General features: G+C 37.9%; 1 protein-coding gene and 1 non-coding gene across 2 annotated transcripts; both read left to right on the forward strand.

The window, feature by feature from the left end:
* The first annotated feature begins 27,428 nt into the window (after positions 1 to 27,428).
* LOC112821718 (sulfotransferase 1C4-like) lies at positions 27,429 to 37,808 on the forward strand. The gene is made up of 7 exons (XM_025869099.2): positions 27,429 to 27,811; positions 30,490 to 30,615; positions 31,417 to 31,514; positions 32,034 to 32,160; positions 32,375 to 32,469; positions 35,284 to 35,464; positions 36,364 to 37,808. The coding sequence occupies exons 1-7, from the start codon at positions 27,658 to 27,660 to the stop codon at positions 36,477 to 36,479; spliced, it is 897 nt and encodes a 298-aa protein (XP_025724884.1). The 5' UTR covers positions 27,429 to 27,657; the 3' UTR covers positions 36,480 to 37,808.
* Positions 37,809 to 58,136: 20,328 nt separating this feature from the next.
* LOC112821747 (U6 spliceosomal RNA) lies at positions 58,137 to 58,243 on the forward strand. The gene has a single exon (XR_003207528.1). It is a non-coding gene; the product is annotated as a U6 spliceosomal RNA (small nuclear RNA).
* The last annotated feature ends 6,859 nt before the right edge of the window (positions 58,244 to 65,102 follow it).

Below are 65,102 nucleotides of genomic sequence, written 5' to 3' on the forward strand. Positions count from 1 at the left end.
ATACTGGAACACAAATCACAACGCAACTGGTACAAGAAGATTGAGATCATACCATGCATATCAGACCACAATGCTATGAAACTTGAAGTCAATCACAAGAAAAAATTTGAAAGACCACAAGTACATGGAAGTTAAATAACATCCTACTAACAAATGAATGGGTTAACCAGGAAAATAAAGAGGAAATAAAAAATACAAAGAAGCAAATGAAAATGAAAATATGACAATCCAAAACCTTTGGGATGCAGCAAAGGCAGTCCTAAGAGGGAAGTATATAGCAATACAGGCTTTCCTCAAGGAGCAAGAAAAGTCTCAAATACAAAAGCCAACCCTATACTTAAAGGAGCTGGAAAAAGAACAGCAAATAAAGCCTAAAACCAGCAGATGAAGGGAAATTATAAAGATGAGCACAGAAATAAATGATATAGAAGTTAAAAAAAAACAGTAGAACAGATCAATGAAACTAGAGCTGGTTCTTTGAAAGAATTAATAAAAATTTATAAACCTCTAGCCAGACTTATCAACAAGAAAAGAGAAATAAATAAAATCACGAATGAAAGAAGAGAGATCACAACTAAATTTCCCAGTGGGCATTCCCCCCTTCCCTGAACTGGCCTGACTGGGTCCCACTAACACCACAGAGAACAAACACAGCCCACAACAGGCAGAGAGTAAGTAGAGATGACTTCACTGAAAGGAAAAGTGACTCAGACCCAGCAACAGGGCATAAGCAACACACATAGGCAACTCTCCTGAACTGCCAGGTTCTAATGAACAGGGGACACTGCACTGTAGGGCATTCCAGGACTTCCTCTTCATAAAGTCAAAGCTTTCAAGAGAAGAAGACACAGCTGACTTTCTTAACACAGAGAAATAGACACATAGAGGCAGACAAAATGAGGAGACAGGGAAATTTATACTAAATAAAAACCAGGACAAGGCCACAGCCAGAGATCTATTCAAGAGATGTGTATAAGAAACAAGCCTCAGAAAACTTAAAGCAATGATCATAAGGATACTCACTGAACTTGAGAAAAGAGTGGAAGAGATGAGTGAGACTCTTAACACAGAGATAAGGAATAACACAGCACAGATAAAGGACTCAAAAAATGAAATGAGAAACATGCTTGATGGAATGAACAGCAGGATGGAAAAAGCACAGAAACAAATTAATGACCTAGAAAACAGTAATGGAAAGTAATCAAGCTGAACAAAAGAGAGAGAAAAGAATTATGCAAAACAATAGACTTAGAAAACTCAGTGACTCCATCAAATGTCATAAATTTGTATTATAGGAGTCCCAGAAGAAGAAGAGAGAGAAAAGGGGGCAGAAAATTTATTTGAAAAAATAACAGCTGAAAACTTCCCTAATCTGGGGAAGGAAACAGACATCCAGATCCAGGAGGCACAGAGAACTCCCAACAAAATCAACAAAAGCAGACCCACACCAAGACACATGGTAATTAAATTTGCAAAATATAGTGATAAAAAAATTCTAAAATCCAAGACAAAATAAGCCAGTAACTTATAAGGGAAAACCCATAAGACTAGCAGGAGATTTTCAACAGAAACTTTGCAAGCTAGAAGAGAGTGGCATAATAGATTCAAAGTGCTGAATGGAGAAAATCTGCAGCCAAGAATACTCTATCCAGCAAGACTATCAATCAGAATAGAAGGAGAGATAAAGAGTTTCCCAGATAAACAAAAACTAAAGGAGTTCGTGACCCCTAAACCAGCTCTGCAAGAAATAGTAAAGGAGATTCTCTGAGTGGAAAGGAGAGACGAAAAGTGACAGTATAGAGATATGAAACACAAAAGCAGTAAAGATGACTATTTCCGTAAAAAGTCAAGGAACTCACCAAAAAAAATGATATAAAATATAATAACATATGCCTAAAATGGAAGGAGAAGAGGAGAAAAGAATGGGTTCAAACTTAAATGACCATCAATTTAATATAGACTGCTATATGCAGGAGACAATATATAGCAATGGTAACCACATATAAAAACCACTAATAAATATGCAAAGAATAAAGAGAAAGAAATCCAAATATATCACTGAAAAACTCAGCAAAACATGAAAGAGAGAAAGATGAGAAAGGATCAGGGAAAGTCTTCAGAAACAACAAAAAAGCAATAAAATGGCAATAAATACATATCTATCAATAATTACTCTGAATATAAATGGGCTAAGTGCTCCAATCAAAAGACATAGGGTGACAGAATGGATAAAAAAACAAGACCCATCTATATAGTGCTTACAAGAGATTCATTTTAGACCTGCAGATTTAAATTGAGAGGATGGAGAAACATCTATCATGCAAATGGGTGTCAAAAGAAAGCTGGAGTAGCTATACTTATAGCAGAAAAACATAGACTATAAAATAAAGACTGTAACAAGAGACAAAGGAGGACACTATGTAATAATAAAGGGGACAATCCAACAAGAAGTCTTAATACTTCTAAATATTTATGCACCCCACATAGAAGCACCCAGATATATAAAACAGTTAATAACAAACTAAAAGGAACTAATCAATAATAGAAGGGGACATTCACCTTACAGCACTGGACTGATCATCTAAACAGAAAATCAACAAGGAAATAATGGCTTTGAATGACACACTGGAACAGGTGGATTTAACAGATAGATTCAAAACAGCAGAATACACATTCTTTTCAAGTGCACATGGAATATTCTCCAGAACAGATCACATATTAGCCCAGAAAACAAACCTCAACAAATTCAAGATCAAAATTATACCATGCATATTTTCTGACCACAACACTATGAAACTAGGAGTAAACACAAGAAAAAATCTGGAAAGATCACAAACACATGGAGGTTAAATAACACGCTACTAAACAGTGAATGGATCAACCAGGAAATCAAAGAAGAGATGAGAAAGTACATGGAAGCCAATGAAAATGAAAACACAAGGTTCAAAATCTCTGAGATACAATAAAAGTCGTTCTAAGAGGGAAGTTTATACCAATATAGGCCCCTCAAGAAGCAAGAAAAATCTCAAATAAACAACCTAACCCTACACCTAAAGGAGATAGAAAAAGAACAAAAAATGAAGCCCAAATCCAGCAGAAGGAAGGAAATAATAACGATTACAGCAGAAATAAATGATATAGAAACTAAAAAAATCAATAGAACAAGTCAATGAAAACAGGAGTTAGTTCTTTGAAAAAAATCAAGAAAATTAATAAACCTCTAACCAAACTTACCAAGAAAAAAAAAGAGAAAGGACTCAAATAAAAGCACAATGAGAGAGAAGAAATAACAACCAACACCACAGAAATACAAATAATCATAAGAGAATATTATGAAAAACAATATACCAACAAAATGAAAAACCTGAAAGAAATGGATAAATACCTAGAAATATACAAACTACCAAAACTGAAACAGGAAGAAATAGAAAACTTAAACAGACCAATAACCAGCAAATACACTGAATTAGAAATCAAACCCCCCCCCCCACAAAAAAAATCCAGGGCCAGATGGCTTCACAGGTGAATTCTACCAAGCATTTAGAGAAGAGTTAATACCTATTCTTCTCAAAGTGTTCCAAAAAATAGAAAAGGAAAAAAACACCCAAATTCATTCAGGCCAGCATTACCCTGATACCAGAACCACTAAAAAGGAGAACTGTAGGCCAATATCCCTGATGAACATAGGTTCAAAAATTCTCAATAAAATACTAGCAAACCAAATTCAGCAATACACTAAAAAATCATTCACCACCATCAAGTGGGATTTATTCCTCAGTTGCAAATGTGGTTCAGTGTTTGCAAATCAATCACTGTGATATATCACATTAGTAAAAGAAAAGAACCATATGATCCTTTCAATAGATGCAGAAAGATCATTTGACAAAGGACAACATGCATTCATGATAAAAACCTTCAACAATGTAGGGATAGAGGGAACACACCTCAACATAATAAAGGCCATATACTAAAGACCCACAGCTAATATCATCCTTAATGGGAAAAAAAAAACTGAGAGCTTTTCCTCTATGTCAGGAACAAGACAGGGATGTCACTCTCACCACTTTTATTAACATAGTACTGAAAGTCTTAGCCATAGCAATTGGACTACAGAAATAAATAAAAGGCATCCAAATCAGCAAGGAAGAAGTCAGACTTTCACTATTTGCAGATGACATGATACTCTATGTAGAAAACACAAAAGACTCCAACAAAAAACTACTAGAACTGATACACAAATTCAGTGAAGTCTCAGGATACAAAATCAATATACAGAAATCTGTTGCATTCTATACACTGATAATGAAGCACCAGAAAGAGAAATTAAGGAATCAATTCCGTTTACCACTGCACCAAAAACTATGAGATACCTAGGAATACACCTAACCAAAGAGGTGAAAGACCTGCACTCTGCAAACTATAAAACACTGATGAAAGAAGTTGAAGATGACACAAAGAAATGGAAAGACATTCTATTCTCATGGATTGGAAGAAAAAATATGGTTAAAATGTCTATATTACCTAAAGCATTCTACACATTTAATGCAGTCCCCATCAAAATACCACCAGCATTTTTCACAGAGCTAGAACAAACAAGCCTAAAATTTGTATGGAACTACAAAAGACCCCAAATAGCCAAAGCAATCTTGAAATAGAAAAACAAAGCTGGAGGCATTACATTTCTAGACTTCAGGCTATATTACAAAGCTGTAGTCATCAAGACAGAATGGTACTGGCACCAAAAAAGACACGTAGATCAATAGAACAGAATAGAAAACCCAGAAATGAACCCACAATTATATGGCCAGTTAATATTTGACAAGGCATGAAATAATATCCAATGGAAAACAAAACTTACGGTCATTCATATATTAGGGCAACTTGCTGCTCTTGCTCTTTCGGCGTCTGAAGACTAGTTATCCAACCATTTGGTATCTCCAGATGTTGTGTGTTGCTTAAATGGCTAATTATCCCATGTTTAATAGGAAAAAGCCTACGTGCTCCCCATCCTAAAACATACTACATCTGTAACTGAAACATCTCAAGTTAACCCTGGCAGCAATACCTCTGGTCCTTACAAGTAGATCAAAATATTATACAATAAAAGGCAAATATTTGGCATTAGCAAAAGGCCAAGGATGACTGCAAGAAATTACAAAATTGCCTGCATACACACATCCTAATAAGGATATACTAGGAAAGATGTTTAAACCATTATGCAGATAAACGTATATTCATCAATTTAATATCCCATGCTCTGAAAGAATTAAACATGTGATAAGAAGAAATTTTCATCTACCATACTGGTAGAATATGACCAGACATACTAAAAATATGCAAATAAGAGATTATATGTGCTCTCTACACACTGACCCAAAAGGTGCATTTGTAGAAAAGCAGTGATACTTTACCCTTGCAAGATACTCATTTTATCAGTTGGCAGAACCAAGAATGGTAAAATGCTAAAGACATATAAAGAACCACAGACACTCATGGGACATACAACAGGTATTTACAGATATCATACAAAGTATTATATCACTTAGCTATATTGCAGTGGACTTCTGCATTGGATAAGGTGGGGAACCATGATGATGATGATTTTTATTATGACAATGATGAAAATGATAGGAACAATGCCCACATTAAACACCCAGCATACCAACTGATATATTTAATAAGACACTTATTGATTCCACAAAAAAATACCTGAAATAAACTACTATCTCCACTTCAAACAATATGCAAACAAGATGTTCTTGAGTAGAACACAACATACAGAAATTACAAGTGTGAAGAACAGGCAGATTGCTCCTCTAGGGATGAGAGAGGAATCTCTAAACAAATACATGTATTGGGATGGACATGGAATAATGTAGATATAAGCACCATTAAATGGGGGGCAAGAGCATGGTCATATCAGTTTAAAAACATTTATTACAGGGATTTGGAAAAGATGGCGGAGGAGTAGGGGACCCTATTCCAACTGGTCCCCGGAATTGAGCTGGATATCTACCAGACCACTCTGAGCACCCACGAAATCAGCCTGAGATGTAAGAAGATCTGGATCTCTACAAACAGAATATTGCAGGCAGTTGGTTTTGAGGTACAAAGCAGGGAGCCATGATTCCATGGGCAGATATCAGAGGATAAACAGCAGCGGGAGGGAGCCTGGCTGTGGGGATCCTACACCACTGGTGAGCAAGAGCCTCCCACGCTGGGGAAGGGCAAAGACTCGCAGACCAGTAGTGACAGGGAAAGGACTTTAGATGGAACCTGGAGCGGCAGGGTCGCACGTGCGAACTGGGAGCGGTGAGCGGTTTTAGAAGCACAAAGGACAAAGACGTGCCCCGACCTGGAGGTGAGGACTGGGAGTGCTGTGGAGTGGTGCATAACCCAGGACTCTGCAGTTTATAGTAGCACAGACAGAAACAGAAATAGTGTGGCCTGGAGAGCTCACTGAAGAACAGACTGCTATCTCTCTGCTCTGAGGCAGAGGGTTGGAAATGGTCTCTGACTCTTGGAAGAGACAAAGAAAGCCACCAGGGAAAGATGCCAGAGAACAAAAGCCCCCCAAAACTGGTTCCCACTGAGACCATTCCCTGCCACAGAGGGGCAGGGCAACTCTGCCCAAACAGGGTTGCCTGAGTAACACCACAGCAGGCCCCTCCCCCAGAAGACAGGCTGGGGGAACAAGAGGCCAGGAACCCTAATGTCCCTAGAAAACAGATGCATCTTGCTTTGGGTTGTGGTCAATAATCTTTACATTCCTTCAACCACCCATCAAGAGAATGACTAGGAGGAGGACTCCCAAAATAGGAAAGACTCGGAGATTATGACTTATGCTGCAGATTTACAAATGGATGCAGATATAATCAAGATGTCAGAGACAGAATTCAGGCTAGCAATTGTGAAGAAAATGGCTAGAATGGAGAAATAATTAATGGCAACATAGAGTCTCTAAAGGCAGAAATGAAAGCTGAATTGGCAGAACATAAAAACGCTATGAATGAGATCCAATCTAAACTAAATAATCTAACAGCCAGGGTAAGTGAGGCAGAAGAACAAATTAGTGACCTGGAAGACAATTTAATACATAAAAAGGGAAAAGAGGAGGCCAGGGAAAACAACTCAGAATCCATGAAAATAGAATCAGAGAAATAAGTGACACCATGAAGTGTTCCAATGTCAGAATTATTGGAATCTCAGAGGGGGTGGAGAGAGAAAGAGGACTAGAAGATATATTTCAGTGAATCGTAGCTGAGAACTTCCCTAATCTGGGGAATGAAACAAACATTCGTGTCCTAGAGGCAGAGAGGACCCCTCCCAAGAATAAGGAAAACAGGCCAACGCCCTGGCATGTAATAGTAAAACTCACAAATCTTAGAACCAAGGAAACCATCTTAGGGAGAGTTAGGGTGAAGAAATTCCTTACGTACAGAGGGAGGAACATCAGAATAACGTCAGACCTATCCACAGAGACCTGGCAAGCCAGAAAGGCCTGGCAAGACATATTCAGGGCACTAAGCGAGAAGAACATGCAGCCAAGAATACTTTATCTGGCAAGGCTGTCATTTAGAACGGATGGAGAGATGCAGAGCTTCGAAGACCGGCAGAAACTGAAAGAATATCTGACTACTAAGCTGGCCCTGCAAGAAATATTAAAGGTGGTTCTATAAAAGGAGAAAGACCCCAAGAGTGATATACAACAGAAATTTACACGGACAATCTATAAAAACAACATCTTCACAGGCAACATGATGACAATTAATTCATATCTTTCAATAATCACTCTCAACGTGAATGGCCTAAATGCTCCCATAAAACGGCACAGGGTTGCAGATTGGATAAAAAGACAGGACCCATCCATATGCTGTCTACTCATCCATATGAGTCTAAGAGACTCATTTTGAACCTAAAGATACATCCAGACTGAAAGTGAACGGATGGAGATCCATCTTCCATGCCAGCGGACCTCAAAAGAAAGCTGGGGTAGCAATTCTTCTATCAGACAAATTAGATTTTAAACTAAAGTCTGTAGTTAGAGACACAGAAGGACACTATATCATTCTTAAAGAGTCTATCCAACAAGAAGATCTAAAAATTGTGAATATCTATGCCCCCAATATGGAAGCAGCCATCTATATAAGCCAACTGTTAAGCAAAATAAAGAATCATATTGACAACAATACATTAATTGTAGGAGACCTCAATACTCCACTCTCAGCAATAGACAGATCATCTAAGCAGAAAACCAACAAGGAAACAAGAGCTTTGAATGATACACTGGACCAGATGGACCTCATAGAAATATACAGAACATTTCACCCTAAAACAACAGAATACTCATTCTTCTTGAGTGCACATGGAACTTTCTCCAGAATAGACCACATACTGGGTAACAAATCAGGTCTAAACCGATACCAAAAGATTGAGATTATTCCCGGCATATTCTCAGACCACAATGCTTTAAAACTGGAACTCAATCATAAGAAAAAATTTGGCAGAAATTCAAACACTTGGAAACTAAAGACCACTCTGCTCAAGAATGTTTGGGTCAACCAGGAAATCAAAGAAGAACTTAAACAATTCATGGAAACTGATGAGAACGAAAACACATCAGTCCAAAACCTATGGGACACTGCAAAGGCGGTCCTAAGGGGGAAATGCATAGCCATCCAAGCCTCATTCAAAAAAATAGAAAAATCCCAAATTCACCAATTAACTCTACACCTTAAAGAACTAGAGAAAAATCAACAAACAATGCCTAGGCCATGCATTAGAAGGGAAATAATTAAGATTAGAGCAGAGATCAATGAATTAGAAACCAGAAACACAGTACATCAGATCAACGAAACTAGAAGCTGGTTCTTTGAAAGAATTAATAAGATTGATAAACCACTGGCCAGACTTATCCAAAAGAAAAGAGAAAGGACCCAAATTAATAAAATTATGAATGAAAGGGGAGAGATCACGACTAACACCAAGGAAATAGAAACAATTCTTAGAAATTATTATCAACAAATATATGCCAATAAATTGAGCAATCTGGATGAAATGGATGCCTTCCTGGAAACCTATAAACTCCCAAGACTGAAACAGGAAGAAATTGACAAGCTGAATAGGCCAATAATCAGGAACGAGATTGAAGCAGTGATCAAAAACCTCCCAAAAAACAAGAGTCCAGTGCCTGATGGATTCCCTGGGGAATTCTACCAAACATTCAAAGAAGAAATAATACCTATTCTCCTGAAGCTGTTTCAAAAAATAGAATTAGAAGGAAAACTTCCAGACTCCTTCTATGAGGCCAGCATTACCTTAATCACCAAACCAGGCAAAGATCCCATCAAAAAGGGGAATTTCAGACCGATATCCCTGATGAATTTGGGTTCCAAAATCCTCAACAAATCCTAGCTAATAGGATCCAAAAATACATTAAAATGATCATCCACCATGACCAAGTGGGATTTATTCCTGGGATGCAAGGGTGGTTCAACATTTACAAATCAACCAATGTGATAGAACACATTAATAAGAGGAGAGAGAAGAACTATATGGTCCTCTGAATTGATGCAGAAAAAGCATTTGACAAAATATGGCATCCTTCCCTGATTAAAACTTCAGAGTACAGGGATAGAGGGAACATTCCTCAAGTTCATAAAATCCATCTATGAAAAACCCACAGCAAATATCATCCTCAATAAGAGCCTTTCCCTTAAGATCAGGAATATGACAAGAATGACCACCCTCACCACTATTGTTCAACATAGTACTAGAAGTCCTAGCCTCAGCAATCGGACAACAAAAAGAAATAAAAGGTATTCAAATTGGCAAAGAAGAAGTCAAACTCTCTCTTTTCACAGATGACATGACATTTTATGTGGAAAACCCAAAAGACTCCACCCCCAAATTACTAGAACTCCTACAGCAATTCAGTAATGCAGCAGGATACAAAATCAATGCACAGAAATCAGTTGCTTTCTTATACACTAACAATGCAACTGTAAAAAGAGAAATTAGAGAAATGATTCCATTTACAATAGTACCAAAAAGCATAAGATACCTCGGAATAAACCTAATCCAAGAGGTAAAGGATCTATACTCTAGGAATTACAGAACACTCATGAAAGAAACTGAAGAAGACACAAAAAGATGGAAAAACATTCCATGCTCATGGATCGGAAGAATAAACATTGTTAAAATGTCTATGCTACCCAGAGCAATCTATACCTTCAACGCCATCCCAATCAAAATTCCAATGACATTTTTCAAAATGCTGGAACAAACAATCCTAAAATTTGTATGGAATCAGAAAAGAGCACAAATCGCCAAGGAAATGTTGAAAAAGAAAAACAAAGCTGGGGGCATCACGTTGCCCGATTTCAAGCTATATTACAAAGCAGTGATCACCAAGACAGCATGGTACTGGCACAAAAACAGACATATAAACCAATGGAACAGAATAGAGAGCCCAGGTATGGACCCTCAACTCTATGGTTAAATAATCTTCGACAAAGCAGGAAAAAATATGCAATGGAAAAAAGACAGTCTCTTCAATAAATGGTGATGGGAAAATTGGACAGCCACATGCAGAAGAATGAAACTCGACCATTCTCTAACACCATACACAAAGATAAACTCAAAATGGATGAAAGACCTCCATGTGAGACAGGAATCCATCAAAATCCTAGAGGAGAACATAGGCAGTAACCTCTTTGACATCGGCCACAGCAACTTCTTTCAAGATACGTCTCCAGAGCTAGTGAAACAAAAGCAAAAATGAACTTTTGGGATTTCATCAAGATAAAAACCTTCTGCACAGCAAAGGAAACAGTCAACAAAACAAAGAGGCAACCCACAGAATGGGAGAAGATATTTGCAAATGACACTACAGATAAAGGGCTGGTATCCAAGATCTATAAAGAACTTCTCAGACTCAACACCCAAAAACCAAATAATCAAGTCAAAAAGTGGGCAGAAGACATGAAAAGACACTTCTCTGAAGAAGACATACAAATAGCTAACAGACACATGAAAAAGTGTTCATGATCATTATCCACCAGGGAAATTCAAACCAAAACCACATTGAGATACCACCTTACACCAGTTAGAATGGCAAAAATTGACAGGGAAAGAAACAACAAATGTTGGAGAGGTTGTGGAGAAAGGGGAACATTCTTACACTCTTGGTGGGAATGCAAGTTGGTACAGCCACTTTGGAAAACAGTGTGGAGGTTCCTCAAAAATTTAAAAATAGAGCTACCCTATGACCCAGCAATTGCACTACTGGGTATTTACCCCAAAGACACAGATGTAGTGAAAAGAAGGACCATATGCACCCCAATGTTCATAGCAGCAATGTCCACAATAGCCAAACTGTGGAAAGAGCTGAGATACCCTTCAACAGACGAATGGATAAAGAAGATGTGGTCCATATATACAATGGAATATTACTCAGCCATCAGAAAGGATGAATACCTACCATTTGCATCGACATGGATGGGACTGGAGGAGATTACGCTAAGTGAAATAAGTCAAGGAGAGAAAGCCAATTATCATATGGTTTCACTTATTTGTGGAACATAAGAAACAGCATGGAGTACCTTAGGAGAAGGAAGGGAAAATGAAGGGGGGGAAATCGGAGGGAGAGATGAACCATGAGAGACTATGGACTCTGAGAAACAAACAGGGTTTTAGAGGGGAGAGGGGTGGGGGATGGGTTCGCCCAGTGATGGGTATTAAGGAGGGCACATACTGCATGGCGCACTGCGTGTTATACGAAAACAATGAAGCGTGGATCACATCAAAAACTAATGATGTATTGTATGGTGACTAACATAACATAATAAAATAAAATAAAATAAAATAACATTTATTACATTAATGATATATCCATAAAATGCCAATGCCAATTGGAGGAAAGCTGTGCTCTATTTATGGAACAGAACACATGAAGAATCAATAGATGACTGGTGAAAACCAAGAGTGGGAAGTAAAATATTAAATTCAAAAATTTGGGAAAACATAGAAAAAAACATTTTAAAATTATAGAGATGATTTTACCATATGAAATACTAAATATGCAGTTTCAGCCATGGGTAATGATAATACTTTAGGGATAGACATTGTTACAACGCATCCACATGAAAACAATTGGGCAATTATATCTTTAAATATAAATAAGTCAAAAATCGATCATTTATTATACTCCCAACTTACGCTTTTTAATTCATACTTAGCTTTAAAAAAATTAACAGTAGATCTATGGGCACTATGTACAGATTTTTAAAGAATAGGGATACCTTATAAGGTAAATAGAGAACATATAGGAAATTTAGCATATAACACGTATCATTATCCTTGGTAGTATACATTAGGCTTCTATCATCAGATTTCAACCCCAGAAATAGAGGAACCTGTGCTAATAAAAACTTTCATGGTCATATTGTAATCTACAATAGTAACCTATAACTTGAAATTTAATACAGAACTTTCAGGCCAGATCTAGATTCCCAAATTGTGCCATTTGATCCATCCTCATTTATGCCCAACTTAGAACTTCTGCCAAAAACAGATTCACTAAAAAGAAGGAAACCTTTACAGATCCTTCTTGGACCAGTAAGAGCTTTAATTAGAGAAGCAATGGCAAGTGTTTTATCTCAATTCCAAACTGACCAAATCATGTTAAGTTTTTTAAATTTTGAAACCAAACATTCTCAACTTAACACATATGCAATGGCAACTTTGTCATCATTGGGCACTAGATGGATAAAATCAGCAATATATTATAAAACATAAATAATGTCATACAGAAGTAAATGGAGCCATGGAAATTCTCCATAAATTGGTTGGAGAAGACCCTAAAAATAACAAAATACTAGAAAACAACATAAAGGATGTTTCTCTAAGTATAGAATGTCAGTTCTCACAATTAAGATTAGTTTATACATAGGAGGAGCGAGATGGTGGAGAAGTAGGAGACCGGGATTTTGTCAGGTCTCAGGAATTCACCTGGATAGGGATCAAACCATTCTGAACACCTACAAGCTCAACAGTAGATCGGAGAAAAGAATAGCAACAACTCTCTGAACAGAAAAGTGACCACTTTCTGGAAGGTAGGACTTGCAGAGAAGTGAATCCGAGGCGATATTCGGGAAGATAGACGGCGGGGGAGGGGGCCTATGTCCGCTGCTTCTGGCAAGTGATAGAGCCACGGAGCACAAAATTGGAACTTTTACAAGTCTGCTCCGTTGAGGGACGTCACTCCAGTGACTAAGTGCAGGGTGGAACCTTCACTGGAACAGTGTGGTCTCAGGACCCTCAGGGTCACAGAAAGACTGGGGGTGCCTGAGTGTGGCAGAGCTTCCAGGTATCGGAGCGGGGAAGCCGGCTGCAGAGAGGGAGCCGAGAAGCAGGCTCTCAGCTCCGGGTTGCCATAAACTATGATAAGCTGCACAGTCGGGCCACTTCTCCTCCAGCAGGGACCCAACAAGAAGCAGATCCGTGGAGACTCCCCTTCCTCCCCTGGGAGGAGAAGCATGGGAGCGCACCACAGGGATCTGCTGGGTTTGGAGACCACACGGGGTCGTGCGCCAGAGATAGAAATGCTCAGTCACAGGCCGGGTGAGCATGGAGTGCGCCGGAGACCAGGGAGATGGGAGTGATTGACTGCTTTTCTCTGGGGCCTCACTAAGAAGTGGGGCACCAAGTTCTCAGCTCCTCTGGGGCAGAGATTGAGAGGCCACCATTTTCACTCTCGTCCTCCAAAGCTGTACAGAGGGCTTGCAGGGAACAAAAGCTCCTGAGAGCAAACCCAGCAGATTACTTAGCCCAGACCCAGCAAGGGTGGGGCAATTCCACCTCCAGGCAAAGACATTTGGGAACCACAGCAACAAGCCCCTCCCCCAGAAGATCAACAGGAACAGCCAGCTAAGACCACGTTTACTGATCAATGAGAACAGCAGAACTCCAGAGCTAGGGGAATACTGCACATAGAATTCATGGCTTTTTTACCATGATTCTTTAGTGTTTCAAAGTTAATATTTTTTAACTGTCCTTTTTTATTTTTTGAATTTTTCTTTTTCCCTTTTTCAACAAATATCTTATCATTCCCTTTTTTTTTAAAAATCTTTTTTATTTTTCATTTTTAGAGTCATATCCTATCCCTTCATAGTAGTTAACCTTATTTTTGGTATATATATATATATATTGCTAACAGATCAAAATATACCCTAAATCTCTAGTGTATGGCTTTGTTCTAGTCTCCTGTCTGATCACATTCTCTCCCTTTTTTTTTAATCCTCTTCTTTTTTTTAACCAACTTCTTATCTTATCAATTCCTTTTATAAAATATTTTATACTTTTCATCTTTACAGTCATATTCCATCCCTTCATTGTATTAGCCCTTATTTTTATACATATATGTTTTTCTTTCTTTAAAATTTTGGGAGGCACTTTCTTCTAACAGACCAAAATATGCCCAAAATCTAGTGTGTGGCACTGATTTATGCACCAGCCTGATCATATTTGATCATATTCTGTTTTTTCTGTTTTGTTTTGTTTTTGTTTATTTGTTTTTATCTTTTTCTTTTTCTTTTTTCTTTCTTTCCCTTTCTTTTCACCCAACTTTCAGGTCTTTTCTGATTTGTTTAGCGTATATTTTCTGGGTATGTTGTTACTCTGTTAGCATTTTGTTTTCTCATTCATCTATTCTCCTCTAGACAAAATGACAAGAAGGAAAAATTTATCTTAACAAAAAGAACAAGAGGCAGTACACACTGCCAAGGACCAAATCAATAGGGACATTAGTAAGATGTCGGAACCAGAGTTCAGAATGATGATTTTAAAGATACTAGCTGGGCTTGAAAAAAACACAAAAGTTATTAGAGAAACCCTTTCCAGAGACATAAAAGAACTAAAATCTAACCAAGTCGAAATCAAAAGGCTATTAATGAGGTGCAATAAAAAATGGAGGCTCTAACTGCTAGGATAAATGAGGCAGAAGAGAGAATTACTGATATAGAAGACCAAATGATGGAAAATAAAGAAGCTGAGAAAAAGAGAGATAAACAATTACTGGATCATGAGGGCAGAATGCGAGAGATAAGTGATACCAAAAGATGACACAATATTAGAATAATTGGGATCCCTGAAGAAGAAGAAGAAAGAGAGAGGGGCAGAAGGTATATTGGAGCATAATATAGCAGAGAACTTCCCTCATTTGGGGAAGGAAACAGGCATCAAAATCCAGGAGGCACAGAGAACCCCCATCAAAATCAATAAAAAGAGGTCAACACGCTGACATCTAATAGTAAAACTTAGGAGTCTCAGAGACAAAGAGAAAATCCTGAAAGCAGCTCGGAAGAAGAGATATGTAACATAAAATGGTAGAAACATTAGATTGGCAACAGACCGATCCACAGAGACCTGGCATGCCAGAAAGGACTGGCATGATATATTCAGAGCATTAACGAGAAAAATATGCAGCCAAGAATATTATATGCAGCTAGGCTGTCATTGAAAATAGGAGAGATAAAAAGCTTCCAGGACAAACAAAAACTAAAGGAATTTGCAAACAAGAAGCCAGCCATACAAGAAATATAGAAAGGGGTCCTCTAAGCAAAGAGAGAGCCTAAAAGTAACATAGACCAGAAAGGAACCCAGACAATATACAGGAACAGTCACCTTACAAGCAATACAGTGGCACTAAATTCATATCTTTCAATAGTTACCCCGAATGTAAATGGGCTAAATGCCCCAATCAAAAGACACAGGGTATCAGATTGGATAAAAAAACAAGACCCATCAATATGCTGTCTGCAAGAGACTCATTTTAGCCCCAAAGACACCCCCAGATTGAAAGTGAGGGGGTGGAAAACCATTTACCATGCTAATGGACACCAAAAGAAAGCAGGGGTGACAATCCTTATATCAGACAAATTAGATTTTAAACCAAAGACTAATAAGAGGGGAAGAAGGACACTATACCATATTTAAAAGGTCTATCCAACAAGAAGATCTAACAAGTGTAAATATCTATGCCCCTAACGTGGGAGCAGCCAATTATATAATGCAATTAATAACAAAAGCAAGGAAACACATCTACAACAATACAAAAATAGTGGGGGATTTTAACTCCCCCCTCACTGAAATGGACAGATCATCTAAGCAAAAGATCAACAAGGAACTAAAGACTTTAAATGACACACTGGACCAAAAGGACCTCACAGATATATTCAGAAAATTCCATCCCAAAGCAACAGAATACACATTCTTCTCTAGTGCCCATGGAACATTCTCCAGAATAGATCACATCCTAGATCACAAATCAGGTCTCAATCGGTACCAAAAGATTGGGATCATTCCCTGCATATTTTGAGACCACATGCTTTGAAGCTAAAACTCAATCATGAGGAAAGTCGGAAAGAACTCAAGTACATGGTGGCTAAAGAGCATTCCTACTAAGAAATGAATGGGTCAACCAGGAATTTAAGAAGAATTTAAATAATTCATGGAAACAAATGAAAATGAAAGCACAACTGCTCAGAATCTTTGGGATGCAGCAAAGGCAGTCCTAAGAGAAAAGTATATAGCAATACAAGCCTTTCTCAAGAAACAAGAAAGGTCTCAAATACACAACCTAACCTACACCTAAAGGAGCTGGAGAAAGAACAGCAAATAAAGCCTAAACCCAGCAGGAGAAGAGAAATAATAAAGATCAGAGCAGAAATCAATGAAACAGAAACCAAAAGAACAGTAGAACAGATCAACAAAACTTGGAGCCGATTCTTTTAAGGAATTAACAAGATTGATAAACCCTTGGCCAGACTTATCAAAAAGAAAAGAGAAAGGACGCAAATAAATAAAATCATGAATAAAAGAGGAGAGATCACAAAGAACACCAACGAAATACAAACAATTATAAGAACATATTATGAGCAACTCTATGTCAGCAAATTAGATAACCTGGAAGAAATGGATGCATTCCTAGAGATGTATCAACTACCAAAACTGAACCAGGAAGAAATAGAAAACCTGAACAGACCTATAACTACTAAGGAAATTGAAGCAGTCATCAAAAACCTCCCAACAAACAAAAGCCCAGGGCCAGATGGCTTCCCAGGGGAATTTTACCAATCGTTTCAAGAAGAATTAATATCTATTCTTCTGAAACTGTTCCAAAAAATAGAAATGGAAGGAAAACTTCCCAACTTGTTTTATGAGGCCACCATTACCTTGATCCTCAAACACCAAAGACCCCATTAAAAAGGAGAATTACAGACCAATATCCTTGATGAACATGGATGCAAAAATTCTCACCAAAATACTAGCCAAAAGGATCCAAGAGTACATTAAAAGTATTATTCTCCACCACGACCAAGTGGGATTTATCCATGGGCTGCAAGGTTGGTTCAACATTCGCAAATCAATCAATGTGATACAATACATTAATAAAAGAAAGAACAAGAACCATATGATCCTCTCAATAGATGCAGAAAAAGCATTTGACAAAGTACAGCATGCTTTCTTGATCAAAACTCTTCAGAGTATAGGGATAGAGGGTACATACCTCAATATCATAAAAGCCATCTATGAAAAGCCTACAGCGATGCATCAAAAACTAATGATGTAATATATGGTGATTAACATAACAATAAAAAATTAAAAAAAAAAAAAAGCCTACAGCGAATATCATTCTCAATGGGGAAATACTGAGAGCTTTCCCCCTAAGGTCAGGAACACGGCAGGGATGTCCACTCTCACCACTGCTATTCAACATAGTATTAGAAGTCCTTGCCACAGCAATCAGACAACAAAAAGAAATCAAAGGCATCCAAACTGGCAAAGAGGAAGTCAAACTCTCACTCTTTGCAGATGATATGACAAGGTATGTGGAAAACCCAAAAGACTCCACCCCAAAACTTCTAGAACTCATACAGGAATTCAGTCAAGTGGCAGGATATAAAATCAATGCACAGAAATGAGTGGCATTCCTATCCACCAACAACAAGACAGAAGAGAGAAATTAAGGAGTCGATCCCATTTACAATTACACCCAAAACCATAAGATCTCTAGGAATAAATCTAACCAAAGAGGCAAAGAATCTGTACTTAGAAATCTATAAAATACTCATGAATGAAATTGCAGAAGACACAAAGAAATGGAAAAACATTCCATGCTCATGGATTGGAAGAACAAACATTGTGAAGATGTTAATGCTACCTAGAGCAATCTACACATTCAATGCAATCTCCATCAAAATACCATCCACTTTTTTCAAAGAAATGGAACAAATAATCCTAAAATTTGTATGGAACCAGAAAAGACCCCAAATAGCCAGAGGAATGTTGAAAAAGAAAAGCAAAGCTGGCGGCATCACAATTCCAGACTTCTAGCTCTATTACAAAGCTGTCATCATCAAGACAGTACGGTACTGGCACAAAAATAGACACATAGATCAATGGAACAGAATCGAGAGTCCAGAAATGGACCCTCAACTCTATGGTCAACTCATCTTTGACAAAGCAGAAAAGAATGTCCAATGGGAAAAAAAAAAACAGTCTCTTCAACAATTGGTGTTGGGAAAACTGGACAGCCTCATGCAGAAGAATGAAACTGGACCATTTCTTTACACCACACACAAAGATAGACTCAAAATGGTTGAAAGACCTAAATGTGAGACAGGAGTCCATCAAAATCCTAGAGGAGAACACAGGCAGCAACCTCTTCGACCTCAGCCGCAGCAACTTCTTCCTAGAAACTCGCCAAAGGCAAGGGAAGCAAGGGCAAAAATGAACTATTGGGACTTCATCAAGATAGAAAGCTTTTGCACAGCAAAAGAAACAATCCAGAAAACCAAAAGAGAACCGACAGAATGGGAGAAGATATTTGCAAATGACATATCAAATAAAGGGCTAGTATCCAAAATCTATAAAGAACTTCTCAAACTCAACACCCACAGAACAAATGATCCAATCAAGAAATGGGCAGAATATATGAACAGACATTTTTCCAAAGAAGACATCCAAATGGACAACAGACACATGAAAAACTGCTCAACATCGCTCGGCATCAGGGAAATCCAAATCAAAACCTCAATGAGATATCACCTCACACCAATCAGAATGGCTAAAATTAACAAGTCAGGAAACAACACATGTTGGTGGGGATGCGGAGAAAGGGGAACCCTCCTACACTGTTGGTGGGAATGCAAACTGGTACAACCACTCTAGAAAACAGTATGGAGGTTCCTCAAACAGTTGAAAATAGAGCTACCATACAACCCAGCAATTGCACTACTGGGTATTTACCCCAAATATACAAATGTAGGGATCCGAAGGGGTACGTGCACCCCGATGTTTATAGCAGCAATGTCCACAATAGCCAAACTGGAAAGAGCCAAGATGTCCATGGACAGATGAATGGATAAAGAATTTTGGTATATATATACAATGGAATATTATGCAGCCATCAAAAGGAATGAAATCTTGCCATTTGCAAAGATGTGGATGAAACTGGAAGGTATTACGCTGAGCGAAATAAGTCAATCAGAGAAAGACATGTATTGTATGATCTCACTGATATGAGGAATTTTTAATCTCAGGAAACAAACTCAGGGTTGCTGGAGTGGTGGAGGGTGGGACGGATGCGGTGGCTGGCTGATAGACATTGGGGTGGGTATGTGCTATGGTGAGTGCTGTGAATTATGTAAGACTGTTGAATCACAGACCTGTACCTCTGAAACAAATAATACATTATATGTTAAAAAAGAAAAAGAAGAAGAAGAAGAAGATAGAAGGAAGGGAAAAATGAAGGGGGGGAAATCGGAGGGGAAGATGAATCATGAGAGACTATGGACTCTGAGAAACAAACTGAGGGTTCTAGAGGGGAGGGGTGTGGGGGGATGGGTTAGCCTGGTGATGGGTATTAAAGAGGGCACATACTGAATGGAGCACTGGGTGTTATACACAAACAATGAATCATGGAACACTACATCAAAAACTAATGATGTAATGTATGGTGATTAACATAACATAATAAAATTTAAAAAAAAATAAGAGCCATGTATGGAACAGTGATGATAGTGTGCCATGAACCATTCAATACTTTCTACCCTCTGTGTGGATACTTCCACCTCTACCACTTTCCATCATTCCCAGGATATTGGAAAAAGTCTTATTGAAGAAAATGCATGGATGGTAGGCATGGGCATTGGATGGATAGTAGGCATGGACAATGAGATGCTCATCAGGCAATCTGAATTTGACATCCATTAGTCTCATCATAACCTGTGGAAAGTGGTGAGGTAGAGAAACAGTTTTCCTTGCCTGTGTCTCCCATTGAGGACATCTGCCATTTAGAATTTCCCTTAGTTTGCAATGTTCTCTTGCCCCTCAAGACCCATGCTAGCATATCCTTATGTGGATATGTCGGAACACAGAGATGATGCAAAGCAGTACACAAATGTGAGATATTATTACCAGGTCTCTGCCATATTACCTCTTATTTAGCCCATTTATTGCTCTCCCAATTTCCTATATATTCTCTCAAGTAATGAGACATGACTGAGGAGATAATGAGATATACCTGGGAATTGAACAGTCCCCCCAAAACACCCCATTAATTTTTACCTCACCTCGTTGCTGTGAGACCAGCAACAGGAGACATCCGGACAGGTAAACATCCCAACACAGTCAATTCAGTACTGTGAATCAGCCATTTCAGAGATAAGAAGTACTGAAAGAAGAGAGGGAACAGGAAGAAAAGGGGCGAAAGGAGAGAAGAGGAATGAATAAAATCCTTGCTTTGGTTTTTGAGTAAGTATTGAAATATTTCAAATTAATTATGTTCATGCCTATTGATAGAATTGTGTCATAATAAACAAAGCACTTGTAAATGACGCAAAAATAAAAAATATAACAAATTTTCACTGATTCTACTATTTAGTTCTGATAAAAACTAGGCACACCATATTTTCAGCATGAGATTAATATTTTCATGAGTAATATTAGCAAATTTTTTGGCGTTCCTTTCCTTGCAAGAGCACAGAAAGCTTGCCTAGACCAGGGCACGAGTGTAAAGACGATCCATATGTTTTGCATTCACATTCAGTATTTTATATTCATTCAATAAAGCTCCCTGTGGTTTGAGATCTGAACCAATTACCACCAACCAGAGAGTTGTTGCTAATAGTCTACAGTTTCAAATTTTGGGAACCCAAGATAAGAGTGAATTTCACAGAGGTCTTTAGTTTTGGCACACTCCTCCTGCTTCACATGTCCTGGTTGTATCAATGGCAAAATATTCACAATACCTCACCAGGGATTAAAATGCTACTATTGGTGACTCCAACCTGTAATAATCATATAGCATGTGTGACTTCAATCAACTATCCCAACCTTTAAAGACTTTTTGTGGCCACATTTTGCAAAGGCTTTCATTTTATTGCTAGACAATGCCCCAACCAATATACAGGTTACACAGGCCCTTCCTCAAATAAGTCATTCACTCTAAGCAAACACTCCAGAGAATTGGAAGTTAACATGTAAATACTGATTTTCTTTTTTTTTAAGATTTTATTTATTTATTTGACAGAGAGAGACACATCAAGAAAGGGAACACAAGCAGGGGGAGTGGGAGAGGGAGAAGCCAACTTCCCATTGAGCAGGGAGCCTGATGCGGGGCTCGATCCCAGGACCCTGGGATCATGACCTGAGCTGAAGGCAGACGTTTAATGACCAAGCCACCCAGGTGCCCCTGATTTTCATTTTAGACCTTTCTAACATGTGAAGTTGACTTCACTGTTATAACTGTAAGTTGCCATGCTAGAACCTTGGAGGCTGACATCATGGACCAGAGAGAGGGCTGAATGACCTTCCTTGTCTTCCTAGAGGCAGTGACAGCCAGACCCAACACTAACCTGTGTGTTAGTAGACATGCTTTTAGAAGGGCACAGAGGCTTGAAAATCACTTCCTCCCATATTCGTCATCTCCAGACTGTAGAGCTCTGTGGAATGGAAAGTGCCTGGACTCTGCAGTCGGACACAAATGGAATGGAGTCCTCACTTTACCATTTACTACCCTCTGAAGTTGAGGCCCTTATTTTACTTCGAGCTGCCACCTAAATTTGAGACATAACTTCCTACCTCAAAGTATTAGAGCAAAGGTTAAATATGACATTTGCTGCCACCCTGAAAACTTTTCAATAGCTTCCCCTTCATCTACAGAGTATCTAACTTAAGCTCCTTTCCAACATCTAAGGTCTTGCAAGACTGACCCTTGCCCTTCTCCTCTTCCACCACTCCTTGCACTCCCCCTACCCTCCAGCAATGCTGCCCACTTCCCCCTGAAAACACCTTACCTCTTTGTGCCTTTGCACATACAAGCTCCTCTACCTAGACCACCTTGCTCTCTCAGTCACGTGGCCAACCTCAGTTCATCCTCTAGGCCTCAGTTTAAATGTCTTCTCTATTCCAGAAGGCATCTCCCAAGTCCAGTGTGACTTCAGTGCTCCTTCTCCAAAGCTCTAGCCACACTGTGTCCATACCCCATTAAAGTAAGTATCATACTATATTCTAATTGCTTTATTGCATATCTATCTCTGCATCAGACTGCAAATTCTCTGAAAGCAGAGACTATGTTTTTCCACTGAGGTAGTTCACAAGATCTTACACATGGAAGGCCCTTAGTAAATGGGAATTCCTCCTCCCCTCTTCATCTGTGGGGATATCTTTATCAATGGCCAAAGTCTCCTGCTCCCAGTCTCCATCCTTTGTTCCCAATGTTAATGCTGATGACTCCCTCCTCTGACCTTCTAACTTCTGAAAGCAGCTAAATCCTGGTCCAGCAGGGAAGTCAGGAAAGAGAGACCAGTAAAATTACAAATTCTATATATCCCCCACTGGCTATCTTTTGTTAACCTTCTGTCTCCTTGTAGAAATGGACATTAAAGCTTGAAAAGAGAAAGAGCCTGTGTGCTTGTTTTCAAATGAGCAAGGAGGGGTGGGCAGGGAGAGTACACCCTACTCACTCTCCACTTGCTGGGAACAGAGGCAGGCCCTGGCTGCTCCACAGAACCTCAGGACCTAGGAACACTGACAAAGCAAAAGCAGTCCCCGGTTCAGAGAAGGAGGTCTCCTTGTGGTTCTCGCAAACTGTTTCAGAGACAAGGGTGCCCCTTCCCCTTTAGGGACCCTACCAGTCAATCAGAATTCCTAACATGTTAGCTACAGCTGCTTCCCTGCTGTTCTTGCCTTTCTTTACTGGTGCTGGGAGCTCAAGGACTCCTTTTTGGGGACCAAAATACTTTTCTTTCTTTTTTCATTTGAGTAAACTGGATATTGGAGAATACACCGCATTGCGATATGCTGTAGCACAATGAAGTAAGCTTCTCATGAAACACATGTGCCCACATGTGCCCACTATCTCTCCCTGCCCCTAAATCCCTCAACACTAATAAGGATAGATCAGGGCCAAGCATACATAAAAGTCTCACCTAAGACACTGGAAGATCTGTGCTTTACCCATAATTTGCTTCCATTCTATTTTATTCTATTTAGATTGCCAATTTCTGTTTATTCACTGCTTTTCATACTGAAATTTTTATGTGTCATTTCCTTACCCATAGTCACCCATGAAGTAGTGCCATCTCCACAAAACAAGCTGAGTAAATCTCCAGGCCTAGAAGAGGAACCTGCAAAGATGCTAATAACTGGGAGGTGCAAACAGTACACATTTGCCCACAAACCAGCGGAAAAGAGTCTGGAGGTCACTCAGCTTATGTGGGATTCTGAAGGGCTTTCTAGTTCAGTCATCTTTCTAATCCCACTCATTAAACTTCCAGTTTTTCTGTTTTGAAGTTAAATTTAGCTAACATCTTCTTAACTACCTAGAGTTACCAAATAAAATACAGAACACCCAGTTATGTTTGTATTTCAGATAAACAACAAATAATTATTTTAAGTTTAAATATGTCCCAAATATTGCATGGGATTTACTTATACTGAAAACTCATTCATTAATTTTCTGAAATTCAAATGCAACTGGGTGTTTTGTGTTTTGACACAGCTTATTTTTCTGAAAATGTAAAGGATTCTTGGAATTATCTTAAGGAATTATCTGAGATTAAAGGAATTATCTGAGATTAAAGATTTCCTACATCCTTACTTCACTTAGAGTTTATAACCAACCCCAATCTCTGGAGTTGATTAAAGTAGCAAGTATTAATATAATGTATTTCAGTTTCATTTTTTTCCCTACTTATTTCTGGAACAGAGTATTACAAAGAGCCACAAAGCAATCTAAATAGAGGGGTGCCTGGGTGGCTCAGTTGGTTAAGTGTCCAACTCTTAATCTCAGCTCAGACCTTGACCTCGGGATCGTGAGTTCAAGCCCCACACTAAGCTCCATGTTGGGTGTGGAGCCTACTTTAAAAAGAAAAAAAGAGCACTCTAAGTAGAATAAGGTAGAATGGAAACAAGTTATGGGTAAACCACAGATGTTTCAGCAATCTAAATAGAATAAAGTAGAATGGAAGCAAATTATGGGTAAACCACAGATGTTTCTCAATCCCAGCCCAGTCTGGATGTTCAGGTTTTATTGATTACGGTTTTATTGTTCCTTCCTCCTGGTTTAGTTTGAAAGCTTGCATAATAAATGAGGCATTTTTAATGAACCTAAGCTAAATATTGATTCAAGGAGTGAACGCATTCCAATTAAATTTTATTCAATACAAACTCAGCTCACTTTCCAATAGTTGCCTTTTAAAACAGCTTACTGAACCAAAATATATTTTAGACAAATTCCTTTTGTAAAAACACTAAAAAAGAACCTATTTAAAGAGAATAACCAGTACTCTGACTTTTTCTAAGAAAAACAGATTAGAAATCCCAGTCATTATTTTTTCAGTGGATCACATTTATGGCCTGAACAGGTTACTAAAGTTTGCAATTGGGACATCCAACAAGTGCACTGAGAGTTGGAATCTCCTTTCAAACCCAGAAAAAGACAGTAACAAAGTCAGAAGAAGAAGAGGTAAAAGTAGTAGTTGTTTACTGTAGTAGTAGTTTAGGGAAGAATTAGAGGAGGAAAGGGTATAACTTCATCTTTGGTGCCCAGTGTGTGACAAGTCTGTAGGCTCACAGCTACTAGGAGTTGGTGCTCATCTAATCCCCACAATAATAATGGCTCACAGAACTCACTTCTTCCATTTTCTACTTAGGTTTACTCATTCTTTATCTCAAGAAATAGTGGCATGTTAGGCACTAGGCATAGAACTGGCATGGAGTGAGAAGACAAGACAGAGCCCAGGCCCTGTTTTACACGTCTAAGAGTATAGAATAGGAGGCAGAAAATGTTAACAAGTAAACAAACAAGACTAAATTCTGATGGCTGTTTTAAAGGAAAGGAGGTGCCACAAGCAAGGAAATAGGAAGGACCTAGTTCAGATGACACTGCAATTCAAAGAAAGCCTCTCCAGAAAGGGTACATTTAAGAAAGAAATAAAAAAGACTTGGAGGAAGCAAAAAATAAAACAAACAAGAACCAAACCGGCAACAGCCAAGACAGTACCCACAGAAGAAAGGCAGCATCAACACAAGAGGGAGCTGGGGGCCTGCCAGGATGGGAACAAGGCCTTTCTGGCTGCAGTCCTATAGGAGGTGAAGGCCCTCATGGGATGCTGTAAAGGTTTGGGTGGAAAGGGCTTTAAGCAAAAGTGAAATTCCTGATTGCTCGAAACAGAATGGATTCTAAAAAAGCCTAGGGCAAGAAAGATGTTCCAACAATAATTCTCTGACACTGACTGGGTGTTCTGCAATTCAATTCAGTTTTGACACTAATACCTAGAGTTAGTGCAGACCCCAAGTTAAGGGCAAAGTTATTCACAAAACTGCCCCCACTTCAGATTCCACTTCAGATGTCTCCACAACCATCTGCACTTCTGACAAACCAGCTATAAATTTGGAGCTTCCCATGACCCCTTAGGTTCAACAAATTACTATAATGAATACTTACAGAACTCACTGAAAGCACTATACCTACAATTAGAGTTTTATCCTAAAAGATACAGATCAGAAACAGCCAAATAGAAGAGGTGCCCAGGGCAACTTCTTGATAGAGAAGGAACACAGAGCTGCCATGCCTTCTCCCCATGGAATCTGAGTATACCACCTTCTAAGCACATAAATGTGTTCACCAACCAGGAAGCTCCACTGAGCTTCAGTGAGCAGCTTTATTGAGGTCTTACCATGTCATTGGTGGCATGATTGGACTCGGTCTCTAACCCCTCTCTTTTCGCTGGAGGTTGGAGATGGGACTGAAAGTTCTAACCCTCTAGTCACCTGCCTGATCTTTCTGGTGTGGCCAGTCTGTCCTCTGAAATTATCTAGGGGGCCCATCAGGAGCCACCTCATTAGCATAAACTCAGGAATAGTCTAAAGGGACTCATTATAAATAATCAAAGATACTCCAATCACTCAGGAACTTCCAAGAGTTTTTGAACTCTGTGCAAAGAACAAGAGACAAAGACCTGATATATTCCTTATATCACAGTAAGAGACAGGAAAACTAGGTGGGTGACCTGTAATATTTAGCAGTTAAAAACTAAAAGGAGGAGCACGTGGGTGGCTCAGTCAGTTAAGCATCCAACTTTTGATTTCGGCCCAGGTCATGGTCTCAAGGTCCTGAGATCATGCCCTGCATAGGGCTCTGCACTCAGCAGAGAGTCTGCTTGAGATTTTCTCCACCTGCCCCTCCCCCAACTCATGTACACATGCTCACTCTCTTTTTCTCTCTCTCTGTCTAAAATAAATCTTAAAAAAAAAAAAACTAAAAGGAATCTGGCCTTGTTTTAGAGGTGGCCAGCAGAGAAGAGGTAATGGTTGAAACAGGAAAAGAAAATTCAAAAGGGAACCAGAAATAGTTCCAAGGAAAAAACAAGTTGTCTGTGTCTCTTTTGCTTTAAGTGAGACATGCCTGTTTTGATACTGACACTGTACAGCCTACAAAAGGAAGAGAACCTTCTCTAATAGAGTGTATTTTATTTTACTCTTAAAAATAACAACACTGACCCTTCCAGATATTTGTGCTAGGAGATTCAAATCTAGGACCTTCTTGACAAGAGCCCACAGAAATTTCCTTCAGCCTTTCAGGGAAGTTATTCTATATTGCTATCTAATTCCATGAGCAAATTCTCTGTAACTTTTTAATTAGTTTAAAATTCACAGAAGAAACAATTAGTGAATGTCTGTGAATTATTTTATGAACACAAAGATGAAAAACATAAACAATATGGCACTAACTCTTGTTAAACTGACACAGAAGAGCAGGACTGAACATGAACATGACACAGCAGCCAGGGTTTGGGAGGGCCTGTGGTATTACGTCACAGCCTGGATGGGAGGAGGGCTGGAGCTCATTAAGAAAACGCCTGTGTACAAAGGCCTAAACCGTAGTTCCGAGCTTCCTGGAACTTGGGCTGGCAGACCTGTAGCTACTTTCCGCCTTGACTGCCAGCCATCCCCAGACTGTCCAGGAAGAACTTGCAGTCTGTTTTGCATTGTCTGTACGATAAATAGAATTCAGCTTTGTGCTGATTGAGCAGTAACATTTTATCTGGAGCAGTACTCTGATTTCTGACACTAAGGGCCTTAAACAAAATGGAGGATTTTAAATTTGATGGAACAGAGCGCCTACCTGTCGACTATGTGAAGGGGATTCTGCAACCCACACCTACCTGTGACATGTGGGACCGGATCTGGAACTTCCAAGCCAGGTCTGACGATCTGCTTATTGCCACCTATCCTAAAGCAGGTAAGTGGAAGGGGAAGTGGGGAGGTGAAGAAGAGAATTAGGAAGGTGAGTGGGGAAAATATTAATAATGAAATAAAGACTGATCTGGGTTGGAAAATTGTTTACTGGACAGAGTGATATGGCTAAGTCAAATCACTTGTGGAAACTGAAACTACAGAAACTACAGAAAAAAATACTAAAATAATGCACAAAATTTTAAGAATTTAATTCTTCCTATAATGTACATATTTTTTTACTTCCCCAGGAGAGAGTGACTCAAACAGTCAAGAACTAACGGACTAGATTTGATTTGTTTGCTCCCAATGCAGGCCCTTATTGCAGATCCTGTAAAAAACTGCTTTGTGTGTATAAGCTAAAAAGAGGATCCTAAGGCTGACTTAGGGAATAATTAGGGGAGCTTTGGTCCTGCATTGCTGATTTCACCTCAGCAGTCTCCAGAAGCCCTTGTTCAGGGTCTGAGAACTACTCTTTTGATTTCTATCTTCCCTTGTGGTATGTTGTACAAGAACCTACTTCCTTGTTTCAATAATCAGTTTAACAAAAGTTGCTGTAGAAGTAAGACTTCTTGAGCCCAGCCACTGTATCATAAAAATTTCAGGATGAGCAGGGAGAAATAGTTCTCTGCAGATATTTATGCATATCTACATATATACTAAAAATACACTATTCAATTCACACCCAGATTGCATATACATTTGGTCTTTGCAAAATCAAGCTCCCTGTCAATAACTCCTCTTACACACACACACACACACACACACACACACACACACACAGATGTTCACATCGAAACACACACGTACACACACACCAAAAACTTTAAATCTAAGCATTTCTGAGATTGTATGTTCAAACCCCTCTTGAGTCTTTATCTCTAATGATCCTGATAAAAGACTGCCCGCAGATGGGAGTCTTAGACTCTCATTTACCCATCAGTTTCATATGGGTCCTAATTTTCTAATCTCACTCACCAAGAGCCTGTTCAGGATTAAACTTTCCTAATGTGAATGTAAAAGTAATCACTGGTGAGAATCACATCTCACAGTCTTAATTTTGTCCACAACTCTACTTTATCATCGTTTCAGTACATGTTTACATCATTTAAGTATAATGTTTAAAAATTAATCTTTTCTCCACCTGCCAAATGTGAGCAGTAGATTTGGTTCATTTAAGGTTTTCAAGGGTTAGGGTTAATAGGGCTTGAATGATCCAAATAACACACTCAAAAAAAAAAAATGCTTGCCAGCGAATGTAACATTTAATCATCACTAAAACCTTACCCATTAATAAAAGTTATATTTATTAGAGGGAAGAAGAAATAAGCATAGACAAAAAATGTGGTTTATACCTAAATTTTTAAAAGAATAACATATACTCTGGGAATGAGCCAAGAGAAAAATATATTATAAAATCACTGATTTCTAGAGGATGAATTGAGAAGTCATTCCATTCATCCCCAAACTTCTAGCAACACGTGAACCTGCCCCAATGTTAGCTGGCATTAAATGGCTATAAATTCAGAGTGAACACATAAAATCAGTACAAAGAGCTCTCTTTTTTATTAGATAGATAAAGAAATATTGGTCCTTTATCCTGTAATGAAAGAGTTGGTGCCAGAAATTATTAAAGACCTAACCCATCTAGGATATAAAATGTAATATTTTCATTGTTTCCTGACTTATGCCCTTACTATAGAACTAAAAGCACTGAATTGACAGTATGAGAAAAGGCATCTGTAATGAGAGATGGTGTCAGAAAATATAGAAAGATCAGCCCATATCCAGGATTCAGAGAACCATCCTAAAATTGTCAAACATCTTCCCAACATGGATTTGTCAAAATATCTGACACAACAGTTCCTCATCAAATATGAAGATTCATTTGGTAGGAACTATATTAGTCTGAATCAGGCAGCACACAGAAACTGAGGCTGGGAGACAGAAGCCGTTCTTCCAGTGGCTTCTTGAGTTCAAGGCACTAGGCAGGAAAATGTGGTATGGCCTATGCAAAATTTCTATCTGTTGGAGCTACCATCTGTGTTACCACCTCAGGAAGAATGACCTCTACCTCTCTTCCACCTTTCAATGCATTTCATCAGCAGAATCTAAATAGTATTCAAAATCTTAGTGGTAAAGAAGTCTAGGGAATATACTTTTTAGCCTTTCAGTCCCTGAGGTAAGGGAAAAATTGAGAAACAGTTGAAAATGGATACTAAGTACTAATGATCAATATCAAGCCCAGGTAATAATTATTCATTTGTTCATTCAGCCAACATATATTAAATACTTCCTATGTGGCAGCCGCACACTATGTACTTGGGAAACAGTAATCACAGAGTGATTTCTCTTCAGGAGATTATAATCAGGTGAGAAAGACCTTTCATTCTGTCTTTCTTAGAACAATGCAGCTACATGAATAGGATAACAATCCAAATTAATGGTTGTGACAGGCAAAAAAATGAACTGCATATTTATCAATATAATATCCACTCCAAATTGCAGCCTTTGTATAAAAAATTCACATTATGATAACACAAGACATAAATAAAAAATGATGTTTTCTGAATTCCACTATAAACCTAGCTTTAAAGTTCAGAGATATTCTAACAAGTATAGTCATATTTTAAGAAATGTAATATACTAAATGTCTATGCATCATCATCTTACATGTGGAATAAGGAACAACATGGACTCAGGAAATAGTGGACTTAATACAAAATGAAGGTGATATTGACAAATGTCAACGAGCACCTACTCATATACGAATTCCTTTCATCGAATGGATAATCCCATCCATAGGATCTGGTAAGTATTGAAAAGCCACACTTGACTAAGGTCTGAAATATACACTTAGGATTTTTACTATCACGTAGCCCTCTCAAAATTCTAGGCATTTGGGGCGCCTGAGTGGCTCAGATGGTTAAATGTCTGCCTTTGGCTCAGGTCATGATCCCAGGGTCCTGGGATCGAGCCCCACATCGGGCTCCTGACTCAGCGGGGAGCTTGCTTTTCCCTCTCCATTTGCCTCTCCCCCTGCTCATGCTCTCTCTCTATCTCTGTGTCTCAGATGAATAAATAATATCTTTAAAAAAATTCTAGGCATTAAAGCTGAAAAAACTAATAGAAAAGACACAAGAATTAATATAAGCACTTTGAAAAACTAGAAAAAATTAAATTCTGGGCATTCAAGCAATTACTAATGAATTATGTGACTGCATTTTTTTAACTATGTCTGGCCATTGTTGTACTCCAGACATTTTCTAATGGACTTACTGCTTATACAAAAGTAAGTTAAGTTTTTATTCTACGTTAGAAATTAATTTTATTCCACAAGGATGAGTCCAAGTAAAATAATTCATGGTGGAAGAGTTTGAATTTTTTACGTTCTTATTTATTTAGTTTCTTGCTTGTTATGGTTAAAAACTGTTCCAGCTTAAAAAAAAATCATTTATAGGCTAGAAATATTCTCTCAGGTCAAATTTACAGTTATAGTGCTCTCACAAATGACTTGAATTGTTCAATTGTTCCTAAAATAGTAATAATAGAAGCAGCAAGATTTTGAAGCAAATAGAAATAGTGGGAAGTGATCAAAAATCAATTTTACAGGTTTGGACCGAGCTAATGAAATGCCCTCACCACGGACCCTGAAAACACATCTTCCCATCCACTTGCTGCCACCATCCTTCATAGAAAAAAACTGTAAGGTAAAAAGCAAAAGGAATTCACAGTTTACTCCTTAGAACAATCTTAGAGTGGTCTTCAATTTCCTCTTAAAACACTTTACTTTTTGGAGCACCTGGGTGGCTCAGTTGGTTAAGCATCTGACTCTTGGTTTCAGCTCAGGTCATGATCTCAGGGTCTTAAGATCAAGCCCCACATCAGGCTCTATGCTCAGAGTGTGGTCTGCTTGAGATTCTCTCCCTCTCCCTCTGTCCCTCACCTCTCTCTCTCTCTCTCTCTTTCTCAGAAACAAATAAATAAAATATCTTTAAAAAAAAACACTTCCCTTGTTAAAAAACAGAGAGTCCATCTCTTCACAGTAATCAATATGCAAATTGATTTGAATCCTTTTCAAGTCCCACAAAAACCAAGATCACAAGAATACAACAACAGAAAATCTCATCTGTATGGAATGTATCCACTTGAATATAATATGTAGGGGTAATAACTACATATAAGTCTAATCCTATTTTTGCTTCTTTCCCTCCTCCTGCCATTCCTAGATAATCTATGTAGCAAGAAATCCAAAGGACAATATGGTATCTTATTACCATTTCCAAAGAATGAATAAAGCTCTTCCTGCTCCAGGAACCTGGGAAGAGTATTTTGAGAATTTTCTGGCTGGGAAAGGTAAGAGAATTCAGCTTTGCTTCCTTCCTTTCTCAAAATCCTCAAACACTTTAAAAGGAAAAAATCATTTCCTTAGAACAGCCAGGGTTCTGCTTGCGTTACTGTGAAGAAATCATCAGTGTGATACTCTCCCTCTCTTTAGAAACTCTCCTTTCAGTGGAATATTTGTTGGGCTTCTGTTATTCATTACCCTGTTTTTCATGCCTCCTTGCAGTGTGCTGGGGTTCTTGGCATGACCATGTGAAAGGATGGTGGAAAGCCAAAGACCAACACCGCATTCTCTACCTCTTCTATGAGGATGTGAAGAAGGTGAGGGGCAATGCTATCTAATGTGTTCCCATTGGACCATAAGACATTTAGGTAATAATATATGGACCCCACTGGGGACTCACAGATTGAAACAGGGAATAGAAAATGCTACATTTCATTAGCTACTGCTGTCCATGCATCAAAACACATATGGCATATCATGAGTTAACATATCACAGTTTCATCTCTAATTTCCTGGTGCTCCCGAGTAGATCCCATATGGTACACCTTTTCCAGATAGGCAAAATATGAGTAATACCTTTTTTCCTCTTTCATGTCTACTTTAAAATTCTGTTTAGAAAGGAAAACATTTTCTAGTACATTTTGGGTTTTTTCATTAGTACTTGAGAAATGTTACAATTTCAAGAAATGGTTTAAGAAATTAGGGTGTAATGGAAAATACTAATGATTTAGATGAATTCAAGTTCTGGCTTTACCACCTACTGCCAATTATTCTTGGTGAGGACACTTAACATCTTAGAGACTTACTTAGTTTCCCTAAACGCAAAAACTAGGTAGTAATAGATACTCTTCCAAAATCTAATATGAGGACTAAATAAGATGATGTTCATGGGAGTTACTATATAATATATATTATCATCATACTATATAGTATATATGATAATATACTATCATTATATTATAAATGATAATATGCTAAATACTATCTGTGATTTAACTAAATACAGGGATCCACGAAAATTACAGTCTTTGTTCTTCAATTTATCATTGAAAGCCTTGGTACTCAAAAGGTGCTTCACAGATTAGCTGCATGGAGCTCTCAGAGACCACATCAGGCCTGCTAAATCAGAATGTGCACTTTATAAGATGCCTAGGGTATTTATGGGCACATTAGTTTAGATGCACAACTCCTAAGTTCGGTCACTGCTGGGCCTCATCTAGTTGTTTCCACAGAATATCGAAAGAGTGAAACAGCATAATTTTTCTATTTTTTTAGTTGAGATATAATAGACATTTAACATTGTATTAGTTACAGGTGTACAAGATGATTTAATATTTGTATATATTGTGACATGAGCACCACAACAAGTCCAGTTAACATCTATCACCACACAGTTACAGAATTTTTTTACTTGTGATGAGAATTCTTAAGATCTATTTTCTTAGCACCTGTTAAATATACAACACGGTATTATAACCATAGTCACCATGCTGTACATTACATCCCCAGGATTTACTTACTTTATAACTGGAAGTTTGTATCTTTTGACCCCCTTCACCCATTTTGCCCACCCCAACTGCCACTCCCCACTCCCCACTTCTGGCAACATCAATCTCTTCTCTGTATCTATGAGTTTAGTTGTTTTGCTTAGATGCCACTCTATAGTTTTTTCAAACAGAAAAAGTCAGGCATATTCCTATTTTAGTGCGAAGAGTTATCTACTCACAGAATTCTAGATTTAGATACTCAGTTAAATATTGTGGCAGGGAGTTGTATGCTATAAGGGGGGAGTTTCCCTTTCATGAGTAGATATGAGAAACTGAGGAAGCCAAAGAAGGAAGGGTTCTATTAAACTTGGAATAGGAAAACTCCATGTAGGTGATGCTTGTCTACCATATGTATCATAGCAGTGTCAAAGAAAGATATATCACCAAGAATGATGCCCTTTTAACAGGGTACATCCTAATGTATTATGAATGCCAGGAAGAAACTTTATTGAGCAGGTAGTCTAACCTCAGAGTCCCTAGAGCCCTTTTAAATATATCTGTGATCATGTTCTGGAATGTCCCCTGAATAGTCACACAAAGCTCAATATTCTCACCACTCTTGCTGATTCCTAGTCTATGTGAGGCCAATTAAATTAAGTACTACTTTTGACATAGAAGCTTTTCAAGCAGAAGACACAGTTGTCAGGCTAAACCTTTCCACTTTCCCTCCCCTACCATTCCTTCTAAAGATAGGGACTTCCCATAGCCACAGCTCCTCAGGGTTGTGTGTCCCTCTGATGAGGAGACATTGCAACTGAGCTCCTCTCAGGGATACATAAATACCTGAACATGCTGGGTAGTAGACTTACTAGCCATGGGTGCCTCTTAAGTACCTCATGGGTGCAAAATAGTCATCTCTCATTTTCTTGCTACCACTGACTGCTGCCACTGAGATGGTCTGGGACATTTCTATCAATATCATAAATAGGACACACCCTACTTAAATTGTCTGCCCCTATGCTTCTGCAATGTCTTTGTTCTTATCATCAGTCTGACTCTCTCTCATATACATTTGGCCGACCAAGACTTCTCCCATAACTGACTTGCATGGGACACTTGGGCATGACTCTTAGTGAAGCATTCTCCATGCACTGCGTGTCATTGTATAGTGAATGTTTCTCTAATACCACTCAGTTTTTGCTTCCATGTTAGAGCAAAAAAAGCTTAGTAATTCCAGTTAATAAAAAAGAGAACCATATGGGCCATAATGTTAAAATGAGTCATTTCTGGATAGTTTGAGTATTTGTGAGAGATTTTTTTTAATATTTTATTTATTTATTTATTTGAGAGAGAGAGTGAGTGCATGAGAGCAGGGGGATGGGCAGAGGGAGAAGGAGAAAATCCCAAGCAGACTCCACACTAAGCATGGAGCCCAACACAGGGCTCAATCTCACAACCCTGAGATCATGACCTGAGCCAAAACCAGGAGTTGGACGCTTAACTGACTGAGCCACCCAGGTGCCCCTAAGATTTTTTTTTTAATTTTAACTTATGACATGTTACTGATTACTATTATTAATTCATTTCAATATTCTTTTTAAACCAATTGTCTTATATCTAATCTCCAGTTTACTCTTATCATAGAATCCAAAGCATGAAATTCAGAAGGTGGCAGAATTTATTGGAAAAAACCTACATGATGAAGTCCTAGATAAAATTGTCCATCACACCTCATTTGATGTTATGAAGCAGAATCCAATGGCAAACTATTCATCGGTTCCTACTAAAATCATGAACCACACTGTTTCTCCATTCATGAGAAAAGGTTTTTATATTTTTTTTGTCCAATATTTCACAGCTTTGAGGGAGTTTTCTGTGGCTAAGAAAAATAAGATCTATAACAAATGATTATGGGAAAAGAAATAGGAAACCAGGAATGAAATGAAAACAATTGGAGAGTGAGGTGTGGTGTCTACATCCAATTCCTTATCCTCCCTTTCTCTCCAGAGATCTGGCTGACAAGATGAAAACACAGAATTAAGTCAGATGGGGCAAAGAATTCATTTTATAATGAGCTTATAAGGGCCCTATGCTATCAGTTAGATTTATCCATTCAAAAATACTTACTGAGTGGATACTATGTATCAGGCACTGTTCTAGATAATGTTCAGAGCAGTGAACAAAACACAGAAATTTCTTCCCTCATGAATTATATTCTAGCCACAAACAAAATGAACAAGAATACCCAGGATAATAGATGATGGTAAGCACTATGGAAAAAAAACAATCTGCAGAAAGGTAACAGAGATTGCAATTGGAGAAGTTGGGGGATCTTCTTTTTTGGTTTTCTTCCTCAAAACTATACCTTGAATTCTCCCACATACAAGCCCTTCTCAGAGGGCCTATAGATGGAAACTATGGGCATAAGCACCTACCACACTTCGATGTGCAAAGAGGTCAGGAGAAAAAGACAAGAAATCCCCACAGGCCTGCTGTTTTAATTGCGGTAGTTTCATTTCCCCCATTAATGTGACTCAGTAATGGGGTCTCCTTGTTCCACAAATCAGATAAGAAATTCTTCTTCCCTTCATAACGAAATTGACAGGTTAGCAAGAGGAATATTTTGTCCAATATTGCCCCCCTGGAAAGTAGAGTAGAAATATTCTAACAGAAACAGGAGAGTAGAGAAATGCACACTGACTCTCTCCCACATGACTGTTTCAGGGACAATTGGAGACTGGAAGAATCACTTTACTGTTGCTCAGAATGAGAGATTTAATGAAGACTACGAGAAGAAAATGGCTGATACCAATATAACTTTCCACTTCCAATTCTCCTAAAAAGAGAAAAGAACCAAAATTTTTTAGTTTATTACCTAATTTTTTGGTAATAATCAATAAAACTTTATTACCCAGACCACATGATATTGGATTCAGGTTCTCAGACTAGTTGATTATTGTGTTTGCTTTTGTTCACTCTTAAAAAAGTAGGGATAAAGCTAGCAGAGATTGGCGGCAAGGTGGAGAGTGAGAGCAGGATGGCAAAGTAGAAGGAAGGAGGTTCAATAATTACTGTTACAATCATGGATGGCATCATTGTTGATTATCACTATATTTAAGTTTTCTACAGATCATGTGTTTGTTGACATATTTTAAATGCTTCATTCCTTATATAAAAAAACACTAAAGTTTTCAGAGTAAGTGTTCGTTCAGGCTAACTTTTCAATGCATCACTAAAATATATAGATAGTGACTTTCTCCCAGAAATTTCTTGGTAGCCAAGTAAACATCAAGTGACTCTGTTTCTCCATGACACTTTCCAATTCACCTCAGTGTTCTTACTATAATACATCTATCCCTATCTCTTACCACATCCTATATACTTAAGTCTTTCTCTCTCTCCAGCCAATGCTATGATTGAGTTTTGGGGTCATATCTTGACTCACCTCCTTCCAGTGCATCCACAGCAATATCTGTCAGTTTTACCTGTACAGAGTCTCATTTGTATAGTCACCCTTCTAGTTCAGAAAACTTTTACCTCTTGTCCATACTAGTATAAGCTTCCTAACTCATTTCTCTGTTTCTTGTACACCTACCAGGGTTACTTTCCTAAAACAAGATTTTGATTATATTTCTCTTGAGCTCTAAATACTTCAGTGATTCTGAATTTTTACTGCCTGAAAGATAAATCCATGCTTTTTAGCTATCAATTCAAAGGCAGCTATAATGATATGATATGGTGGAGCTCATCTTCTAAACTACTTTCCTAACTTAATTTCACCTTCTAGACCACCTCCATGCTTCAGCAAATAAGCCTACTCACTGAGACCTGATCACATCTTGCAGGGTCCTATCCTACTAGTTTTATTTTCACCATGTCTCCATTTGAAATTTCCTTTCCTTTCTTTCTACCTATCCAAAACATATAATATGCTTCAATGACCAGCGTGAGTGGTTCATTCCTCCTGCAAATACTGAAAGCTGAAGAGAGCATTTGCTTTTCTTTTTTTTAAATCATCATTAGTTTTTGATGTAGTGTTCAACAATTCATTAGTTGCTTATAACACTCAGTGCTCATTACAACACAAGCATTTGCTTTTCTGAAGTCCTATACACTTGGTATAATTATTTTGTGATTAAGATTAAAGTATGTTATATATCTTGCATGTATATATTGTCTCTTTTATGCTTATTAAAATGTTTGTTTTTTTCTACAAGATAGAAATATTGTATATATTTCATTGCACATCAAACAAAATATGACAAGCACAAAAATTAGTAACTGAAAGAATATATCAGTCAAGGAAATTCTAAAAAGCTAACTTTTTATATTTTAAGTAGTCCCTATAACAGCTATCATTTATAGCTGCTGTCCAGTATACTAGTTACTAGCCACATGTGGCTATTTAAATTAATTAAAACTAAATAAAATTCAGTTATTCATTTTTCACTAGTTAAATTTCAAGTGCTCAGTAGCCACACATTTCTAGTAGCTATCACTGGGACATTATAAAACATTTCTATCATCAGAGAAATTTCCATTGGATAAGACATTTTATTTTTACAATCCTTTGAATATGGCATTATTATCTCAATGAGAAAACTAAAACTAAGGTTCAGAGATATTAGTTAAGTTACTCAAATAAGAAATATTGGCATTTAGTTTCAAGCATAGCTCCAACGGTTCCCAAATCTGCATTTTTAACTGCTAAAAATAGAGCCTCTTCCTTCCTGTTCCTGCCACTGTCTCATCACAGGGTCATCATGATCACCACTAACTAAAAGCTGCTCAACTCAGACCCCAAACTAAAACCAACCAGACCGGCATCAAACTGTCAGCCATTCCCCACCTTGATCAAGTGAAGCTTAACAATAGTCTACTGAATAGCTGAAGCATTCCCACTGTCTACATGCTCTGAAGTAGACAGAGCCCTAAGCTGACAACAGCCTCCCACTTGACATCCACCACGTGTCCAGTCTGAAATCTGTCCTTTATACCTTTATATCTCTAAGATTCCCCCTGAAATTGGGTAAAATTTCTGCAGGCCCTTATCGGAATGCAGTGCCTTCTGTGGCTGTGTTCAGTTCTCCCCCACCCCCCATACCACCACTCCTCCAAGACACCAAAATCCATGCCCTGCCCTGCTGCCTCACATAGACAACTCAGGGGAAGGGGTCTTGTGCTCAGTCCATGGCTCTTGGACTTTTGACCTTGCACTCAAGCTGCTGTCTCTTACTTTCCTCCAAACCACCTATATAATCTTTGCAAGCAAAACCAATCTGTATATTTTGGTTACTTAGCCCTAGCCCCAAAAAGACCAACTCAAACTGGCCTTAACTTGGTCTCTCCCCTTCAGTCTTTCAAAACTAGTGATTAGCATAATATATTCTAGATCTAGTCAACATTATTTCATTTCAGCAGAAAATTACAATAATGCATTTAGGCTATATAATCCTTCTGGTACATAGAATCTACCAATACAGAGTGCACATTCTGTATTGTTTTGTTTTGTTATGTTTTGTTTGAGGGAGAGAGAGTATGAGGGAGGGTCACAGGGAGAGAAAGAATCTTTAGCAAGTTCTACACCCAGCATGGAGCCCAATATGGGGCTTGATCTCACAACCCTGAGATCATGACCTGAGCCAAAATCAAGAGATGGACACTTAACCAGTGGAGCCACACAGGCACCCTGCACATTCTGTTTTAGTACGTGTGAGCAATAACCTTTAACTCCTGTGAAGGAATATTAGGTTTGAATCAAGACAATATTAAAGAAAATCAAACTACATGTATAGAGAAGAAAGAAGTAAAATAGCTAAAAAAATCAGTATTATAATTCTATATAAAACATTAAGAAGAACACATATTCTTAGCAATGTTAAGAGACAATTTGGTGTGAATAAATCATAATGCTACCTGGCTCCTGTCTATTAGTAAAGTGCCAATATAAACATAATTTTTAAAATAAATACATTTCAGGCCACCCTGTGTGGCTCAGTCAGTTAAGCATCCAACTCTTGATCTCAGCCCAGCATGGAGCCCACTTTAAAAAATAATAAATAAATAAATAAAAATACATTTCACACCAATTCAAACTTAAATCCAGGGTGAGAGAAATAAAAACTCACCCTAGGATTAAAAACACCACAATAAAATAGGAAATTAGAAAGTAAATGGTTTCTATCTCCTCAGACTCAGAGCACTAATGAAAAAGGCACTATACTTTGAATGACAGATTGAAGGACACTGAGAACAAGGTAAATACCACAGCTTACCACAGCACCAGAGAGGCTATAGCATGAAAGATACCAAGGTGAGAAAGAGATTACAAGTTCTTAATAAAAAATAAAAATAAAAAAACTTTAACTGGGAAAGTATACAAACAAGACCAGAGAAGTCATATTCCCAGAAAAGGCATGAGAGTTCCCCAGAGATTTTAGCCAGACTGATTGATAGAGGCCTTCCCTTGTACAAAGCAAATCTATAAAGACTGGGAGAAGTGACAGTTTTTTTTCAAATGCCTAAATCTCAACATGAGATCACAACACATAAAAAGAAAATAGAGAAACATGGCCAATCAAAGAAACACAATAAATCTCCAGAAATAAGTTCTAAATAAACAGATATCTATGAATCACTGGACAAAGAATTCAAAATAACCATCTTAAATATGCTCAATGAGCTAAAAAAAAAAAAACACAGAAAGCCAACTAAATGAAATCAGCGAAACAATGCATGAATGAAATAAGGTATCAAGAAAGAGACAGAAACTATTAAAAAAAAACTTAAACAGAAGAAAGAACCAGTGAACTTGAAGAAAAAGTCAGAAGAGCATAAAAGAAAAAAAGTATGAACGAAAGCAAAAAGAGCCTAAGTGACTCATGAGAGATCATCAAGAACAATGTGAAAGTCCTTTAATATAGTCCCAGAAGAACAGAAGAGAGAGTATATAATTTTTATATGTAAGAATAGAAAAACCAGGGCGCCTGGGTGGCTCAGTTGGTTAAGTGACTGCCTTCGGCTCAGGTCATGATCCTGAAGTCCCGGGATCGACTCCCACATCGGGCTCCCTGCTCAGCAGGGAATCTGCTTCTCCCTCTGACCCTCTTCCCTCTCGTGCTCTCTATCTCTTATTCTCTCTCTCTCAAATAAATAAATAAAATCTTTAAAAAAAAAGAATAGAAAAACCATCCTTCAAAAGTGAGAGAGAAATTAAAAATATTCCCAGATAAACAAAAGCTGAGGGAATTTGTTACCATTAGATCTGTCCTGCATGATGAAATGAAAGGATGCTAGACAGTAACTCAGAGACTTATGAAGAAATAGATCACATGGTAGACCACAAAATGAGTCCCAATAAATTTAAGAAGACTAAAATCATATCATGCATCTTTTCCAAATACAGCTGTATGAAACTAAAAATTAATCACAAGAAAAAACTGGAAAAAAACACAAACACTTGGAAGCTAAACAACATGTTACTAAATAGCCAATGGGTTTATGAAGAAATCAAAGAGGAAATAAAAAAAATACATAGAGACAAGCCTCTTGGACAGCAATATGCAAAAGAATGCCATCAGACAGCAAAAAGAAATAAAAGGCATCCAAATCAACAAGGAAGAAGTCAAACTTTCACTATTTGCAGATGATATGATACTCTATGTGGAAAATCTGAAAGACTCCACCAAAAAATTGCTAGAACTGATACACAAATTTAGCAAAGTCACAGGATACAAAATCAACATACAGAAATCTTGCATTTCTATACACTAATAATAAAGCAGCAGAAAGAGAAATCAAGGAAGTGATCCCATTTACAACTGCACCAAAAACCATAAGATACCTAGGAACAAATCTGACCAAATAGGTAAAAGATCTGTACTCTGAAAACTAGAGAACACTTATGAAAGAAATTGAAGAGGACAGAAAGAAAAGGAAAAATATTCCATGCTCATTGGAAGAATAAATATTGTTAAAATGTCCATACAATCAAAAAAATCTACAGATTTAAGGCAGTCTCTGTCAAAATAGCACTAGCATTTTTCACAGAGCTAGAACAAACAATCCTAAAATTTGTATGGAACCACAAAAGACCCCAAATACCCAAAGCAATGTTGAAAAAGAAATGTAAAACTGGAAGCAGCATAATTATGGATTTCGAGCAATATTATGAAGTTGTAGTCATCAACACAGTGTGGTACTGGCACAAAAACAGACCCATAGATCAATCAAACAAATAGAAAACCCAGAAATGAACCCACAACTATATGGCCAATAAATCTTTGACAAAGCAGGAAAGAATATCCATTGGAAAAAAAGACAGTCTCTTCAACAAATAGTGTTGGAAAAATTGGACAGCAATATGCAAAAGAATGAAACTGGACCACGTTCTTACTTCATACACAAAAAAAAAATTCAAAATGAATGCAAAACCTAAATGTGAGAGAGGAAACAATCAAAATCCTAAAGAACACAGGCAGCAACCTCTTTGACCTCGGCCACAGCAACTTCTTAATAGACATGCTCCAGAAGCAAGAGCAAAAATGAACTATTGGGACTTCATCAAGATAAAAAACTTCTCCACAGCAAAGAAAACCTATGGAAGGGAGATTGGTGGGGGATGGGCTAAGTGGGTGACGGGTATTAAGGTGGGCACTTGTGATGAGCACTGGGTGCTTTATATAAGTGATGAATCATTAAATTCTATTTCTAAAACTAGCATTACACTATATGCTAACTAACGAAAACTTAAATAAAAACTGAAGCTTTAGGGGCACCTGGGTGGCTCAGTCAGTTAAGCATCTGCCTTTGGCTCAGGTCATGATCCTGGAGGTCCTGGGATTGAGCCCCACATCAAGCTTGTTGCTCAGTGGGAGCCTGTTTCTCCCTCTCGCTCTGCCCCTCCTCCCCACTTGTGTGCACTCTCTCTCTCTCCCTCAAATAAACAAATAAAATCTTTAAAAAAACTGAAACATCAAAAAAATACATAGAGAAAATGAAAATGAAAACACAACAGCCCTAGCTAATATCAAACTCAATGACGGGATACCTTTAGGCTAAGATCAGAAACAAGGCAAAGATGCCCTCTTTCACTTCTATTCAACTTGGTACTGGAAGTTCTGACCAGAGCAATTAAGCAATGAAATAAAAGACATCAAATTGGAAAGAAAGAAGTAAAATTATCTCTGTTTAACAATGATTTGATCTTATATATAAAAATTCCTAAAAATTCCACATAAAAACTATTAAAATTGATAAATGAATTCATCAAAGTTGAGAATAAAAAATCAATACATAAATATCAGTGGCATTTCTATACACTAACAACGAGAAAACTGAAAAGTAAATTAGGAAAATAATTCCATTTACAGCAACATCAAAAATGAATAAAATATTTAGGAAAAAACTTAACTAAGGAAGTGAGACAAAATAAAAACAACAAAACACGATTAAAAGAAAATGTAAAAGACATACATAAATGAAAACATATTCCATGTTCATGGATTGGAATTCCTAAAACTGGTAAGATGTCAGTATTATCCCAAGCAATCTACAGAGTCAGTGCAATCACTATCAAAATCCCAATGATTTTTTTAAATTTAAATTCAATTAGCCATCATTAGTTTCAGATGTAGAGTTCAGTGATTCATCAGTTGCATAGAACACCCGGTGCTCATCACATCACACCCTCCTTAATGCCCATCACCCAGGTACCACATCCCGCACCCAATTCCCCTTTAGCAATCCTCAGTTTGTTTCCCAGAGTCAAGAGTCTCTTGTGGTTTGTCTCCCTTTCCGATTTCTTCCCATTCTGTTTTCCCTCCCTTCCCCTATGATCCTCTGCACTATTTCTTATATTCCACATATGAATGAAACCATATGATAATTGTCTTTCTTTGATTGCCTTATTTCACGTAGCTTAATACCCTCCAGTTCCATCCACATCGATGTAAATGGTAGGTATTCATCCTTTCCGATGGCTGCATAATATTCCATTATACCACATCTTCTTTATCCATTCATCTGTCAGTGGACATCTGGGCTATTTCCATAGTTTGCCTATTGTGGACATTGCTGCTATAAACATCGGGGTGCAGGTGCCTCTTCAGATCACTACATTTTGTATCTTTGGGGTAAACACCTGGTGGTGCAATTGCTGGGTGGTAGGGTAGCTCTATTTTTAACTTTTTGAGGAACTTCCATACTGTTTTCCAGAGTGGCTGCACCAGCTTGCATTCCCACCAGCAGTGAAGAGGGTTCCCCTTTCCCTGCATCCTCACCAACATCCATTGTTTCCTGACTTGTTCATTTTGCCATTCTAGCTGGTGTGAGGTGGTATCTCATTGTAGTTCTGATTTGTATTTCCCTGATGCCAAGTGATGTGGAGCATTTTTTCATGTGTCTGCTGGCCATTTGTATGTCTTTTTGGAGAAATGTCTGTTCATGTCTTTCTTCTGCCCATTTCTTTACTGGATTATTTTTGGGTGTCGAGTTTGATAAGTTCTTTACAGATCTTGGATACTAGCCCTTTATCTGATATGTCATTTGAAAATATTTCTCCCATTCTGTAGGTTGCCTTTTAGGTTTTTTGACTGTTTCCTTTGATGTGGAGAAGCTTTTTATCTTAATGAAGTCCCAATAGTTCATTTTTGCTTTTGTTTCCCTTGTCTTTAGAGATGTGTCTTGCAAGAAGTTGCTGCAGCTGAGGTCAAAGAGGTTGCTGCCTGTGTTCTCCTCTAGGATTTTGATGGATTCCTGTCTCATATTTAGGTCTTTCATTCATTTTGAATTTATCTTTGATAATAGCCATCCTAATGGACATAAAGTGATATCTCATGTAGGTTATGATTTACATTTCTGTGATTACTAGTGATATTGAGCATCTTTATGTATTCATTGTCCATTTGTAGAAACATCTATTCAAGTCCTTTGTTCACATTAAAAATCAGGTTATTTTGTTTTTTGTTGTTGAGTTTTAGGTTTTCCATGTAGTCTAGGTATTAATTTCTTGTGATATATGATTTGCAATTATTTTGACCCATTCCATAAGTTGCCTTTTCACTCTATTGATAGTATTCTTTGATGAGCTCTAAGAGGGAAGTTCAGAGGCACCTGGGTGGCTCAGTCAGTTAGGCATCTGCCTTTGGCTCAGGTCATGATCCCAGGGTCCTGGGATCCAGCCCCACATCAGGCTGGATCCCAGCAGGGAGCCTGCTTCTCCCTCTCCCTCTGCTGCTCCCCCTGCTTGTGCTCCCTTGCTCTCTCTCTCTCTCTCTCTCTCTCTCTCAAATAAATAATAAAAATCTTTTTTAAAAAAGAGGGAAGTTCATAGCAAAATAAATGTCTACATTAAGTGTAAAGGATCTCAAATAAACAATTTAACTCCTTAGTATGAGCAAGGAAATAACAAAACTCAGAGTGAAAATAAAGACTAGAAAGAAAGAGAAAAGATCATGAAACTAAGAACTGATACTTTGAAAAAATAAGCAAAACAGATAAACCTTAAGCTAGACTTACCAAGGTGGAGAAAAAGAGAATTCATATGAATAAAATTAGAAATTAAAAGGAGACTTACAACCAATACTACATAAATACAAAGGATCACATGAGAATAATAAGAACAAATATATACAAACAAACTGGACAACCTAAAAACATGGATAAATTCCTAGAAACATACAACCTACCAAAATTGAATCATGAAGAAATAAAAAATTTGAACAGACCAGTTACTAGTAAGGAGATTGACTCAGTAATCAAAAACCTCCCAATAATGAAAATCCAGGACCAGGTAGCTTTACTGGTGAATTCTACCAAATATTTAAATAATTAATATTTCTCAAACTCCTCCAGTAAAATAGAACAAGGAACACAACACTTCTAAGCTTATTTTACAAGGCTAGCATTACCCTGACACCAAAACCAGACCAGACAAGGATAAGGAAATTACAGGCAATATTACTAATAAACATAGATGCTAAATTCCTTAACAAAATATTAGCAAATCAAATTCAATAATATATTAAAAGGATCATATTCCATTATCAAGTGGGATTTATTTCAAGGATGAAAAGATGATTCAACACCCACAAATGAATCAGTGTGATACATTACATTAACAAAATGAAGAACAAAAATCATATGATCATTGCAATAGATCCAGAAAATCCATTTGGTAAAAATTCAACATCCATTCATGATAACAACTCTCAACAAATTGAGTGTAGAGGGAATGTACCTCAACATACTAAAGGTCATATATGACAAGCCCACTGCTAACATCAAACTCCACAGTGAAAAGTTGAAAGATTTTATTCTAAAATAGAGAGAAAAAGAGAGCCCACTCTCACCAATTTTATTTAACATCACTGAAAGTCCTAGCCCAAGCAATCAGGCAAGAAAAAGAAATAAAAAGAATTCGAATTGGAAAGGAAAAAGTAAAACTGTCTCTATTAACAGATAACATGATATTATATACAGAAAACCTAAAATCTCCACCAAAAAACTGTTAGAACTAATCAGTGAATTCAGCAAACTTCGACAATACAAAATCAGTATACAGTGAGAGGGGTCAGATGACCAGGTGGGAAGGTACAAAATCAATATACAAAAAGCACTTATGTTTCTATATACTATAATGATCTATCAGAAAGAAATTTTTTAAAGCCCATTTACAATCACATCAAAAAGAATAAAACACCAAGGAATAAATAAAACCTAGGTGAAAGATCTGTGCCCTGAAGACTAGAAGACATTGATGAAAAAAATTGAAGACACAAATAAATAGAAAAATAGTCCATGCTCATGGATTGGAATAATTAATACTGTTTAAAAATCCATGCTACCCAAATTAATTTACAGATTCAATGTAATCCCTATCGAAATTCCAATGACATTTTTCATAGCAATAGGACAATCAATGCTAAAACTTGTATGGAAATAGAAAAAAATCAAATAGCCAAAGCCATTTTGAGAAAGAAGCAGCAGCTGGGGGCATTACACGTCCTGCTTCCAAACTATATGACAAAACTATACTAATCAAAACAATATGGTATTGCCAAAAAAATAAAGATAAATGGAACAGAATAGAGAGCGCGAAAATAAACCTACACATAAATGGTCAATTAATTTACAAAAAAGAAGCCAAGAAAATACAATGGGAAAAGAATAGTTTTTATAATAAATGGCACTGGGAAAACTGGATAGCTCTATGCAAAAGGATGAAACTGGACTGCTATCGTACACCCTATACAAAATTCAGATCAAAATAAATCAAACATTTGACAATCAGACCTAAAACTATAAAACTTCTAAATGAAAATATATGGGGTAAAGTTCCTTGACATCAATCTTAGCAATGATTTTTGGATTTGACAACAAAAGCAAAGGCAGCAAAAGTATAAATAAACACTGGAAATAAACTAAAAGATTTCTTCACAGCTAAGGAAACAGTCTACAAAATGATAAGGCAAATTACAGAATGTTAGAAAATATTTCCAAATCATAATCTCCTAAAGGGTTAATATCCTAAATATATATAAAACTCATACAACTTAATAGCAAAAAAAAATTCCAATTAAAAAATGGGCAGAGGATCTGAATACATTTTTCCAAAGAAAAATGGCCACAGGTACATGAAAATGTGCTCAACATCTCTAATCATTAAAGAAATTGTAAATCAAAACCACAATGAGGGGCACCTGGGTGGCACAGTTGGTTAAGCAACCAACTCTTGGTTTCAGCTCAGGGCATGATCTCTGGGTCCTGGGATCGAGACCCACATTGGGCTCCATGCTCAGCAGGGAGTCTGTCAAGGATTATCTCTCTCTCCCTCTGCCCCTCCCCCTGCTCACACTATCCCCCTCTCTCTAAAATAAACAAATAAATCTTTTAAAAAAACCAATAAGATAGGGGTGGAGCAAGATGGTGGAGGAGTAGGAGACCTGGATTTTGTCTGGTCTCAGGAAATCAGCTGAATAGGGATCAAAGCATTCTGAACACCTACGAACTCAACAGGAGATCAAAGAAGAGAGTAGCAACAACTCTCTGAACAGAGAAGTGACCACTTACTGGAAGGTAGGACGTGCGGAGAAGTGAATCTGAGGCAATATTCGGGAGGATAGACGGCGGAGGAGGGGGTCTCCATTGGCCGCTTCTGGAAAGTGATACAGCCGCAGAGCACAAAATCGGAACTTTTAGAAATAAGCTCTGCTGGGGCGCCTGGATGGCTCAGTTGGTTAAGCGACTGCCTTCGGCTCAGGTCATGATCCTGGAGTCCCAGGATCGAGTCCCACATTGGGCTTCCCGCTCAGCGGGGAGTCTGCTTCTCCCTCTGACCCTCTTCCCTCTCATGCTCTCTGTCTCTCATTCTCTCTCTCAAATAAATAAATAAAATCTTTAAAAAAAAAAAAAAAAGAAGCTGTGATGAGGGATGTCGCTCCAGTGACTAAGCTGGGGGTGGAACCCTCATGGGGACAGTGTGGTCTCAGGACCCTCGGGGTGACAGAAAGACTGGGGGTGCCTGAGTGTGGCAGAGCTCCCAGGTATCGGAGCGCGGAAGCCGACTGCAGAGATGGAACCGAGGCGCGGGCTCTCAGCTCGGGGTTGCCATAAACTGTGATCCGCTGCACAGTCGGGCCACTGCTCCTCCAGCAGGGACCAAAAAGCAGCAGAGCCGGGGAGACTCCCCTTCTTCACCCCCAAGAGGAGCGGTGCGGGAGTGCACCACAGTGATCTGCTGGGTTTGGAGACTCCACACAGGGTCGGGTGCCAGAGATAGAAATGCTCGGTCACAGGCGGGTGAGCACGGAGTGCAGCCGGAGACGGGGGAGAGGAGAGTGACTGCTTTTCTCTGGGGGCGCACTGAGAAGCAGAGCCCCGAGTTCTCTGCTCCTCCGGGGGGAGATTGGGAGGCCACGATTTTCACCCTGGTCCTCCAAAGCTGTACTGAGAGCTTGCAGGGAAAAAAAGCTCCTAAGAGCAAACCCAAGAAGCTTGCTTAGCCGGGACTCACAAGGGCGGGGCAATTCCGCCTGCGGCAAAGACATTTGGGAACCACGGCAACAGGCCCCTCCCCCAGAAGATCAGCACGAACAGCCAGCCAAGACCAAGTTTACTGATCAAGGAGAACGGGAGAACTCCAGCGCTAGGGGAATACTGCACATAGAATTCATGGCTTTTTTACCATGATTCATTTGTTTTTCAAAGTTAATTGTTTGACTGTTTTTTCTTGAATTTTTCTTTTTCCCTTTTTCAACCAACATCTTATCAATCACTTTTTTATAAAAACATTTTTTATTTTTCATTTTTAGAGTCATATTTTAACCCTTCATAGTAGTTACCCTTATTTTTGGCATATATATATATATATATATATATATATGTTGTTCTCTATTTAAAATTTTGAGATACAGTTTCTTCTAAGATAAAAATACACCCTAAATCACTACTGTATGGCTTTGTTCTAGTCTCCTGCCTGATCACATTCTCTCCCTTTTTTTTCTTTTCTATCTTTTTTTTTCAATCTTCTTTCTTTTTTCAAACAACTTCTTATCTTATCAATTCCTTTTATAAAAACTTTTATAATTTTCATCTTTATAATCATCTTCCATCCCTTCATTGTATCAACCCTTATTTTGTACATACAAGTCTTTCTTCCTTTAAAATTTTAGGAGGCACTTTCTTCTAACAGACCAAAATATGCCCAAAATCTAGTGTGTGGCACTGATCTATGCACAAGCCTGATCATACTTCATCATATTCTGTTTTTTTTTTGTTTTCTATTGTATTTTTTGTTTTTATCTTTTTCTTTTTCTTTTTTTTCTCTTTCTTTTTTCTTTCTTTCCCTTTCTTTTCCCCTGGTTTCAGGTCTTTTCTGATTTATATAGAGTATATATGCTGGGGACGTTGTTATACTGTTAGCATTTTGTTCTCTCGTTCATCTATTCTCCTCTGGACAAAATGACAAGACGAAAAAAATCACCTCAGCAAAAAGAAAAAGAGGTAGTACCATCTGCCAGGGACCCACTCAATACAGACATTAGTACAATGTCGGACCTAGAGTTCAGAGTCATGACTTTAAAGATACTAGCTGGGCTTAAAAAAAGCGTGGACATTATTAGAGAAATGCTTTCTGGAGAAATAAAAGAACTAAAATCTAACCAAGTCGAAATCAAAAAGGATATTAATGAGGTGGAATCTAAAATGGGGGCACTAACTGCTAGGATAAATGAAGCAGAAGAGAGAATCAGCGAAATAGAAGACCAAATGATGGAAAATAAAGAGGCTGAGAAAAAGAGACATAAACAACTACAGGATCACGAGGGCAGAATTCGAGAGATAAGCGATACGATAAGACGAAACAACATTAGAATAATTGGGATCCCAGAAGAAGAAGAAAGAGAGAGAGGGGCAGAAGGTATATTGGAGCAAATTATAGCAGAGAACTTCCCTAATGTGGGGAAGGAAACAGGCATCAAAATCCAGGAGGCACAGAGAACCCCTCTCAAAATCAATAAAAATACGTCAACACCCCAACATCTAATTGTAAAACTTACGAGTCTCAGAGACAAAGAGAAAATCCTGAAAGCAGCTCAGAAGAAGAGATATGTAACATAAAATGGTAGAAACATTAGATTGGCAACAGACCTATCCACAGAGACCTGGCAGGCCAGAAAGGACTGGCAAGATATCTTCAGAGCACAAAACGAGAAAAATATGCAGCCAAGAATACTATATCCAGCCAGGCTGTCATTGAAAATAGAAGGAGAGATAAAAAGCTTCCAGGACAACGAAAAACTAAAGGAATTTGCAAACAGGAAACCAGCCCTACAAGAAATATTGAAAGCGCTCCTCTAAGCAGAGAGGAGCTTAAAAGCAGCATAGATCAGAAAGGAACACAGACAATATACAGTAACAGTCACCTTACAGGCAATACAATGGCACTAAATTCATAAATTTCAATAGTTACCCTGAATGTAAATGGGCTAAATGCCCCAATCAAAAGACACAGGCTATCAGATTGGATTAAAAAACAAGACCCATCAATATGCTGTCTGCAAGAGACTAATTTTAGACCCAAAGACACCCCCAGATTGAAAGTGAGGGGGTGGAAAATCATTTACCATGCTAATGGACACCAAAAGAAAGCTGGGGTGGCAATCCTTATATCAGACAAATTAGATTTTAAAACGAAGACTGTAATAAGAGATGAAGAAAGACACTATATCCTACTTAAAGGGTCTATCCAACAAGAAGATCTAACAATTGTAAATATCTATGCCCCTAACATGGGAGCAGCCAATTATATAAGCCAATTAATAACAAAAGCAAAAAAACACATTGACAACAATACAGTAATAGTGGGAGACTTTAACACCCCCCTGACTGAAGTGGACAGATCATCTAAGCAAAAGATCAACAAGGAAATAAAGACTTTAAATGAAACACTGGACCCAATGGACTTCACAGACATATTCAGAACATTCCATCCCAAAGCAATGGAATACACATTCTTCTCTAGTGCCCATGGAACTTTCTCCAGAATTGATCACATCCTAGGTCACAAATCAGGTCTCAACTGGTACCAAAAGATTGGGATTATTCCCTGCATATTTTCAGACCACAATGCTTTGAAACTAGAACTCAGTCACAAGAGGAAAGTCGGGAAGAACTCAAATACATGGAGGCTAAAGAGCATCCTAATAAAGAATGAATGGGTCAACCAGGAAATTAAAGAAGACTTTAAAAAAATCGTGGAAACCAATGAAAATGAAAACACAACTGTTCAAAATCTTTGGGATACAGCAAAGGCAGTCCTAAGAGGAAAGTATATAGCAATACAAGCCTTTCTCAAGAAACAAGAAAGGTCTCAAATACACAACCTAACCCTACACCTAAAGGAGCTGGAGAAAAAACAACAAATATAGCCTAAACCCCACAGGAGAAGAGAAATAATAAAGATCAGAGCAGAAATCAACGAAATAGAAACCAAAACAACAGTAGAACAGATCAACGAAACTAGGAGCTGGTTCTTTGAAAGAATGAACAAGATTGATAAACCTCTGGCCAGACTTACCAAAAAGAAAAGAGAAATGACCCAAATCAACAAAATCATGAACGAAAGAGGAGCGATCACAACCAACACCAAAGAAATACAAACAATGATAAGAACATATTATGAGCAACTCTATGCCAGCAAATTAGATAACCTGGAAGAAATGGGTACATTCCTAGAGATGTATCAACTACCAAAATTGAACCAGGAAGAAATAGAAAACCTAAATATAACCACTAAGGAAATTGAAGCAGTCATCAAAAATCTCCCAACAAACAAAGCCCAGGGCCAGATGGCTTCCCAGAGGAATTATATCATACAATTAAAGAAGAATTCATACTTATTCTTTGGAAACTGTTACAAAAAATAGAAATGGAAGGAAAACTTCCAAACTCATTTTATGAGGCCACCATTACCTTGATCCCAAAACCAGACAAAGACCCCATCAAAAAGGAGAATTACAGACCAATATCCTTGATGAACATGGATGCAAAAATTCTCACCAAAATACTAGCCAATAGGATCCAACAGTACATTAAAAGAATTATTCACCATGATGACCAAGTGGGATTTATCCCTGGGCTGCAAGGTTGGTTCAACATCTGCAAATCAATCAACTTGATACAATACATTAACAAAAGAAAGAGCAAGAATCCTATGATCCTCTCAATAGATGCAGAAAAAGCATTTGACAAAGTACAGCATCCTTTCTTGATCAAAACTCTTCAGAGTATACTGATAGAGGGTACATACCTCAGTATCATAAAAGCCATCTATGAGAAACCTACAGCGAATATCATTCTCAATGGGGAAAAGCTGAGAGCTTTTCCCCTAAGGTCAGGAACGCGGCAGGGATGTCCACTCTCGCCACTGCTATTCAACATAGTAATAGAAGTCCTTGCCACAGCAATCAGACAACAAAAAGAAATAAAAGGCATCCAAATTGGCAAAGAGGAAGTCAAACTCTCACTCTTTGCAGATGATATGATAAGGTATGTGGAAAACCCAAAAGACTCCACCTCAAAACTGCTAGAACTCATACAGGAATTCAGTAAAGTAGCAGGATATAAAATCAATGCACAGAAATTAGTGGCATTTCTATACACCAACAAGAAGACAGAAGAGAGACAAATCAAGGAGTTGATCCCATTTATAATTGCACGCAAAACGATAAGATTTCTAGGAATAAATTCAACCAAAGAGGCAAAGGATCTGTACCCAGAAAACTATAAAATACTCATGAAAGAAATTTAGGAAGACACAAAGAAATGGAAAAACGTTCCATGCTCATGGATTGGAAGAACAAACATTGTGAAGATGTCAATGTTACCTAGAGCAATCTACACATTCAATGCAATCCCCATCAAAATACCATCCACTTTTTTCAAAGAAATGGAACAAATAATCCTAAGATTTGTATGGAACCCGAAAAGACCCCGAATAGCCAGAGGAATGTTGAAAAAGAAAAGCAAAGCTGGCGGCATCACAATTCCGGACTTCCAGCTCTATTACAAAGCTGTCATCATCAAGACAGTATAGTACTGGCACAAAAACAGACACATAGATCCATGGAACAGAATAGAGAGCCCAGAAATGGACCCTCAACTCTATGGTCAACTTATCTTTGACAAAGCAGGAAAGAATGTCCAAAGTAATAAAGACAGTCTCTTCAACAAATGGTGTTGGGAAAATTGGACAGCCACATGCAGAAGAATGAAACTGGATCATTTCCTTACACCACACACAAAAATAGACTCCAAATGGTTGAAAGACCTAAACGTGAGACAGGAGTCCATCAAAATCCTAAAGGAGAACACAGGCAGCAACTCTTTGACCTCCGCCGCAGCAACTTCTTCCTAGAAACATCGCCAAAGGCAAGGGAACCCAGGGCAAAAATGAACTATTGGGATTTCATCAAGATAAAAAGCTTTTGCACAGCAAAAGAAACAGTCCACAAAACCAAAAGACAACTGACAGAATGGGAGAAAATATTTGCAAATGACATATCAGATAAAGAGCTAGTATCCAAAATCTATAAAGAACTTATCCAACTCAACACCAAAAGAACAAATAATCCAATCAAGAAATGGGCAGGAGACATGAACAGACATTTTTCCAAAGAAGACATCCAAATGGCCAACAGGCACATGAAAAACTGCTCAACATCACTCGGCATCAGGGAAACCCAAATCAAAACCTCAATGAGATACCACCTCACACCAGTCAGAGTGGCTAAAATTAACAATCAGGAAATGACAGATGTTGGCGGGGATGCGGAGAAAGGGGAACCCTCCTACGCTGTTGGTGGGAATGCAAGCTGGTGCAACCACTCTGGAAAACAGTATGGAGGTTCCTCAAACAGTTGAAAATAGAGCTAACATACGGTCCAGCAATTGCACTACTGGATATTGACCCCAAAGATACAAATGTAGGGATCCGAAGGGGTACGTGCATCCCAAATGTTTATAGCAGCAATGTCCACAATAGCCAAACTGTGGAAAGAACCAAGATGTCCATCGACAGATGAATGGATAAAGAAGAAGTGGTATATATACCCAATGGAATATTATGCAGCCATCAAAAAGAATGAGATCTTGCCATTTGCAACGACATGGATGGAACTGGAGGGTGTTATTATGAGTGAAGTAAGTCAATCAGAGAAAGACATGTATCATATGACCTCACTGATATGAAGAATTCTTAATATCAGGAAACAAACTGAGGGTTGCTGGAATGGTGGGGGTGGGAGGGATGGGGTGGCTGGGTGATAGACATTGGGTACGGTATGTGCTATGGTGAGCGCTGTGAACTGTGCAAGACTGTTGAATCACAGATCTGTACTTCTGAAACAAATAATGCAATATATGTTAAGGGAAAAAAAAGAAGAAGAAGATAGCAGGAGGGGAAGAATGAAGGGGAGTAAGTCAGAGGGGGAGATGAACGATGAGAGATGACGGACTCTGAAAAACAAACTGAGGCTTCTAGAGGGGAGGGGGGTGGGGGGATGGGTTAGCCTGGTGATGGGTATTAAAGAGGGCACATTCTACGTGGAGCACTGGGTGTTATGCACGAACAATGAATCATGGAACACTTCATTGAAAACTAATGATGTAATGTGTGCTGATTAACATAACAATAAAAAATTATAAAAAAAAATAAGATAACACCTCACACATATTAGAATGGCTATCATCAAAAAGATGAGACAATAAGTGTTGGGAAGGATGGAGGAAACTGTGGTGAAGATGTACACTGTTGGTAGGAATGTAATTTGAAGCAGCCACTATGTTAAATAATATGTTAAATTATAAGGAGTTTCCTCAAAAATTAAAAACAGAACTACCCCATGATCCAGCAATCCCCCTTCTGGGTATATATCCAAAGAAAATGAAAACTAGATATTGAAGAGATATCTGTACTTCCATGTTGCAGCATTATTTACAGTAGCCAAGATATGAAAACAGCTAAGTGTCCATCAATGGATGAATGCACAAAGAATATGTGATGATGGATGGATGGATGAATGGATGGATGGATGGATGGATATATACATACATATAGAATATTATTTAGCCATGAGAAAGAAGGAAATCCTGCCATTTGTGACAACATAAATGGATCTTAAAGTCATTATGCTACATGAAATAAGCCTGAGAAAGACAATTGCATGGTATCACCTAATTGTGGAATTAAAAAAAAAAAAAGTCAAACTCATAGAAACAGGGTAGAAAAGTGGTTGCCAGAAGGGGAGTGGTGGAAACAGAGAAAGTTTGGTAAATGGGTACAAATTTTTAACCATAAGATGAATAAGGTCTGAGGGTCTAATGTAAAACATGATGACTATAGTTGATAACACTGTATTGTATAAATTGAAATTAGCTAAGAGAGTAGGACTTAAATGCTCTTACCAAAAAAAAAAAGGATAAATATGTGAGATGATGAAGGGGATCCTTTCACAATATATATGTATATCAAAATACCACAATGTACACTTCAAATATCTTACAATTTTTATGTCAATTTTACTTGAATAAAGCTGGTTTTTTTTTTAAAAGAGTATATGGGAACTCTATGGGCTATTTTTACAACTCTTCAGTAAATCTAATACAAAGATTTTTCTCAATGCAAATAATTAAATAGCACAGCACTAAATGGGTCAAAAAAGAAAAAAACCTGGTGATGGGTATTAAGGAGGGCGCATACTGCATGGAGTACTGAGTGTTATATGAAAACAATGAATCATGGAACACTATATCAAAAAGTAATGATGTACCCCCCCAAAAAAAGTAATGATGTACTGTATTGTGACTAACATAACATAATAAAATTTAATTTAATTTAAAAAAAGAAAGAAAACACAAGGGAAATTTTAAAAACTCTGAGATGCATGAAAATACAGCTTACCAAAAATTACAGAATATAGAGCTTAAAGTCCTTAGCAGGAAATTTATAGCTATAAATGTCTATACATATATATATCAGTAACATAGAAGAAACCAATAACATAATCTTCTACCTCAGGTAACTAGCAAAGAATAGCATGCTAAGTCCAAAGCAAGCAGAAGGAAAGAAATTAAGAATAGAGGAAAAATTTGTGAAATAGCAATTAGAAAAACAATAAGGAAAATCAATAAAGTGAAAAGGTAGCTCTTTGAAAACATCAACAAAATCACTATACCAGTTCTTTAGTTCAACAAACCACAAAAAAGAGAGAGAGGGGGAGGGAGGACTCATATTGCTAAAATCAGGAATGAAAGAGGGGACATCACTACCTACCTTACAGAAATAAAAAGGATTACATAAAAGCATAATGTGAACAACTGTATGTCAACAAATTATATAACATAGGAAAAAGGATAAATCCCTAGAAAGATACAAACTACTAAAACTGACTCAAGAAATTGAAATTCTGAACAGATCTGTAACAAATAAAGAGATCAAGAAATTAGGAATCAAGAAAACTTCTATAAAGAAAAGCCCAAGACTACATGCCTTCCCTGGTGAATTATACCAAACATTTAAAGAATTAACGTAAGTCCTGCACAAATCTTTCCGAAGTAAAATTAGAAAGAACACTTCTTAATTCATCCTATGATTTCCTGATACCAAAATCAGCCAAATACATCATAAGAAAGAAAACTACAGATTAATATCTCTGATGTGAAAAATCCTCAACAAGATACTAGCAACTGTATACCAGCAATACATAAAATCTACCCAGCAATATAAATAGGACTATACACCACATTAATAGAATAACTAACAAAATTCACATAATCATCTCAATAGATGGGGAAAAAACTTTTTTTCTTTATCTTCTTTTTTAAAAGTTTTTATTTAAATTCCAATTAGTAAACATACAGTGTAATATTTGTTTCAAGTATATATTAAGGGATTCAATACTTATATACAACACCCAATGATCATCACAAGTGTACTCCTTAATCCTCATTACCTATCTAACCCATGTCCTCACCCACCTCCCCGCTGGGAACCCATCAGTTTGTTCTCTGTAGTTAAGAATCTGCTTCTTGGTTTGCCTCTCTCTCTCTTCCCTATGCTCATTTGTTTTGTTTCTTAAATTCCTCACATGAGTGAAATCATATGGTATTTGCCTTTCTCTGAATGACTTAGTTCACTTAGCCTAATACTCCCTAACTCCATCTATGTCATCATAAATGGCAAGATTTCATTCTTTTTTGTGGTTGAGTAACGTCCCAGTGTGTGTGTGTGTGTGTGTGTGTGTGTGTGTGTGTGTGTGTGTGTGACCATACCACATCTTTATTTTGAGTATTGTAGATAATGCTACTATAAACATCAGGATGCATGTAATCTCTTTGAATTAATATTTTTGTATTCATTGGGCAAATACCTAGTACTGCAACTGCTGGATTAAAAGGTAGTTCTATTTTTAACTTTTTGAGGAAACTTCATACTGTTTTCCACAGTGGTTGCACCAATTTGCATTCCTACCAACAGTGCAAGAGGGTTCCCCTTTCTTCACATCCTTGCCAAAACCTGTTGTTTCCTGTGTTGTCAATTTTAGTCATTCTGACAGGTGTGAGGTGACATCTCATTGTAGTTTTGATTTCTATTTCCCTGATGACGAGGGATGTTGAACATCTTTTCTTGTGTCTGTTGGCCATCTGGATGTCTTCTTTGGAGAAATGTCTGTTCATGTCTTTTGCCCATTTTTAATTGAATTATTTGTGTGTTTAGTTTTTTGGGCATTGAGTTTTTAAGTTCTTTTTATATTTTGGATACTAACCCTATATCAGATGTCATTTGTAAATATCTTCTCATTCCGTAGGTTGCCTTTTAGTTTTGTTGAGTGCTTCCTTTGCTGTGGAGAAGCTTTTTATCTTGATGAAGTCCCAAAGTTCATCTTTGCTTTTTTTTCCCTTGCCTCAGAAGACATATCTAGTAAGAAGTTGCTACAGCTGTGCTTGATTCAGCAGCACATATACTAAAATTGGAATGATACAGAGAAGCTCAGCATGACATCTGTACAAGGATAACATGCAAATTCATTAACTGTTCCCTATTTTCTTTGAAAAAAAAAAGTTGCTATACCCAATGTCAAAATGGTTATTGCCTGTGTTCTCCTTTAGGATTTTGATGGTTTCCTCTCTTACATTTAGGTCCTTAATCCATTTTGAATATATATTTGTGTATGGTGTAAGAAAGTGGTCCAGTTTCATTCTTTTGCATATTGCTGTCCAATTTTCCCAACACCATTTGTTGAAGAGACTGTCCTTTTTCCACCGGAAATTCTTTCCTGCTTTGTTGAAGATTAACTGACCATATAGTTGTGAGTTCATTTCCGGGTTTTCTGTTCTGTTCTATTGACCTATGTGTCTATTTTTATGACAGTTCCATACTTTCTTGATCATTACAACTTGGTAATATAACTTGAAGTCCAGAATTGTGATGCCTCCAGCTTTGCTTTTCTTTTTCAAGCTTGCTTCAGCTATTTAGGGTCTTTTGTGATTCCATACAAATTTTAGGATTGTTTGTTCCAGGTCTGTGAAAAATGCTGGTGGTATTTTGATAGAGATTGCATTAAATGTGTAGATTATCTTGGGTATTATAGACATTTTAACAATATTTGTCCTTCCAATCCATGAACATGGACTGTCTCTCCATTTACATGTGTCATCTTCAATTTCTTTCATCTGTGCTATATAGTTTTCAAAATACAGGTTTTTCACTTCTTTGGTTATGTTTATTCCTAGGTATCTTATGGGTTTTGGTGCATAAATGGGATTGATTCCTTGTTCTCCTCTGCCGTTTCATTATTAATGTATAGAAATGCAACAGATTTCTGTACATTGATCCCATGCAGAAAACACATTTGACAAAATCCACCACTATTTCGTGATAAAAACACTCAATAAACTAGGGAAGAGAAGTCAAATCCTTCAGCTACAAATAAAAACTTTTGTGAAAAATCCACACCTAGCTTCATACTTAAGGCAGATAGCCTGAGGTAAGACAAGGAGGTGAAGACTACCAAAGAATTCTTTCAAATTTTTGAGAGAAAATGATTTTAAGCCCAGCATTCCAATCATTACCAACCTGTTAACCAAGTGTGAATGCAAAAGAAAGACATTTTTTCTGACATGAAAAAATGTAAAAAATTTGCCTTGTTATGCACACTTTTCCAAGAAAGATACTTAAAAGTGTATTCTGGCAAAATGAGGATATAAATCAAGAAATAAAAATATTTGGATAAAACAAATGGAGGAAGATACCCAAACATTCAATAAAAAGAAATTATAGGGTGATAGCTAAGTAGAAAGTGCTTGGTTTAAACTAGAAAATGAAATGATAAAGCTCCATGAAGAATATCACCAAAGAATGCAAGAAGATGAATGGAAAAGATTTCATGTAACAGATAGCAAAAAGCTAGGAGATAATCGTAATTATTGGAAAAGACATATCTCTCTTATCTCAATGACAATAAAAACCTATTAGAAGTTCCAGGGAATACACAAAACTAAATAAATCTAAATAAGAAGCAAACTAGGGGCACCTGCGTGGCGCAGTTGGTTAGGTCTCTTGGTTTTGGCTCAGGTTGTGATCTCAGGGTTGTGATTTCAATGTCATGAGATTGAGCCCCACCACGGGCTCTGCTCTCCACACTCAGTACAGAGTCTGCGTGGGAATTCTCTCCTTCCCCCTCTGCCCATCCCTCCTGCATGTGCATGCTCTCTTGCTCTTTCTCTCTCTCTAAAATAAATAAATAAATAAATCTTTTTTTAAAAAAGAAGCAAACTAAACATAGCATGATTTTGGGCAGTTGGTTGAGTTCCACAAAACACAATCAGAATTACTTTTATGATAGAAACATTTTCCTTGGCATGGCAAGGATTAGTGACAATGGGTCCCTTAAGAAGAATATTATATCTTAGTACCTCCTCAGATATGAAAAAATATTTATGTAGTAGTGATACTGAGAATGTCATTTATTGGTTTTCAGATTTTAGAATTAACCTGTAAATACAGAATATTTGATTATGGTTTCAAAACAGATAATAAATGGTATCAACTGTGTCATCTTATCAATCCCTTTTTAAAAATTTTTTTTATTTTTCATTTTTAGAGTGATATTCTATCCCTTCATAGTAGTTACCCTATTGTTCTCTCTTTAAAATTTTGAGATACAGTTTCTTCTAACAGATCAAAATATACCCTAAATCTCTAGTGTAGGGCTTTATTCTAGTCTCCTGCCTGATCACATTCTCTCCCTTTTTTTTTCTTTTTTTTTAATTTTCTTCTTTCTTTTTTCAAACAACTTCTTATCAATTCCTTTTATAAAATTTTTTATAATTTTCATCTTCAGAGTCATATTCCATCCCTTCATCATATTAACCCTTATTTTTGTACATATATAAATTTCTTTCTTTAAAATTTTGGGAAGCCCTTTTTCTAACAGACCAAAATACAGCCAAACTCTAGGGTGTGGCACTGATCAATGCACGAGTCTGATCATACTTGACAATATTCTGGGTTTTTTTGTTCTGTTCTTATCTTTATCTTTTCCTTTTTTTTTTTTATTTTTCTTTCTTCTTTCTTTCCCTTTCTTTTCCCCCGATTTCAGGTCTTTCCTGATTTGTTTAGAGTATATTTTCTGGGGATGTTGTTACCCTGTTAGCATTTTCTTCTCTCATTCATCTATTCTCCTCTGGACAAAATGACAAGATGGAAGAAATCACCTCAAAAAAAAATAATAAGAGGCAGTACCAACTGCCAGGGACCTAATCAATACAGCTATTAATAAGATGCAGAACAAGAGTTCAGAATGATGATTTTAAAGATACTACCTGGGCTTGAAAAAAACACAGAAGTTATTAGAGAAACCCTTTCCAGAGACATAAAAGAACTAAAATCTAACCAAGTCAAAATCAAAAGGCCATTAATGAGGTGCAATAAAAAATGGAGGCTCTAACTGCTAGGATAAATGAGGCAGAAGAGAGAATCAGCGATATAGAAGACCAAATGATGGAAAATAAAGAAGCTGAGAAAAAGAGAGATAAACAACTACTGGATCACGAGGGCAGAATGCGAGAGATAAGTGATACCATAAGACAACACAATATTAGAATAATTGGGGTCCCAGGAGAAGAAAGAGAGAGGGGCAGAAGGTATATTGGAGCAAATTATAGCAGAGAACTTCCCTAAGTTGGGGAAGGAAATGGGTATCAAAATCCAGGAGGCATAGAGAACCCCTCTCAAAATCAATAAAAATAGGTCAACACCCCGAGATCTAATAGTAAAACTTAGGAGTCTCAGAGACAAAGAGAAAATCCTGAAAGCGGCTCGGGACAAGAGATCTGTAACCTACAATGGTAGAAACATTAGATTGGCAACAGACCTAACCACAGAGACCTGGCAGGCCAGAAAGGACTGGCACGATATATTCAGAGCACTAAATGAGAAAAATATGCACCCAAGAATACTATAAGCAAGTAGGCTATCATTGAAAATAGAAGGAGGGGGGGGCAGAGCAAGATGGCGGAGGAGTAGGAGACCTAGATTTCGTCTGGTCTCAGGAATTCAGCTGAATAGGGATCAAACCATTCTGAACACCTACGAACTCAACAGGAGATCGAACAGGAGAGTAGCAACAACTCTCTGAACAGAGAAGCGGCCACTTACTGGAAGGTAGGGCGTGCGGAGAAGTGAATCCGAGGCGATATTCGGGAGGATAGACGGCAGGGAGGGGCCTCCGCCGGCCGCTTCTGGCAAGTGATAGAGCCGCAGAGCACAAAATCGGACGTTTTAGAAGTTGGCTCGGCGGAGGGACGTCGCTGCAGTGGCTAAGCGGGGGGTGGAATCCTCCCGGGACAGTGTGGTCTCAGGACCCTTGGGGTCACAGAAATACCGGGGGTGCCTGAGTGCGCCAGAGCTCCCAGGTATCAGAGCGGGGAAGCCGGCTGCAGAGACGGAGCAGAGTCACGGGCTCTCAGCTCAGGGTGGCCATAAACTGTGATCTGCAGCCCAGTCGGGGCACGGCTCCCCCAGCAGGGACCCAACAAGCAGCAGATCCAGGGAGACTCCCCTTCCTTCCCGGGGAGGAGCGGTGCGGGAACGCACTGCAGGGATCTGCTGGGTTTGGAGACTCCGTGCGGGGTCGGGTGCCAGAGATAGCAACGATCGGTCACAGGCCGGGTGAGCACGGAGTGCGGCCGGAGACCGGGGACACGGAAGTGACTGCTTTTCTCTGGGGGCACACTGAGGAGCGGGGCCCCGAGTTCTCAGCTCCTCCGGGTGGAGACTGGGAGGCCACCATTTCTGCCCTGGTCCTCCAAAGCTGTACCGAGAGCTTGCAGGGAACAAAAGCTCCTGAGAGCAAACCGGAGCAGCTTCCTTAGCCCGGACCGACAAGGGCGGGGCAATTCCGCCTCCGGCAAAGACATTTGGAAACCACAGCAACAGGCCCCTCCCCCAGAAGATCAGCACAAACAGCCAGCAAGCCAAGAGCAAGTTGATCAATCAAGGAGAATGGGAGAACTCCAGCGCTAGGGGAATACTGCACATAGATTCATGGCTTTTTTTTTTTTTTAACCATGATTCATTATTTCATCAAAGTTAATTTTTGTTGACTGTTTTTTTTTTATTTTTCTTTTTCCCTTTTTCAACCAACATCTTATCAATCCCTTTTTAAAAAAAAAAAACATTTTTTATTTTTCATTTTTAGAGTCATATTTTATCCCTTCATAGTAGTTACCCTTATTTTTGGCATATATATATAAGTTGTTCTCTCTTTAAAATTTTGGGGTACAGTTTCTTCTAACAGATCAAAATATACCTTAAATCACTAGTGTATGGCTTTGTTCTAGTCTCCTGCCTGATCACATTCTCTCCCTTTTTCCATTTTTTTCCTTTTTTTTCTTAAATCTTCTTTCTTTTTTCAAACAACTTATCTTACCAAGTCCTTTTATAAAATCTTTTATAATTTTCATCTTTACAGTCATCTTCCATCCCTTCATTGTATCAACCCTTATTTTATACATATATGTCTTTCTTCCTTTAAAATTTTAGGAGGCACTTTTTTCTAACAGATCAAAATACGCCCCAAATCTAGTGTGTGGCACTGATCTATGCACTAGCCTGATCATATTTGATCATATTCTGCTTTTTTTGTATTGTTTTGTTTTTGTTTTTATCTTTTTTTCTTTTTTTTTGTTTTTCTCTTTCTTTTTTCTTTCTTTCCCTTTCTTTTCCCCTGGTTTCAGGTCTTTTCTGATTTGTATACAGTATATTTGCTGGGGACGTTGTAAACCTGTTAGCATTTTGTTCTCTCATTCATCTATTCTCCACTGGACAAAATGACAAGATGAAAGAAATCACCTCAGCAAAAAGAACAAGAGGTAGTACCGTCAGCCAGGGACCTACTCAATATGGACATTAGTACAATGTAGGACCTAGAGTTCAGAATCATGACTTTAAAGATACTAGCTGGGCTTGAAAAAAGCGTGGAAGTTATTAGAGAAACCCTTTCTGGAGAAATAAAAGAACTAAAATCTAACCAAGTCGAAATCAAAAAGGCTATTGATGAGGTGCAATCAAAAATGGGGGCACTAAATGCTAGGATAAATGAGGCAGAAGAGAGAATCAGCGATATAGAAAACCAAATGATGGAAAATAAAGAGGCTGAGAAAAAGAGAGCGAAACAATTACAGGCTCACGAGGGCAGAATTCAAGAGATAAGCGATACGATAAGATGAAACAACATTAGAAAAATTGGGATCCCAGAAGAAGAAGAGAGAGAGAGAGGAGCAGAAGGTATATTGGAGCAAATTATAGCAGAGAACTTCCCTAATGTGAGGAAGGAAACAGGCATTAAAATCCAGGAGGCACAGAGAACCCCTCTCAAAATCAATAATAATAGGTCAACACCCCGACATCTAATAGTAAAACTTACGAGTCTCAGAGACAAAGAGAAAATCCTGAAAGCAGCTCGGGAGAAGAGATAGGTAACCTACAATGGTAGAAACATTAGATTGGCAACAGACCTATCCACAGAGACCTGGCAGGCCAGAAAGGACTGGCAAGATATCTTCAGAGCACTAAACGAGAAAAATATGCAGCCAAGAATACTATATCCAGCTAGGCTATCATTGAAAATAGAAGGAGAGATAAAAAGCTTCCAGAACAAACAAAAACTAAAGGAATTTGCAAACACGAAACCAGCCCTGCAAGAAATATTGAGAGGGGTCCTCTAAGCAAAGAGAGAACCTAAAAGCAGCAAAGAGCAGAAACGAACACAGACAACAGACAGTTAACAGTCACCTTACAGGTAATACAATGGCACTAAATTCATACCTTTCAATAGTTACCCTGAATGTAAATGGGCTCAATGCCCCAATCAAAAGACATACGCTATCAGATTGGATTAAAAAACAAGACCCATCAATATGCTGTCTGAAAGAGACTCATTTTAGACCCAAAGACACCCCCAGATTGAAAGTGAGGGGGTGGAAAACCATTTACCATGCTAATGGACACCAAAGGAAAGCTGGGGTGGCAATCCTTATATCAGACAAACTAGATTTTAAAACAAAGACTGTAATAAGAGATGAGGAAGGACACTATATCCTACTTAAAGGGTCTATCCAACAAGAAGATCTAACAATTGTAAATATCTATGCCCCGAACATGGGAGCAGCCAATTATATAAGGCAATTAATAACAAAAGTGAAGAAACACATTGACAACAATACAATAATAGTGGGGGACTTTAACACCCCCCTGACTGAAAGGACAGATCATCTAAGCAAAAGATCAACAAGGAAATAAAGACTTTAAATGACACACTGGACCAAATGGACTTCACAGACATATTCAGAACATTCCATCCCAAAGCAACGGAATACACATTCTTCTCTAGTGCCCATGGAAC

Source organism: Callorhinus ursinus, unplaced genomic scaffold (assembly GCF_003265705.2).
Source record: "Callorhinus ursinus isolate GAN/ISIS: 27379988/994484 unplaced genomic scaffold, GSC_fseal_2.0 scaffold10, whole genome shotgun sequence".
Taxonomy (NCBI): Eukaryota; Metazoa; Chordata; class Mammalia; order Carnivora; family Otariidae; genus Callorhinus; species Callorhinus ursinus.

Bases quoted from the DNA above. Each gene is read 5' to 3' on its own strand.
- LOC112821718 (XM_025869099.2), top strand. From the start codon at position 27,658: ATGGAGGATTTTAAATTTGATGGAACAGAGCGCCTACCTGTCGACTAT. The intron at 27,812-30,489 runs GTAAGTGGAAGG...ATGTGGAATAAG, and splicing joins TGCCACCTATCCTAAAGCAG to GAACAACATGGACTCAGGAA. The intron at 32,161-32,374 runs GTAAGAGAATTC...GCCTCCTTGCAG, and splicing joins GAATTTTCTGGCTGGGAAAG to TGTGCTGGGGTTCTTGGCAT.